This window comes from Arachis hypogaea, chromosome 15 (assembly GCF_003086295.3).
Source record: "Arachis hypogaea cultivar Tifrunner chromosome 15, arahy.Tifrunner.gnm2.J5K5, whole genome shotgun sequence".
NCBI lineage: Eukaryota > Viridiplantae > Streptophyta > Magnoliopsida > Fabales > Fabaceae > Arachis > Arachis hypogaea.
Genome location: NC_092050.1, coordinates 157,176,791 through 157,248,879, shown reverse-complemented (window position 1 = coordinate 157,248,879; position 72,089 = coordinate 157,176,791). Strand labels below are relative to the sequence as shown.

Below are 72,089 nucleotides of genomic sequence, written 5' to 3'. Positions count from 1 at the left end.
ACACAAAATGAGGTCGATTCATGAATCCTATATTGAATCCGACCCTATTGAGGATATCTTCCACAATTCTTGTGACCTGATAACGTTCACCGACTTAATTAGCACGTAATCGAGCCAGTACATCATCAACATTCTATTTACGAGGAATTAACCGAGGATTTTCCCTGCCCCTAAGAGCATCATTTTCATTTTAAACAAGTTTTCAAAACCCTCATAATTTCCCCCTGCATTTTGCCTTTCACCTTCATCATAATCGACAATTCGAGCGATTCGCTCTACTTGTCTTCAAGACGATCAAACTTTGTCTCATGGTCTACCATCATGGGATTCAAGATTGTGGTCATTTGTTAGGTCAACAAATTGACCAAATCATGATGACTCTCTTCCACATGCTGTCGAAATGCTGCCACTGAATTAGAAGCATTTGATGTGGAACAACCTGGGGCATTTGAATATTATTCACTCCACCCGTGTCTCTAAATCGAATCGGAGGGGCAAAACCACTTACTGGTGGCGTATAACCTGGGAGAAGGCCATAAGAAGGCCAACTAGCGGTTACTTGGGGTTGCGTTGGTATTGGATTACCACGTGGACGAGTATTACGCCCACTATTCCCCGTCTAAACACTAGTAACCACCACACTTTCACTTACTACCACACCTTCCAAACGTGAAGTAACGTCCAAAGATTGTGCAACTACTGGTGTACTAACATTTGTGGATGAACCACCATTAGCATTCGAAACCTCATCTGCCATGTGTATAATCCTTCCACTTTTTAATCGTATACACTATGACCGCACTAAAATCATTTGACACACTAAACTTTAACACTGTCCTACCGGGCGTGCCAATTTGTTTTATGGATTTTTAGCAAATCGAAGGTGGTTTGATATCTAATGGTCTGGGAGCGAAACCTACTCCTCTTTGCGAGTACCAGTTTTCTAAAAGTGCATCAAAGACCTTTCGATCAGACAAGATTTAAGGAAATCTGAAAACGGTAAATAAAGACTCTGAAAATAAACTGACTGAATTTGAAATGATTTGCATTGAATTTAAATAAAACAGTAAAATGCCTTCGATTAGATCAAAGGACTTCTGAAACAGAAAATAAAGGTACTAGAATGTAAAATTGGACAAGAAAATTAAATGTTGCTTGAAAGATAAACTTGCAAGAAAAGTAAAGTTTGCAGAAAATATAAATGAAAAGATAAAAATAGTGGAAGAAACCTTATAGAAAAGTAACTCGAACACAGACTTAAAAAGTCACTGGGATATGAGTGTACTTGAGTATTTTCTGATGCAAAGTTCCAATCTTTATACCTTCGAATCTTCTCCTATTTATAACCATTTTCAGCCAATCAATTTGAAATGTAACTCTCACGTCCATTAAATCACATGTAACTATTCTCGTTTCTTTTGCTTGATAATGTAATGTCCAAAGAACAACCTTCAAATCTCGAGACCTTCGATCTATTTTATCGATTAACTTGTCAACCAGTTATGACAGTTAGACTTTCACTCGATATTCCCTGTTAAAGGACCTTCTCGATGTAAACTTTATTTTAAGGACACATACTTACTCTCGACTAACTCCCTTCTTTGAAATGAATTTATTTTCGATCAACACTGTGTAATATATCTCTATTTAAGATGTTTAGAGTTTGCATATGATATTGATTTTAGTTGCTGCATTTTCTTGCAGAATGTAGGAACAACATGAAAAATTGAAAACCAAACCAAGTAGAAATTGACTTCGTATTTTAATTAAAATTGTAAAAGTAATATGATTTTTTTTTTTTTTTGTCATGAATATGAATTGCTTATATCTTCTTCTTCTTCTTTTGTTTGGTCTAAAGTTTTTTTTTTTTTTTTGGTTTTGGTCTTGGGCGGACTAAGACTTGAATGATTGTTCTGACTCACTAACACACTTTTTCTATTAGTTTTCTTCGGTCATATTTTAGGGCCATGATCCATACTCTTGTTTTGGGGAATAAGGTCCCTAAAATTTATCAACCCAAAATAAACTAGCCTTTTTTGGATAAGGACATTTACGTTCTAGCTTCAACGGAAATGACCACCAAAAAAATTTCAATACAGAATAAGATTGTAGTACCAAAAATTGTGATTGTTTCACCAAAAAAGAAAACTTTGAAAATTGTCTAATCCATCTAAAGAAAAAATATATGCTTTCAATTCTTTTTCTCAATTATTGAAGTTGTGATTGAATAAACTCATTTTGCCGCCCCGCCCCCCTCTGAAACTAGCATTTTGTTCGTTAATTAGATAACCACTATAGCTTTTTCTATTGTCTGTAAGGTTAGAGATTTAAATCATAGTTTTCTTTTTATTTTCAAGAATGAATAGTATTACTAGCTACTTTAGGTCCTACAAAGATTTAATAGATTTTATTTTATTTGGAAAAAAAATCTAAGTATTTACTATTCTAAAAATATACTATAATGTCAGGACACCAAATTAAAAAAGAAAAAACCTATAATGTCTTGATTCGATGTGTTAGAAACAAGAGCGAAATTTGAGAAAAGTATTTTGTGTATTATTCAGGTTGAGGAAAAGTACAATGTACAAGGGGTATATATAGCTGCTTGTAGAATCAAAGTAATAAAACCATAGAATCCTACAATTAATATACAGATACGCTATATAAATACAAATGATACTAATTGATCTAATTCGATTCTAATTATTCTCTTAACATCCCCCCTCAAACTCAAGTGGGAGCTAAGGATACCATCTTGAGTTTGGATAACAGAGTCCAGAAACGAGTCGGATGATGAGCCTTCATGAAGATATCAGCAGTCTGATCCAGTGTTCCAATAGCGATGAGACGAACAGCACCAATAAGGATACGTTGCCGAACAAAGTGACAATCATTTTCAATATGTTTGGTGCGTTCATGAAACACATCATTATGGGCAATCTGAATAGCACTGTGGTTGTCACAAAAAACATCAATTGGGGATGTCTGAGGAGCACCCAAGTCTTCGAGAAGCCATCAAATCGAGATAAATTCAGCAGTGGTGTCAGCGAGAGCGCGGTATTCAGCTTCTGTGCTTGATCGAGCAATTAATGTTTGCTTCTTAGCTCGCCAAGAAATGAGAGAGTCACCAAGAAACAAACAATAACCAGTAGTAGAACGACGATCAGTGGGATCACCAGCCCAATCAGCATTTGAGTATGCCTGAAGGGATAAAGATGAATGGGTAGAAAAATAAAGGCCATGGAATAGGGTGCCTTTGATGTAGCGAAGAATGCAGAGAACTTCAGCTGACAAGAACTGGCTAAGAACATGAACCGGATAGGCGATGTCGGTGAGAGTTAAGTAGACGAGTCCTCCAACTAGCTGTCGATAGAGAGTAGGATTATCCAAAACAGTGCCATCCATAGGAGTAAATCGAATATTAGGCTAAAGAGGAGTAGACTCAGTGCGACTATCTGTAATTCCGGCTCGAGTAAGAAGATCTGAAGCATATTTAGCTTGAGAGAGATAGATGCCATCATGGGTGGATATGACTTCTAGACCAAGAAAATAGCTGAGAGAACCAAGGTCTTTCATCTCAAAAGTGCGCTGAAGGCACGCCTTGAGATCAGAGATACCATCAACATCATCTTCAGTAATGATCGTGTCATCAACATACAGAAGTAGAAGAACAACTCCACGTTCACTTTTACGAATGAAGAGAGCATTCTCATGAGGACTGCAAGTGAAACCAAGACTGCGTATGGTAGTGCTGAACTTTTCAAACCATTCACGAGGAGCTTGTTTAAGCCCATAGAGTGCCTTGCGAAGGAGACAAGCTTTGCCAGAAGGACAAGGATAACCCGGAGGGGGTTTCATATAGACCTTCTTTTTCAAATCTCCATTAAGAAATGCGTTCTTCATATCCATCTAACTGAGAGACCATTTTTTGACCGCAACAATGGCAAGAAGAGCTCGAATAGATGTGAGATGAGCAACAGGAGCAAAAGTCTCTTCATAGTCAATACCATACTCTTGCGTATAACCTTGAGCAACTAATCGTGCCTTATAACGGTCAATAAAACCATCAGAGCGAGTCTTGATCTTGTATACCCATCTGCTTCCCACGACTTCCTAATTAGAAGGAGGATCAACCAAGTCCCAAGTGTGTGCTTTTTCAAGTGCCTGTATTTCTTCCTGCATAGCTTGTTGCCAATTTGGATTTGTTGAGACTTCTCTAAATGACTTAGGTTCATCTTGATGAAGAATAATAAAAAAACAATGATAATCAAGAAGATGAGGAGGTGGATTTCTCACCCTGGAAGAGTGAGTGGAAGGAGGAGGCATGACGGTAGGAGTAGGAGCGTCGTCCGGTCTGGAATCATCGGGAGATGGAGAAGGCGGAAGAACAGAAGGCTGTGGAGGGTGACTCGAGATAGAACCTGTAGAATTATCACTAGGAAAAAGATCAACATTGAGGTTAGTGAAAAAAGGCGACTGAGTAGGAGGAATGGACTCAAAGGAGGAGAACCAAGAAAACATATGATGCTCCCAGAAGACAACATTACGAGATATACGAATACGTTTAGAAAGAGGATCCCAAGAACAATAACCCTTGTGTTCAGTGCCATAACCAAGGAAACAACATATAAGAGCCTGAGGTTCAAGTTTACTATGTTCATGAGGTTGAAGAAGGACAAAACATACACAACCAAAAACTCGAAGAGAACTATAATCTAGGGAGGTACGATAAAGACGCTCAAAGGGAGTAACATTACCAAAAACAGAAGAAGGGAGTCTATTGATAACATGAACATCAGTAAGAACAGCTTCAACCCAAGTACGCTTAGGATACGAAGAAGCAAGAAGCATTGCACGAACAGAGTCAAGAATGTGACGGTGTTTGCGTTCAGCTTGGCCATTTTGTTGAGATGTACCCTGTTCTGCAAGAAAGGTTAAGAGCTTGGAATCACAGTATTCCATAGCATTATCGCGGCAAAAAACCTTAATGACCTTGGAAAATTGAGTTTTAATCATAGTGGCAGAGTTAATATAAATCTGAGGTAACTCATGGTGATTGGTCATCAAATAAACCCAAGTAAAGCGTAAATAATCATTAATGAAAACAACAAAGTATTGAGCTCCTCCCATAGAAGCGGCGGGAGTGGGACCCCAAACATCATAGTGAATGAGATCAAAAGGAGAGCAATCAAGAGAGAAATTATTGTGAAAACATAAAGCAGGTTATTTGGCGGTTTGACAAGAAATGCAATCATAAGTGAAGGGTAGATGGAGAAGAAGCAGCACAGAGATTTGGTACAGGAGGAATATGAAGATTCTCGAGTTCAAACAACCTTCCAACCTTACATCCAGTCCCGATGACTTGTCCCGTCCAACGATCCTGTACACGAGAACCAGAGATAGAAAAAGTGACATCAAAAGCCAGATAAACAAGTTGACCAACAGAAATAAGATTAAAGTTTCAGCTAGGAATAAAATAAGTATCAAGAAGATTAAGAGTCGACTGGGAGATATAACCCTTGTGTGTTGCGTGTAAGAGGAAATCATTAGTAGTATTGACAGAAGGTGCATTTGTAGTGGTAGACAGAGACGAGAAGAGATTACGCAATGGATACATGTGATTAAAGCATTCCGAGTCAAAATACCATTTAGAATTACCTGGAGGAGTTGAAAAAGCAGCAGGGGTATTACCAGAAAGGGAGAGAAGACGCTGAAGAAGAGACGCAATATCAGATAGAGAGACAGGAGACGGGTTGAGAGGAATAGAGGTGGTAGATTCAGTAGTAGCATCAACAGCAGAAGCAGGCTGAAGACGTGGTGGGCGAGTAGGACAGGTAGTAATCAAATGTCCCGAGAGCTTGCAATAATGGCAGAACAATTGTAAACAACGGTAGCTAATATGACCTTTCTGGTGGCATGTGTGACATTCAACAGAGGGACAGACGGAGAAGAGGTGCCCAAAACGGTTACAATTTCGACAGAATTTATCCTTTCTGTCTGTGGTAGTAAAAGCATCTGACTTTTCCATAATAGCAAATACAAAGATCAAGGAAAGGAGAGAAAAACTGCAACTTGGGAGCCAAAAACGAGAAAACAGAGAACAAAATCGAAAAGAGCTCACCAAAAAACCTTAGGGGGGTCTACTGTATGCCACGTCAGCGCCACATCAGCAAAAGGAAGACACGTGGCGGCTTCGGACTAGAGGGAGGAGACACGCTGGCGCTGAGCTGGTACGCAGGTCGGAGCTGCGAGTCGGATCGGGCGCACGTGGGTGGGTTGCTGGGAGAGTTGCAGCGCGACATGTGGAGGCCTGTGGAGAGTGCGATCTGCGCAAAGATACAACGGCTGCTGAAGCTTCTGGAAAGAGAGACAATGGGTGCGGCCAGCGATGTTTCGGTGGCGCGTGCGGAGGTTTCAAACGGCGTGGCGGAGTGCGTTGAAAAGCTTGCAACAAAGGAGAAGGTGAGGGTGACGGCGGTGACGAACCAAGGCGTCGGGAAGAAGTCGAAAACTGAGGATAAAGTATTGCTGGTAAAACGAGATAAAGGAATTAGAAACCAATTGTTTTTGAAAAAAAAAACAACCTAAGCTCTTTATACCATATTAGAAACAAGAGAGAAATCTGTGAAAAATGTTTTGTGTATTATTCAGGTTGAGGAAAAGTACAATGTACAAGGGGTATGTATATATAGCTACTAGTAGAATCAAAATAATAAAAGTATAAAATTCTACAATTAATATACTGATATGCTATACAAATACAAATACAAATGATACTAATTAATCTAATTCAATTCTAATTATTCTCTTAATGAATCTTACTTCTTATCCTGCAGCAATATGGATTGGGAATATATTATATACATATAGATCTGGATATTTACTATTTGCAAATAAATTAGATTAGACCGTTAAAAGTGTTACCCTTATTTGTTCATGTGTTATTTGTTAAGTTCTTTCTTTATCTGATCATTGCAAATATAATCAATTTATTTCCTTAATTTTAAACATTTTAAATGTGAGTAAAATATGCTTCTCTTTCTTTTTGAGATGGCTTAATTACACTCTATCTCTTCTTTCATATTTTTAACTGAAAAATTTTATGAATCCCATAAATCATCAAATTAGGGGTGAGCACGGGTCGGTTTGGTTTGGATTTATGGTAAAATTAAAATCGAACCGACCAAAATGTAATTGGTTCGGTTTAGTTCGGATTTACAATTTTTTGTATATGTACCCGAGGGCAAAAAACTAGAATAAGCCAAGAGAAGTTACAAATTACCTAAATAAGCCAAAGTGAAATTCGTTTCAGCAATGAGCCAAACCATATATTTATATAATTCGAACCAATGTGGTTCGAACTCGAATCATTAATAATTCGAACCAGCTTGGTTCGAATTACACACAAACACACGCACACACATAATTCGAACCAGCTTGGTTCGAATTACACATGGTTCGAATTACACACAAACACAAGCACACACATAATTCGAACCAACTTGGTTCGAATTACACACAAACACGCACACACTAATTCGAACCAGCTTGGTTCGAATTACACACACAATAATTTATGGTATAATTTGAATTATGCTGTTAAAAAATTAATAATTTATTAAAAAAATTAATAATTTAAAAATTAAAAAATATATATTTTTATTTCATACGTTAAAAAAAACTAACAAAATATTTAATTACGATACTTCTTTAAAATATTAATGAGCTATCAATTCGAATTCCATACAATACTTTTCTGTCCATTTTTAATAGTTCATGAATATTTTTTAATAAATTTTTTAAATTATACTACAAAAAATATTTTATCCTATGCAAAACAATTTTAAAAAAATGGCTTAAAAAATGTTAGGAGTACTATAAAAATTTGTAATGTTATAATAACTTAGGTAAATACATGCATGTACTCAAATTTTAAATAAAATACTCTACATAGTCAATAATAATTTAGAAATAAAAGAAAATATTTTATTTCATACAAAATAATTAAAAAATATATTTTATTCTATACAAAATAATTTTAAAAAATAGCTTAAAAGATGTTATGAGTACTATAAAAGTTTGTAATATTCTAGTGATTTAGGTAAATACATGATAAAAATATTTTTTCTTTAATTTCTAAATTATTAGTGACTATGTGGAGTATTTCTTTAATGTCCTAAGTCATTAGGACATTACAAATTTTTATAGTACTTCTAACATCTTTTAAGCCATTTTTTAAATTATTTTGCATAGAATAAAATATTTTTTTGTGGTATAATTTAAATAAATTTATTAAAAAATATTCATGAGCTATCAAGAATGGGCAGAAGAGTATTGTATAGAATTCGAATTGCTTACCATATAATTTGAATCAGAGTAATTCGAACTTCGCTATGCGTAATTCGAATCATGTAATATCTCACCATATAATTTAAATAATTTTATTAAAAAATTATCATGAATATTTTTTAATAAATTTATTTAAATTATACCATAAAAAAATATTTTATTCTATGCAAAATAATTTAAAAAATAGCTTAAAAGATGTTAGAAGTACTATAAAAATATTAAAGAAATACTCCACATAGTCACTAATAATTTAAAAATTAAAGAAAAAATATTTTTATCATGTATTTACCTAAATCACTAGAATATTACAAACTTTTATAGTACTCATAACATCTTTTAAGCCATTTTTTAAAATTATTTTGTATAGAATAAAATATATTTTTTAATTATTTTGTATGGAATAAAATATTTTCTTTCATTTCTAAATTATTATTGACTATGTAGAGTATTTTATTTAAAATTTGAGTACATGCATGTATTTACCTAAATTATTATAACATTACAAAATTTTATAGTACTCCTAATATTTTTTAAGCCATTTTTTAAAAATTGTTTTGCATAGGATAAAATATTTTTTTGTAGTATAATTTAAAAAAATTTATTAAAAAAATTTATTAATAAATATTCATGAACTATTAAAAATAGACAGAAAAGTATTGTATAGAATTCGAATTGATAGCTCATTAATATTTTAAAAAAGTATGTAATTAAATATTTTGTTAGTTTTTTTTAACGTATGAAATAAAAATATATATTTTTTAATTTTTAAATTATTAATTTTTTTAATAAATTATTAATTTTTTAACAGCATAATTCGAATTATACCATAAATTATTGTGTGTGTAATTCGAACCAAGCTGGTTCGAATTAGTGTGTGCGTGTGTTTGTGTGTAATTCGAACCAAGTTGGTTCGAATTATGTGTGTGCGTGTGTTTGTGTGTAATTCGAACCAAGCTGGTTTGAATTATTAATGATTCGAGTTCGAACCACATTGGTTCGAATTATATAAATATATGGTTTGGTTCATTGCTGAAACGAATTTCACTTTGGCTTATTTAGGTAATTTGCAACTTCTCTTAGCTTATTCTAGTTTTTTGCCCTGTACCCGAACCAAACCAAACCGATTAAGAACAGATTGGTTCGGTTCAGGTAATTGGGTACCCGATGACTTTGAAATTCATAAAAAAAACCAAATTTTTATCTTAAAAATTCAACAAGTACAATAAACATGTTAAACACCAAATACATTAAAAACTAAACTCATTAAAATTCAAACATATTAATAATGAATAATCATTGTCTAATGGAAAAGTCATATATATTTTTTTATTTTTTTTATTTAATTAATATATGATCGGGTTCGCGGGTTGGTTCGGGTTCCACACCCCCAAAACCGATACCCGAACCAATCACTAACAAAAATCATCGGTTTGGTTCAGGTTGGACCCGATTACCCGTTAGTTTCAGAACCAATTTAATTGATTCGGTTCGAATTCGGATGGATAATCGGGTACCCGTTACCCGTGCTCACCCCTACATCAAATATATATTTGTATATATTTTATACATATTTTACATATACTTTAGTAATCATATTTGATAGGCACAAAAAATCAGTCACTCATATAAAATACATATTAAAATATAAAATATATATTAAAAAATAAATTAAACGATATATATTCTTACACAAAAAGCATAATGACTAATTTTTAATATGTAAATAATATTTTTCTATTTTTAATAAAATAATTAATCATCAAAATTATCAAACATTTTATAATAAAATTTCATGAACATAAAAGATTAAGTGTGACTATATTTTTTTTTTTACTTTTATTCGTATTTTAATTACAAATATAAATATAATTTGTTTATATCAGTTATAAAATTTGGTTAGGATCATTCCGTGTTCTGTACAAGTAATTTATTGTTGATATTCATATAGCATGATATTCACTAAAAAAAATTAATATAAGTTTTTTTTTTTTTAGTTACCATGTTATTCAAACAGTTTCTTTTATCTCCTTTTCTTAAAAAAAGAATGATATGATGGAAATAATTCAGAAATGATAAGATAATATAATTTAAATAAATTTATAAAATTATAAGAAATACATTAAATTTATAGTTAAATATAATTAAAAATAATTTTTTAATATTATTTATATAAAAATGTATTATTATTATTATTATTATTATTATTATTATTATTATTATTATTATTATTATGTATAATTTTTTAATTTTTTAATTTAGTTTTAAATTTTTATTATTTATTTTTTTAATTTATATTTTCACTTTTTTTCTTTAAATAATTATTACATATAATTTAACTGATAAGAATTTTTTTCATATAATTTTTTTGTAAAAGTAGTTTGATTTTATAAATTTTTAATTTTTTATTATAATCTATAATGTCAAAACAAAGACTATATAATTTCAAAAAATTTATATTCCCATAATAATAATTTCTAGAAGGAGAAAAAAAAAGTTTTTTTGTAAAACATTGTTCCTTTCATTCCTATTCATGTATTGGATCTCAACAAAGAGCGTGGAGGTTCGAGTCCTCTTCAAGATATAATATTGAGATCTCTTATTGAATTGGAATAAGTTCGGCAGCGCATCACGAAATTTTGGTGATCTTCTCTATCTAATGAATGGGGAGTCCGTTTTAAAATCGTCTGCCCTACACTTCCGAGATATGAACAAAAACACTAATTAATATATATATATATATATATATATATATATATATATATATATATATATATATATATATATATTTGAGATCCTATGATATAGGGACTCACAATTTAAATTTGGGATGCTATGGTATCTGAACGAAAGTTATGGAGAAAATCAGAAAATCATTATTTTGAACCCCACAAAACAATTAGTTTATTGATAAAACAATATTTCAAAAAGTGCTTTTTATTTTGTGGCATTTAAAAAAATAATTCTTTTGACAAATTCACTAAAAGCTAAGATTAAACTGTATGTCACTAATTTAATATTTTAAAAATTGAAAATAATAGTATGTACATTTTAGTAAACTAAAATAATAGTATGTATATAGTATGTACATTTTTTTAAGTGAAAAGCAAGGTTTTAGACCACCCTTTTTGAGATATTTTTTTTTCTGGCAAAGTCACGATTCTGAAGAGTTTACATTTTACACAGCACTTTTGTATAATTCCTACTCTACACACTCGTACAGCAGAAGCGCAACGAAAAGAGGGAGTTGAACCGTAAAAATGTACGTTTTTACGAATTTGCATGCAATTTTGTCAACATTGATTATGAGTACTATATAATAAGTAGTTTAGTTTTTATTATTATTATTATTATTATTATTATTATTATTATTATAGTAACAGTTTTTTTTTTATATTTAGTGGATTACATGTCTTTTAAACTAACAGCTTCGATAGGTTTGGATAATATTAAACTTACAATTACAACATACTTGTATGATAATCTATTGGTGGATAAGTAAATAAACTTAATAAGTATATTATTTTTTAATGGTGTTGTGGATTTGTTTAGCTATTTTTATTTATGTTAATTTATCTTTGGCAGCGATAAGGAGAATATAGTATTTTCAGAAGTTGCAATTCACAAAGATGTATTCAAGAGTTTGATACCAAACAAGCCAATTAATTCTCTTGTGCTACTCTTAGTAGCAGATATGAAGATATGATAAGAACAGAGTTGAATAGAAAAAGTGGTTATTAGTTTTACCTCCAATTTTTGTGGTTAGTATATAGAAGTGTATATTACAATAATACTAGCATTTGTTATTTGTATTGCGCATATAAATAAGTGGCAAATTAACATAAGATGGTAGAGAAGACAAAAATGGATCCCAGCAGTTTGAAATCTTGTATTATAGATGTTTATTTAGTCAAAGTTGACTGTTTAAAAAGAATAAAAATTATTGCATATATCATATAACATAACATAATGCATTTATATTTAATATACATAAAATTTGTTTTTGTATAAAAAAAGTTTGTCGTATAAAAACATATGCTTGTTATTTAAGTAAGTTTATATCATTTTTAAATTCAAATTAGCAAATATTAGTATAAAATAAATTTAATAACTATAATGATTTTTTCTTGATTAGGTATTTATTTTGTATCTAAAATTATTTACGAAGGTCATCAATATTGGCACCTAGTAGTGATTGATCGTGTTAAAAGATAAATTATTTTGCTAGATTCATTTTTCATTAAAAAATAGTTCAAGCGAAAGAGGACATCCTTAAAATTAGTAAATGTATTTTCTGATTTTTTGTTAATTACTTAATTGTATGAACAAAAAAGCAAACACTGACTTACACATGAACTGACCTTTTTTAGATGAAGTATTAAAAAAATTGTTCATTTTATGATTTTGAGACCACTCTAAATATAATTTTTTCACAATTTGAACTTAAAGAATCAGAGGCCTTCCCACCCTCAAAACTATATCGTAAGATAATATAATTAGTAGTTATTGATATAAAATTTATACAATTATATAGTACTCTCTAATATATTTTGCTCGATATATATAGGAATGACGCGGGTGTGTGGATTGCGAGTTGAATGATAATTTTAATATAAAAGTAATATTATACACTATTTTTTTCCTCATTCTTTCTTTGATATTTTGGTAGGTAATCTTAATGTTTAAATGTTAATATTTTATTTAGGTTGATGATGGGAATCGAATAAAAATTGCAGTCTCATTCATATCGAAGGATCATAATATGATCGAGTATAGGATAAAAAAAATACCTTTAAAAATCTTACAAAATTGAATGATAATCACCATCGTAATAATTATAATTTCTCACAAGATTAGATTTATAACTTTTCCTTCTTTTATTATTCTTGTTCTTATTGTTTTTCTGTGGGCATATAAACCTTTAGTGACCTAAGCATTATATTTTGTTCACTTTTATTGTATTTTTTTTTTTTTGGATTACTTAATGTTTCGACTTGATTATTATTATTATTAAAAAAGGTGGATTTTTTTTTGCCATCATTATTACTTTTAGTTTTTATGATTTTTTATGATTTTTATGCTAGTGGTGCTCATTATTATGCCATTTAGATGTTACAATTGATTTGATCATAATCAGTGGATTTAGAACCAATACATATTAGTAAATAGTAGTATTTTTTATATATGATTTGCGTTTTAGGGAGCTAATTTACCTTATGCACTAGAATTTTGAAAAGCTTTATCAAGGCTGCTTGACATGGAGCGGTTGTTTGCCCGCATCTTATCCACTAGGTAAAAGATATCTATGCAATTGTATGATATTTAATTATTTATACATACCTCACTGATCATATTCTTAAATACTCACTTTTCTTTTTCATGAATGTAGCGAAGCTAATAGAAAGGATGCTAATAAAGTGATTCTGTATGATGATGCAAAGAAACAATTGCTGGAGTTTATTTATGCTCTTCGTGGTTGTGAACTAATGTCACATGCATGTTCTTCTCCTGGCGTTATTATGAATATTGTTTGGAGACACACCTTTTTCTGTACTCATTTTTGAAACACAATTGGTTGAGAATTTCTGAATGTAAGAGGGTGTTGAAGCCTTGGTAGAAGATGTTCCAGCAAAGTCTGTACCTTCCAGGAGTTCATCAAAGAGGAGCAAAGCAGAAGTTCATAATTTGTCAAAAAAAGGTTTTTCTAAATCCGTGGCTTTTTCTAGTACTTGGTTTTGATTTCATTCAAACTTATGGTAATTTTTTTTTGTTGAGCAGAGAAGAAGGAGTAGGATCAATGAAAAAATGAAAGCCTTCTAAAATCTAATTCCGAATTCTATCAAGGTAACTCTAGAGTTTCTTTCATGCTTTGATATTAAATGGTGCACTTCATTAGTTTCATTATGAAAAAAACAGGGCGGTATAGGCAATATATTTTAGCATAATTTTGCTTACAATTAATAACATTATAGCATGAATTCATGGGGGGATTCTTGTGATGAAGAACTCAAAGTTTATGCTTACTTAGATTATATATTATATCAAGTGGCCATAGAAAAGGCTTTCAAGGAAGATTTATTCTAAACTGTAGGGAAAGTTTATGAGATTTCCCGAAGCATTGCAGCCTTTACAATTCTCAAGAATGAGTATGGAGTTTAGTAAAGAAAACAGGGCCATCCCTGTAAACATGATAGAAAGTCTGCGTCTACACCAAGGCAACCCTTTGCACTACGCATCCCTACCTAACAAACCAACCATGCCAAATCAGCCATCAGTGAGTTAACCTTCATATCTCAGTAACTCAGATGCGCCTTTTGGGCTGGAACCGCCAATACCCTTCATATCTGAACAACTCAGAGGCGCCTTTTGGGCTGGAACCGCCAATCCTAACACATATAAAACACCTTCAACCAGGAAGATTTTCTGAGGTAAGCTCTCAATGTGGAATGGATGTCACATCTTGCTAAAACTATAGTACTAGTCATTGTTACATGTTCTCGTTTGAAATGTAAAAACAGGCGCATAGGGAATTCACATTGCAGCAGCAGCAATCAAATGCAAGCCATTCAGAGGGTTCTACTATACCAACAATGTCCTCAGTAGTTTTAATGTTGAGTAGTGAAGCTGTATTAACATAAAAGAAATAACACAACTTATGAGTGTTGAGGCAGAAATAACATAACATATGAAGTGTTGAGGCAGATTGTTGCATCCCAACACAACTTATCAGCTGCAAATTTAGAAACGCTCAAGAGATTTTGGGTTATTTGAGGCACAAGTAATAGATTAGTTAATTTGAAAGAAAGAGCAGTATTTGAATCATAAAGAGTAGAAGAACCAGAGTTAGAAATCTTGATACCTTGACCATTACCTATATACAACTGATCTGACCCAATCTGATTCTCAGCAGCTTGAAGAAGGTTATTAGGTTCAGCTGTCACATGGTGATGACGATGATGACGGTGGTGCTGCCAAAAATGTCCTAGGTTGATGAAAGGATGGTGGAGGGGCTGGATGGTGATATGATTGAGCTGAAAATGTTGCATTAGGTGACTGAAATTGCTGGTCAAACTTGAGTTGGTAAATCTACCACCTCTCATGAATCTTCCTCCTCTTCCTCTGCCTCTAGAAGGATTGTAGTTTCTTTGAAAATTCTGATCCGAAGGGATAGAAGATTGAGATAAATTGGCTAAAGGAATTGGTTGTGAAGGTTTCTTGAATCGATTTAGCATGTCTTCATATGCTATCAGGTATGATTCTGTTTCAACTACTGTAAACTTGCCCATTTTTGCCATGATAGTGCCAATGAAGCCTTGATATTCTTCCGTGACTCCATCAAGAATGGTTTGAATATATTCATCTTCAGAGAACGGTGCCTCTAAGGCAATTAATGAATCTACTAATTGCCTAATTTTTGTAAGATATTCAGTAGTGGTAGTAGTGAGTCTTACAGACTTTAATTGTGATCGAAGACTCTGAATTCTTGCCACGTCCTTCAATTTCCGTAACAAACTCAACCTTATAAGGCAAGTTAGCAGAGATTCGCTTCCCGTTCCATAACCCTACGTACTGCTTGATCTGACCTTCCATTCCGTCGAGATCGAGCTCCGGAACCTTGGGAACATGATAGACCTTGAGCGGCGATTTCACCCTAACGCGCGCACCGACCTTGCTGACCTTGGAAGATTCTTCTGCTTCTTCGTCTTGTTGAGAAGAGAGTTGAACTGCGACCTCGCACCTAACGAGGCCGGTTAGGGGACGGCGCGTGGGGGTTGGGAGTGAGAGGGCGCATGAGGGTTGAGGGAGTGAGAGAGGGTTCTTGGGGAGAATCATCCATGAAGAAGTGCAGTTAGGGGAGACGCTCACGGAGGATGAAGGCGAACACGCCCTTGTTGGGTAACTGCTACTGCTGCTCATGCTCATGCTCATGCTCATGCTCATGCTTCTTTGCTCAATTAAGTGCTTTTTGCTGTGTCTTTTATTTTTGATTTATTGTGTTGTGATTATTATGATTCTTATTTGTTAGTTGCTCCCTCCTAGGGGCTGGAAGTGAGTTAATCTAGCTCATGAGCCAACTTGAACTCGACTCGTTAACAGCTCGATAAGCTAAGTTCGTGAGCTGGTGAACCAAGCTTGAGCCTGAAATTGAGCTCATAAATTAAATGAGCCGAGCTTGAGTTTGGATAAGCTCAGCTCATTAGCTCGTGAGCTGACTCGATTATATATATATTATAACAATCTTAATTATTTAACATTTATATTTATTTTTTACATATAATTTTAATATAGGACATAAATAAAAAATTTATAATTTATTGATAGATAAACAACGGGCCTGCTACACATACAAGTTTACAAGCTTACAAGTTGGCCCAGCCCAAATAGAACTCACGCGCATAAAGAGAGATAACATGGCGTGATTGCTCCACACTACAACCGTTACGTATGGCAGACTCTTCCACTTCTTCCACTTCTTCCACTTCTCAAAGCGCTTCGAAAACAAGGAAACCCTCCCATTTTCGAGCGAAAATCAAAGTTCAAAATATACAAATCGTTGTTCGAAACCTCCATTAAAATACCATCAAACTCTCCGTGAAGAATCTGAAGAGAAAACAAAGCAACAATACTCAACGTAAGTTCATTAAGATTCATGTATATTTTACTTTTCTTCTACGTCGTTCTTCTAGGGTTTACTATTATTCTTGCTTCTTTGTTACACTGTTCTAAGTTCTACGTCGTTCTTCTAAGTTCTACATCGTTCTACGTTCTTGTTCTAAGTTCTCCTGCTATTGTTGTTGATTTTTGGGGGTTTATTCCATAGATTGGGGGTGTATACTGCTTAACCTTGTAATGTGGCTTGATATTGAAGCATGGTTGAGTGATATCTGACTGATATCTATATGGATGTATCTGAATAATATCTATGGGTGTATCTCACTGTTATCAATGGGTGTATCTGATTCTTACATATGGGTGTATCTTACTGTTATCAATGGGTGTATCTGACTCATATATGCGTGTATCTTACTGATATCTCAATTAATTTGATATTGAAGCATGTTTGAGTGATACCTGACTGATATATATGGATTTATCTGAATCATATCTATGGGTGTATCTCACTATTATCAATGAGTGTATCTGAATCATATCTATGGGTGTATCTTACTGTTATCTATGTGTGTATCTAACTCTTATATATGGGTGTATTTTTCGTTTCAGAGAAAATGGCAGCAAGAAACCAAACAAAAGACCTTAAGTGTGCCACACATTTCCTGAGTGATAAGTTTAGAAACATGACTGAGGAGAAGAAGGCAATTGTGAGGGATCTCGGATTCGGTGGGTTGATGCACATCCCACCACTAAGGGTGGATCACCAACTCTTAAGGGAACTGGCAAACAACTTCAAACTTGGGGAGAACAGACTGAAGACAGGATATGGTTCTTTCCAAATAACACCAAAGACAATAGGTGATGCGCTTGGCATCAATGCAACAGGTAACTAGCTCAAAATTATAGGTGTATATTAAGTTAATGCTTGGGTGTATTTAAGGTTGATGCTTGAGTGTATTTGAACCGACTTTGATACTTTGTTGTTTTCCTTTTTGTAGAAAATCTGTTTCCTGAGAAAGTTGAGTATAAGAAACTTTCTGATGATGACAAAATAATTTATAGAAGATTCCAGGGTAAGACCCTCAAAAGTCTTACCGATGAAATGATGGAAATCGGCGTTGGCAACGAAGAGGAACGCCTGATGTTCAAGAGGATATTCATCCTCTACATACAGATGGCGTTCCTTTTGCCAACGACGATAAACAAAATATCGGCCGTGCACCTGGCCCCAATTTTTAAGATGGACGACATATCGGAGAGAAACTGGGGGGGGGGGGGGCATGTTTTGACCTTCATGGTCAAGGGCATCACAGACTACCAGGAGAAGAAGAAGAAGGCAATTGATGGCTGCCTCTTCGCCCTGATGATAATATACTTTCATCTTTCAGAAAACAAAGGCAAGAAGAGGGCTGAAAGACCACCAAAGCCCTGGATTGCCAACTGGACTAAGGAGCAGTTGGTGGAAAGAATGACTGCAGAAAGAGAGGAAATTTTGGTAAGTAAATATAATATGTTGCTTGTATTTTATTTACCTGAATGCTGCTAGCTAAAATATCTAATGTTTCAGGGGATTGTGAAGATGGCGGAGACAAGAGCAAGAGAAAAAATGAAAAAAGAAGAAAAAAAAGAAATAAAAAAAAACAAAAAAAGGAAGGCGAGTTCAACATCGTCTTCAGAGAAAGAAACTACTGACAGTGACACTTCTACCTCTGAGTCTGAGACTCAAGAAAACTCAGAGGATTCAGGAACAAAACACCGCAGCAAAAAGGGGAAAAAGTAAGTACCATACTTGGGTGTAATTTTTTTTCGACTTGGGTGTATTTTGTTGATCACGTTGGGTGTATGTTGTTTATTAAGCTGGGTGTGTTTCGTTTGCTGCGTTGGGTGTATCTTGTACATTCATTTGCGTGTTTTTTTTAGTATGTTCTAAATAATGATTGTTTGCCTTCCAGAATGGACTCCAGAAAAAGAAAGAAGAGTCAAGAGAGGTCCGATTCTGATTCAGAATCTGAATCTGAATCAAGTGATGAGTAATGTCCTGAAATTATTACTCCTTTCTTTTGGCTTCATTATTAAGATTTCGTGTATTAACTGAAGTGTCTCTTATTAACTTATAGGAGCGAAGAATCATCACCGGTGGAGAAGGAAAAGAAAAAGAAAAAGACAAAAACATCACCAAAAAAGTAAGCACTTCTTTGGATAATATTCTGTAATAAAATTAATTTTTTATTTCTGATTGGTACTCTTTTTTTTCCACCCAGAACACAACCAAAAAAGAAAAAAGTTGTTGTGGAGGATTCACCTCCTAAAGAAGATCAATACTTTGACGGGTACAGTACCTCGTAAGCTATATTACCGTTTATCATTGTAATTATTTTTGTTAACATCTTCTTTTATGAATGTAGTGAGACATATGAAATATCAAGTGACGAACTAGATGAATGACTAGGGCAAAACGTTGATAAATCTGCTGCAGAGGGGTATGTCTTGTTGGGCTGTCTATTTCATATTTTGGTGTGTTTTGTATACTAATAATTGTTTCTTGTTTTGCAGGGAGAACCAAGCTGACCTGCGATCGACAGAAGGTCGCTATGTGTCCTCTGAAACGTAAGAAGCTTTATTATTTAATAAAATCTTGTTATCATGATTTGGGTGTATTTTGTGGAACCATTTCGGTGTATTGTGTTGATCAAGTTGGGTGTATGTTGTTTATTAAGTTGGGATATTAAGTTTGTTGTGTTGGGTGTATATTGTCCATTCGGTTGGTTGTATCTTGTGCATTCATTTGAGTGTATTTTATACTTGTATCCTATTTTGTCTGAATAACATCAAATCTGTTTTAGAATACCGGCTGTGACCTTGGGAAGTGATGATCCTTCCTCTCAAGGACGCACAGAACAGAGTAGTGTAAACCAGCCGTCACAGAGCATGTAATTTCTCTTTCAAATAACCGTTACTTTTGTTCTTCTATTACCCTTCTACTTCTAATTATGTATATATATTTTTTAGAAAAAAAAAGCCCTTTATTATTTTATTCAAGAAAAAAAAGGCAGAAAAAAAAAGCAAAAACTGCAAGTATGTAAGTTCTCAAAAAACAAAGCATGTCTTCTTTTTGAATTGTTCGGGTGTATTTCTTGAATTTCTTTGGGTGTATTTTAGGTTGAGTCCGGCTGATTCGAATATGATGGTTGTGAGGGAACAGACACCGTCGGATGCGCTTACAATGTGAGTTTTCCAAGAATATTTAAACCTTATAACCTTATTATTTTCAAAAGCGTTGTTAACCCTTCTTTTTTCTTCTTGTTTAGAGTCTCGATTCAGATTTTTGTGCCTGCATCCCAAACCCCTATGCTACAGATTGAAGGGATTACAGAAACGTAAGAAATAGTATTGGGTGTATATTTGCTAACAGTTTGGGTGTATATTGTTCCTGATTAGTTTTTTTTTACACCATGATTAATTTTGTATAACTGTGCAGCACTCCTGAAACCCCCAAACAACTTCAAGAGACCACACCCACGCTTCCCCCAGCTCCAACTAAAATGTAAGTTCATCAGACTAAAATCAATCTTTGCTTATCATCCGTATATTCTTATTCTTATTCTTATTCTTATACATGATGACGCAGTCATCCAGACGCAGAAGATGCTGCTGCCCTGTTGATGATGGCACGGACAGCATCCTATGTTCCTAAAACAGATCCAGGGGTGTCATCATTCAGCCTTGGATTGACTGATTCAAGCCAGGAGGGGGCGTCAACGCAGGAGACAGAAAGGGCAAAATCTCCAGAATCTGCAAATTTGATAGAACAATTGGATGATTTGGTCCAAAAAATAGCAAGCAGTGCGGCGAAGGGAAAAAACAAAAGTCCACAAATTCAGAGGGGGGTTGGGGGAGAAAGTTCTGCAAAGTTTCAAACTCCTGGGGGATTATATCAGATTACGGATGATATGAAACAAAAGTGCTACATCTGGGGGACGAGACTGAAGGAAGATGCAGATGGCAATACTAACGAGTATGAGGAGATGTGCACTCTGATTGGCCAAGGAGAATACATTTTGATGAGAATGCACCTTGTATCCCTCCAGGCAAAAAGTGATATAGAATCTCAGGTAATATTAGAATAACATTAATGTTTTTACACCAAAGTCAATTGCAATGCTTATTAATGTAAAATGGATTTCGGCATATATTTCTAGATTGTATCTGCCATCTGCCTCATCCTCAACCAGAAAAATGAAAAGAGGTTTCAAGAACAAATATACTGTCTCCCCCCCGATATTGTGGTAAGTGTTACTTCTACGAACTTTGGGTGTATTTTTTGTATTGATTTTGGTGTATTTTTTATGTTCAATTGGGTGTAAGTTTAGTATTACATTTCTTGTTTCGCAATTCTTGCAGAGCATGGCACTTTCGGATCACCCAAAGGGGGAATTCGTATCACCGAAAACGAAAAAGGAATTTAGGGTGGAAGCCTACCCGAGTTTCATTCCCTTCATAGATAGAAAAAAAATTAACTTCGCATCCATATGTAAGTTTTCGTTTGCTAAATTTGTTAGTACGCTTATTTACTTATATGCCAAATAAAATAACACACTGTTGAAATGTGGCAATCCTTCAGATTTTTGCTCCTGTTTGCCACTCGGGGCATTGGTGGTTATGGCTGATAAATACAACGAAGCGGAGATGTCATATACTTGACCCACTACACAAAAAAGCTCCAAGCGATGAGAGAAAGGCCATTAATAAATTCACTGTAAGTTGCCTCTGTCTTCTTTACTTTAATAGATAGGTCTATTTCGTTATTTGTGTTGGGTGTATATTGTCCATTCAGTTTGGTGTATCTTGTGCATTTATTCGGGTGTATTACTAATTTGTTTTGCTATTTAAGGGATATGTATTTTCAAGATTGATAACATATGCCGGCGGGGAACCTCTACAAAAAGGGAAGAACGAGAAGAAAATTAAAGCATCATATGTTAAAATATCAGGCCAAAAAACAAGGTATAAATTTGTGACTTTGAACATCAAACTTTCGTAAATGAGATTTGTAATTTATTTTCTTCGTTTTCAGCTATGACTGCGCTATCTACGTTATGAAGTGGATGGAGTTAATTGAGCCGAAAAACATCAAAAAGGGGAAGTATGAATGGGATATTTGGCCACAGGTAACTGTCTTTAGAACTATATAACTCTGTATTACTTTACTGAATTAATATTGCTGTTTACTAAAGAATATACTTTTTAATTGTAGGAGGAGGTGGACCACTATAGAGTGGAGTATGCTTCCCGGATACTATTCAGTGAGATGAATAAACAAAGAGATCGCGCAATTAGAGAGAGTAGTGCTATAAGGCTGTCGAAGCCATCCTCTGTATTATTGAGTCCGTTTTGTCAGATTAATTCTGCTGATATAGAAACTGCGTAATCCAACTGCTGGGTAGTTTGTAAATTGAACAAATAATGTAAATATTTGCCATTTATCAACAACTTCTATTCCATGTATATTTTTTCCCATAGTTAAACTATCTGTGCTGGTAAACTGTCTGTGATGTATTCAAAAGCTGTATTACAGGTGGTAAAATATGAAGGAAAAAATCAAGGCATATATAAACGCAAATTATAAACTGTTACACCCAACGCAAGTCTAATAATACACCCAAGATTGCATAAAATATACACCCAAACTGTCTGTGCTATATTCAAAATGTATGAATTACATGTACTAAAATATGAAGAAAAATATCAAATCAAATATACATCCATAACCTGCGAATTTTTACAGCTTTTGTTCTATATGTATCTAAATATGTGTCTATATGTAAATTGTGAATTAACAAAAATACACCCAAAAGAACAGTGCTTTTACACCCATATTCTATAAAACTATACACCCAAAGAGTTATCCCCCTGCTGCTGGTACCCTGAACTGATAATTCATAACGTGTCCTTGATATTGGCTGGAATTTGAATGCGCCGCTGATGCAGCATCAAACAGGTTTATCTGAATATAACACTCACACATTAGCTAACCTATTAACGAGAAAAATAAACTCAATCGCCACAAATTTAAAGAACATTACTTTTACCTCGCTTAAAACTTTCGTCTTCTTCTTCTTTGTGGCATTTGCAATCTGTTTCTCCAGCTTTGAACCTAGCCTGTTTTTTGGACGTCCTCTTGTTCGAATCCTTGGCGGGCTTTGAAGCTCGTTAACGGATTCCAAGTTGGCGTCTTCGTGGGATAAAGAAGATGTCCCCTTCCTTTTGGCTTTTAATGATTCCATCTCGGCCATGACATTATCGTACGCACGGTGCAAAATTGCAGTCAGCTCATCCGATTCGGAGGCAAATTCGCAAATATTTTGCGAACGAAAAACCAATTGGTCGAACCTCTTGCTTCTTGGCTCCATCAGTGGCTCGTCGTGGCTGCTCTTGATGTGTGTGTGTCGCCTCTTTACCTTCTTGCTCCATCGTTCCAGTATGTATCTAGGGAACACTTGGCTTACTTGTTCGAAGCTTAACACGCTTAGTGCGTGACGGCACAGTATCCCTCTCGACTCGAATAATAAGCATTGGCATTTTACCTCGGCTGCAACTGAGTCGTAAGTAACCAAGAACTTGTTGAATATTGAGCTGGAAACTTGTTCTCCGACTTCGTATACTGAATAGCCTAGAGCGGAATTCTTTAATATGGTGATGCAATTCGCCTTTCCTCTGAATTGCGCTTGGACTTTCCTAAACTTTGTGTGAGTGTACGCCTCTTGAAACTGAGCTTCAATGGAGGATTTGGTTGCACACGGTATGACCGTATGAAAATCTGCAGCATCTGATTCTCTCTCTGCTTGCTCCCTGCTTCCGAGGCAATTATCGTATTGTTTGACGAACTGAATAAGCGAGCTGTTCCGGGTGATATACTTGTTAAAAAATGAATGCATGCTCTCGCTCCTTTGTGTGCTTCTCATCCCTGCCCAGAAGTGGTGATCCAGATAGATAGGAACCCATATGTGACGGTCTTCGTACAGATCTGCATAATACACCGAAACACAGACTGTAAATACACCCGAGAGAACATGCAGTATACACCTCTGCTGCAGATTTTAAAAAGACATTACCTGAAAGCCACTTGTTGTCCGCAAGACCAAAATTCAGCAGAAAATCATTCCAATTCCTATCGAATGAGTCTTTGCTATGAGAGTTCCAAACAACATGGCTCATTTCTTGTTCGATATCGGCATGTCCCTTGTACCCGTTTAATTTGCTAGGAATCTTCTTCATGATGTGCCAAATACACCAACGGTGAATTGTCGTTGGCATACAGGCCTCTAAAGCCATTTTCATTGATGCGCACTGATCGGTGAGAAACCCTTTCGGAGCGTTTCCTCCCATGCAACGAAGCCAGCATTGAAATAACCATTTGAATAATTCAATTTCTTCGTTCTTCATCAAAGAGCATCCGAGAAGTGTTGACTGACCGTGGTGATTCACCCCGACAAAAGAACCACAGACCAAATTATACCTGAAACAAATTACCATGGTCCAGAATGCAAAATCATTAGGTACACCCCAACAAATGCTTCGTATACACCCAATGGAACAGCCAATATACACCTCTGCTGCGGATTCGTAAAAATACATTAATTTAGCATCATAAACAGGGGCAGTTTGTTACCTGTTTGTATTGTAGGTGGTGTCGAATGAAATGACATCTCCGAAATACTCAAAGGCAGCTCTGCTTCTTGCATCGGCCCAAAAAGCCAGTTTAATCGATTGATCCTCTTCGAGTTGGAGCTCAAAAAAGAAATTTTGATTCTTCTCTTTCATTCTTAACAAATATTTCCCGAATTCCTTTGCATCTTCTTGTTCGGAAACATTCCGCACTTCCCTGGTAATATAATTCCTCACATCCTTTTCGATAAAATTTAACTCCCGGTGACCCCCGGCAGCCGCAACAAATGATTGGTAGGTTTTGCTTGGTCTGATACCAGCCTCCTCGTTATTCTCTATTGTACGACGAATGGACATGCTTAGTTCCCTGTGCTGTTTGAGTATCTCTGCTTTGCTTGGACAGCAGGGGTGTGAATGATCGAGCACAACCTTTGAAATGATCCAAGCACCGACATCCTTCAATGTGTGTATATAAATTCTTGTAGGACAGTTTAAACCGGCTGTCGGATTGGTCTTCTCGGTCAGAGATATTTTAGATTTCCATTTTCCCTCTCTGCTACATGTAATCAGTTGATTCTTAATCTCGTTTCCCTTCCTATTTGTGCACCGAACTCTTGTAGAGAAACCTGCAGCCTTGGCGTAGTTCCTGTAAAATTTTTCAGCATCTTCAAGGGTGGTAAAGGTCATTCCGACCTTCGGAACAAGCTCGTCATCAACAACCGAGAGAGGCTGCACAATACACCGTGTCAGAAACTGTGAATACACCCATAGATATGATTCAAATACACCCAATCATGCCTAATATGATACACCCGAACCGCAACAACTCAACTACACAATGACCTTTAAAGCCATAAACTGTAAATACACAGGCTGCGGAATACACCATGTCAAAAACTAAAAACACATCCAATCATGTCTGATATAATACACCTGAACAACAACAACTCAATTAAAATAACAAAACCAGTACTGTAGATACACCCACACTTCAAGCAAGAATACACCCAAAAAAAGACCTGATCTACACCCGAGCGTCTGCTATAAATTCCAGGTAATTAATCACAACTAATACATTGAATCGACAGATTCATGTTAACGTGTTCATACTGAAAGAAAATTACTGAAAGAAAATTCATACTAATCCTATGTATATCAAACCTCAGGAACTTTGTTAGATTCAAATTCATAATCCACTTCGCCTGGATTCAGCTGACAATCTGAGGTTGAATGATCCATTATCTTCAAAACGAGTTCAAACTTTGATTTCAGAAAACAACAAATCAAAATAGAAAACGAAAGCTCGAGTTGCAGAGAGAGAGAGAGAAGAAAGTAACGTAAACGAAGAACATACCAGTGAGAAAAGGAGAGGAAAAGAACGATGGAGAAGACGCGCGAGAAGAAGAACAACCAAATCTCAAAATAACAAAAACGAATCTTTTGAATTTGGTAGTTAGATATACGCGGGATCTTATATAGCGCGTGTAATCAACGTATGTGGAGAGGCGCGTTTTTTGGTTTTATTGTTTAATGAACTTGTAAAGCATACAAGCCCTAATGGCTTGTATGCAGAGCTTTTCCGGATAAACAATATATAAAATTGATCTTTTCAAATATTTTTAAAAATATATAAGTTATAATTTATTGATATAAAATTATAGATTATGTATTTATGTTTCTCTTATTTGAGTCAGCTCGTGAGCTCGAGCCAGCTCGTGAGCTTTTGGTGAGCCGAGCTTGAGCTTAAGAAATAAGCTCGATTGTTAATGAGTCAAACCGTGAGCCAAACTCAATTTTCGTAAGCCGAGCTTGAGCTTGATCTAGCTCGGCTCAGCTCAGCTCACTTCCGACCCTACAGTCCCTCCATTCATTTTAACCTTTTCAACACATTTATAACTTAACAACTGCCAGTATACTTAAAAGTCAATATTATATAAAAGAGTAAAGTATTGTTTTTGTCCCCAACATTTAGGGTAAGTCTCAAAGTTGTCCCTAACGTTTCAATCGTCCTATTTAAGTCCCTAACGTTTTAAAATTGACTCAATGTTGTCCTGCCGTTAGGGATCCGTTAACAGAATTGACGGCGGGACAAAATTGAGACGATTTTGAAACGTTAGGGACTTAAATAAGACGAAAATGTTAGGGACAAAAACGATACATAAAAATAAATTTTAATTTAATTTTATCTTTTAATAATATTAATTTTTTACTGTACATAGTGTTCAATTATTTTTTATTTACATCTAAATAAATTACACCTAATCATGTTACTTTCATTTTAAATAAATTTATTTTCTTATAATTAGAAACTTTAGGGACTTAAATAGAACAATTGAAACGTTAGGGACAACTTTGGGACTTACCCCAAACGTTGGGGACAAAAACGATACTTTACGAATATAATCCAACGACTTTTTCTACTCTGGAAAAGAATATTTATATTTACTTTTGTCTAAATTGATACACATCTTTGTATTATAAGTGAAACTATTTTGTGTAGATTTTATATTTTATCTAATGATCAAAAGATATATCAATTTGTTGAAAATTCCTTTGTATTTTTTCTGTGTAAGAATAAAAGGATTGATGGGGATATTGGATAATTTTCTGATTCTGCTTTTAATTCAACCACTCACTCCCCAAAATACCAAAATTTAGTACAGTGCATAATTTACGTGATAATAATAAATTAATAATAACAGAAATCTCCTATTAGTTAAGTTTTCTGTATACTATAGTATGGTCTTTGGAAGGGGACACGTGAGTGATTTTGCAACACACCCACAATATCCATTATCCACCCGTTCGTCTATATCGAACTGATATTCTCCTAAACTCATGGTCTTTTGTCCTCATTCTTCCGAGATTTTCTTTGCTACGCATTGTTGTTCTTATCATACACGTTTGATTCTTTCTAATGATATTTCTAGTTTGGCAGAAATTGCTAGTGTCTATTATGACTGGGAATTTCTTTTATTAGTCAAATTCATCATTTTCTACTGTGTTTTGAAGCCAAATAAAATTCATAAATGGAGCCTCCTAGCTCAATATATAAATTGACCTAACTTGCTGTCGGATAGTACCAACAACAATTGCCATCAAGTCACACATGAACCTGCCATAATATATGTATACTTTCAAGTGGACTACCCTTCACATAATCTACCACTTTTTCAATTCCCACTTTCTAATTGAATGGTATTAGTGTATTACCATTTTGGTAGGTTTAGCTACCCCTGCATTGCTCCGCAACCATCTGCTGAAGCTGGATTTGGAGAACTGCAGTCTACAAGATTCAGTATAAACTTGAAATGTAGATACAATACAACTTTCCATCTCAGAGATTGTGACACAAGAGAATCAATGGACCAAACCAAGTGGAGGAAATGGGGAGAAATGCAATACATTCAGCGGCAATACATTCAGCGGCTTGTTGCAAGTAATGCACAAATGTGTTGTTTTTCTTTTTTCACTGAGGACAAATAAGGAAGACAGATATGCAAGCAACAACAGATACATATAACCGGAACAAAAATTTAGAAAAAGCCTCAGCTGTTACAGCGAAGATAGGGTATTTCACATGGACAAATTGGGTATCTGGACTTGTATATTTGACAAAAGTACATGAGCTTCTTTCCAGAACCCATCAAAAAATTGAAAATGAGTCACTGTTATCGTATACGAGAACGGCCAATTAGCCTGCACTGTTCCGGAAGCATAGTAGAAACTACTTGTCCATTGAGTGGAAAAAGCTCACCATCAATACCACATCCATTATGAGTGTGCTTCCCTGACTTTATCCTCACAGACTTTACCTGCATCCAAACAGACAGTCATACAATGAACAAATACAGAAATAATAAAAACCAGGACAATAAGACAATCCGGACACTAAAGAACCTAACCAGATAAAGCCAACCAATATTTTTTCATGACACAGCTCAGAACTAATAGCAATTGTTGACTGTAGTATTCTAAATTTCATTAGACAAAAGCAAGCAAAGATTGGAACATGGTAACATTATTTAAAGGCAACTCTACCAGTTAATCACCACAATAATATGCACTGTTTTAAGAACTAATGATGTGTATAATGCAGTCTAAACAATTTCATTTTAAAAAATATTAATGCAAATACCTTTACATATTCAACATATGGCAAGGAAAGGTGTCGACCCATCTGCATAAGTACAAAAAATCTCAATAGCCGCAACCTTCCAACCCCATGAACCAAGAGCATATCTAGTGTGTTGTCATCAAACTCAGCTTTAGGAGCAACCACCTGCGAGCTTTGAACAGTTCTACATGCATGGTTGCAAACCAGAATGCCAAGGAAATGTCCCTTCGAGACAACCCATTTGTCTCCAAATCGAGGCACAACCTCCTTTGTGGGTCCTACTTCTGTATCATCTGGAGGCCCTGGCAACTCAATTGGGTTTTCTACATCCCAATTAGCCTCGGGATCCCACTTTGGTTCAGCATCCCATATAGGACCTGGATCAGAAAGTGTTGATGATATATGCTCTCTATCATTTGTCCCACCGTTGCCCCATCTAGAGTTATCATGTGTAGTGGTCAATCCAGTCCATTTATCATTCCTTGACTTAGACCTGGTTCTTGGCCAGTTTGGTGTTGTTGATAGAGGCAGTTGAGATGGGCAAGAACCAAAAAGAAATTGGGCAAGAACCAAAAAGAAAAAGAAAAATAATTTACGAGTGACGCTTTGCATCACTGATTCTGCTGGAGAAAATGAACGCACTGCACGAAACGATTAAAGTAAATTAAAAATGAATTAACGAACACACAGAAAGAAAATAATAAAGAATTCAAAGAAGAACAAAACTTACCCCAATTTGGTGTTGTTCCAAGTTTGCGTTGGTCTCGAACCGATTATTGCAATGCTGGCAGATATGTATGTACTTTCGAAGCTTCTTAGTTCTCCAGTGGTCCTCTAATCTTCTTTTCTCGGGAAAAGACTTCCCGCATTTTGCACATTCGAACTGGGGGAGGGGAGGAGGAGGAGGCGGTGGCTGTGGCTGTGGCTGTGGCGGCGGCATTAGATTGTGAAACTGTCACAAGGTGGTGATAAGCGAAGAGCAGAAAGAGATTAAAGGGGGAACTGTGGGAACTGTGATTATCGCATTGTATCTGAACGTGATACCCAGTTGATAACAGAAAAGGGAGCTCTTAGCTTTTTTGCACACGTGTTTCATTGCGTGAGGCGTGATAGAAATGGAGTTCCCGCCAAATGTTTAATCCATTATAAAAATTTGTTGGTACTGAATTATTAATATTAATATTTGTTATTTTAAATTTGAACAAATTTTTGTGTATAAAAATTTATTTTACAGTGTATAAGACTGTTCTATTATTTATTTTTCTAAAACTGAATAATCTTATCATTTTTCTAGTCCATATTAGTGAATTTTACTTAAATATAGAAGTTATTATGTTTGTGTGTTTAAAACTTTAATAAAAATAATTTATATTATCACTATACAAATAACAAATACTAAGTGATATTTAGTTATATTACTAAATCCTATTATATGGCCTGCGTTATGTGCAAGTCATGTCTTTAATATACTAGTGATATATTTTTATTTGAAATATTAGCTAAAGCACTATTCAACTTTGATTACCTAGGTTGAATCTTTTTATTATGCTTGCTTCTATTTCTCCATCTGTTTGGATGGTCAAATCAAGATAAATCTTACTTTTACTTATATTAAAAACATAATCATTGATCCAGTAGTAGTACTCATCATTTCCATGTTAATTACTACAAAAAACGATTTAAATTATAATCTCTAAGTAAAATTTTACTTACACGTTATTTGTTTATGAACTAAAATTCAACAGGTATCATAATTTATAATGAAAACAACATATAAATAAGATATTTTTCTAATTTGAGAATTGAAAGAAAATCAAGATTCAAGAAGGTGGAAATGATGAAGTGCTTATCGTGCAAGGGCAAAATAAAAGAAAAAATAAAAGGTTCATTATGGGTTTGTTCTACTATGAGTTTGATAAATAAAAGAAAATATAAATAAAAATTATAAGATCAAACACTAATGTAAATTCACATAAGTTTTTTTCTTACATCTTATCATTTAACATAGTAGGTAAGAGTTGTGTAGAGCATGATAAACCTGAACCTTGACTTTTTTGCCAACCATCAAACCAAATAAATTTATATATAAGACAATAGAATGAATCATGCAAGTAAGAAAACAAAAGGAAAAATTAGCACTTAAAAGGCTTACCAAATAAAAGACAGTCAAATTTGCCTTTGAGAACTCTTGGAGCTGATGTCCATTTTCCATTTTGATGCATTGCAGTATTGATTACCTTCTTTACAGAGCTGAACATGAAAGCATGATTTCTTTTAACCTGATCAAGAATCAAAGTATGGGAATTCTCCAAGAGAATTGCACCATTTTAGAAATCTGCACTACAAATCTCCATTAAGAAATGAAGAATAAGTCTATGGTATGCCCAACCATTCATTGCTGATAGTTATAATTAGCTTGTAATATATTCAGAAGCTACATCATCCAAAGATTCAACTTTGTAAATTTATTGAAAGGAAATAAATTTTTACTTCTCTATAGCTGTTCTGCCCATATATCATCCAAAGTGTTACATGTTTCTCATTCTTATAGCATCCCCAAGAGAAGTAGCAAATTGTTAAGTTAGGAAATTTTTTTCACGTCAATCATAAATTTCACAGTTCATAGTTAGGCAAAATCAAGAGATTCCCAATTTGGTCAAATGGTGACATCAAAAGTGATTAAAAGCAAAAAATTTCTAAGACTAACCAAATGCTATATCTCAAAGCAAAAATCAATATTTAATGTGGAACAACTGCACATGTGACTTAATTCTTGAATTGAAGAAAGTTCCTTTTTCAATATCAAAAGTTTACCAATAGCATGCTTTAAGATAAGAGATCAATTTGATTCACAATAAATCATTTAACATATTGTTCCTAATGTTAGCAATATGTGTTCATAGTTTCTTTTACAGTTTACACTTCTATAGATGTGCCCATATACCATCCAAAATAACCAAGAATAAGCCAATAAGGCATAAGATTTGATAACTCACCATGCTAAGCTTCTACAGATTTGCTGTTCTCACATGCTAAGGTGTGAATTAATAAAATCACTAACCATCTAATTTAAAAAAAAAATAAGAACTATATAATATATACAGGTTCCAATAAGCTTAATAATAATGTTTAGTTACTTTGCCTGTTTGCCATCAGTATCAATTTATGAAACATCTATTGAAGAATGCATCCACAATGGCCAGAGAAGGAAGAACAAAATTACTTAAACAATATTACAATACATATAAACTTAGTTAAATATTAATGTTTGCCATCCAACAAAGGAACCCCTTCAAAGTCCACTTAAATTAGAATGACTTACCTTAAGAAGAAGAGGATTACACGCACACTCTAGTACTGCTCTCTCAATGTGTTTTGCATTAGACATCAAGAGATCATCTCCAAATACCTGCACAACATTGTAAAATCGTTCAAATAAGTACCCAGTAGATCAAGTAAATATCTCATTAGTAACATGTCAATATATTTCTAAAACAATCCTAAAAATATGAATATAGTTCCTTGTGACTTTACCCCTGTTTTCTGAATTTCTGTTACCAATACTTACCATGTGCAGGAAGTTGAAGATCACGCCCAAAAAATACCATTGATATGTTTCTAATAGATAAAGATTCTTGCAAAAAGTAAAAAGTGCACTAAAATGGCAAAGAGAACTCAAAAACCACCTCAATGAATAACGTACAAATCGTTACTGTATGCACTGATATGGTTCACAAATTTCAGAAGCATTCCAATAGTTTGGCCACTCTGCATTTGAATGAAACCCTTTTATGCGCACCTGTTGAAAATTTATAACAACAATAAGTACCCTGTTACTGTATGAGACATTTTATATGAGACAAGGTACAAATAGTTACTGTATGCACTGATATGGTTCACAAATTTCAGAAGCATTCCAATAGTTTGACCACTCTTCATTTGAATGAAACCCTTTTATGCGCACCTGTTGAAAATTTATAACTACAATAAATACCCTGTTTATGTAGGTATCTTAAAAAATACAAACATGGTTGCCGAAATATTTTTTAACAAAATATACTATTGAAGAATTTAGGAAATAAATATGGCTCATAGTCTCATAGGAGGATATGAAAAGAGATCATAATCAGATAAACCAATCCTTGAAGAGAATATGAAAGAAGCATGTCTTCGGATTGGTATAGTGTTCAGTTGCAGGCTGCACATGCAGCAGAATTTAATGATTAATTACTCAAAATTCTAGCTCCATTTAGTAGAAAAACAAAACCCTCCATGAATTCATTCTGTCAAATAAACAAAAGAGTACTACAAAGTCTAATTCATGGTATTCGAATCTAAATGCAGCAACATTGAGTCACCAAATCAAAGCAAATTAAAACCATTCAGCATTTACATATACTCTGCTCGATTCCAATTTTCCTTATTAGCCCTCCTTAGCTTTTATCATTAGAAAGAGCGCATCAATTAAAAAAAAATTAAAAGACACTACATAAAGCTAACGATGGTAAAAGCCAGATCTATGAATAAGGGTGAATCACATCGTGTTAAGAAAATATAAAATAAATTTCTACTTAAAAAAAATTACCAATGCAACACCGTCGATGGTAGGATCTCAGAGCTCTCGTTCTCTTCACCGTGTCATCAACATGCTTCTAGCTACTCCTTCTTCACTGTTGGCAGGAACACCACTCGCCGCTGCCGCTGTTCTTTCTCCTCGCTGCTGCATCAACAGCCATCATCACTTCTGGATTGTTATTCTTCATCTCTGCTGCTCGACGGTGATGAGCCCGATCCCTGATTGCTTCCCCGGTGACGGCCATAAGCCACGACAGCCATCTTTGCTAAGTAACTGCGTAGGGATCGAGCTTCGGTTTTCGGAAGCAGATGAAAAGTCTCTAACGGCGGTTCCGCTGTTTGCATTGCGAGCAAAGTTTTTGCGTTTACTCTGGTGACGGTGCTGAGCTTCGGTGCCGGCAGGCAAAGAGAACGATGGAGAGAGATCTGAGTTTTTGAATTTTGAAATGCAGTGGTTTATGAAAAAAGTTGCCGCTAAATGTCTCATTCTAGATATATATTTACTTTTTGAGTTTTGAGTAAAGAACTATCTACTGCTATCCTTTTATATATAACTAGTGTAAAACCCGACTAGGCGCGAGTTTCTTTTAATCAATTCGAATAAAATTTAAATTTAATAATTATGCCTCCAAAATTCAAAGAATTGTTCAAGGATAAAATAATATAATATTAATACAATTGAATCACAATAAAAAAAATTAATTATAAAACTATTAATTAGGATTGACTCAATAAAAGGCCCAACACATTAATTAAATTTTTTTTAATTACGTCTAATTTCAAATAGACAATACATATTAAATTGATAACTCCTTATGAAAAGAACAACACATTTTAACTCTTATTATTATTTGAATACTATTTTTACAAAATAATGATTCAATTTGAAATGATTCACAACTTTCATACAAAAATCGTCATTTTTTTTTATTTTTTGTAGATAATAATGACTATACTTAACAAAAATTTTAAGCTTGAACAACGATAATTAAATGTATAAGAATATATGCAAATTTAAACATTTTGTAAAAAAATAACTCAATTTAAAGTATTTTAAAATTGACAAAATATGATTTCATAATTATTTTATATTTCATATATATATAGTTGCCAGTTTTTCAAATAAAAGAGAACAATATTATGTAATGTTTTTATAATTCATTAAAAATGATTCTATAATTATCTAATTTTTTATAAGTTAACACCATATTAAGTTTTGATGCACTAAATATTCATATATTTAGTCATTTCTTTGATTTAACAGTAGATGTCTTGGTATGAAATCCACATTTCTTAACTTCTGTCATGAACTCTTCTAAAGTTTGGGAATATCATGTCTTTCCCTTAGTTCATCTTTGTCAAGGGATTCATCTAATGTTTGGTATAACTTCTTCCCCCTATTAAAAATAAACATAATTTTCCGTTTCAACAAATATTCAGGTCAAATTATTTTTTTATTGATTTAGATTGTAATATATATAACTGGAAGAGTTCAAGAGTTTACATTTAATTTAGTCTTTCTCCTAATTTTTTTTCCAAGCAACTTATAAATATGTTTTGGAGTAAATCAAAATGACATATATAGTCAAATAGCAAACAACTTTATTAAAATTATAATCTTCATGTGTAATGCAAAAAAAAAAAGATATTTTGGTTGTTTGAGAAGGTCAATGATTATAGAGGATCACGTTTTTCATAATAAACTTGAAAATGTCAGAATTTAAATAAAAATTAACCTGCAATTAATAGAAAACAAAAGATAAATTAAAAGAAGAAGCACTTATAATAAAAATTGTTGTTCTTCTATTTGAGTAAGGACAGCTCTTTTCAAAAGTTTGTCTTTAGATATGAATTTTATGCTCAGTATATTATTTGTTAATATCAAACACTTTTTTCATATTTGAATTCTGATAATATTAAAGAAAATTTTTAAATAGATAGAATCTAATGAATAAAAAAATAATTCTTTCTCGTGAAAAAAATTCTTGCCTCAAAGAGAAGAGTGGTAAAAAAAAAAAAAAAACCTTGAAGGATAAACAAAATGAAAAAGATTAAGATCTTCCAATACAAAAAATTGTAAATGTTAGAGAAAAAATAAATAAATAAAACAAAAAGACATAAGAATCATCACTACTTTGGGGTTAACAAAAATCATCAAAAAATTTTCTTTAATACAATATCATAAAACACTATCTGAAAATTATTTAAAACCATATAACTTACCTGAAAATAAATAATTACGTACAAAATCTAGAAAAAGAAACTCAACTAACAATTCAATCCAAAAAGACAACTATATGTTTTGAAACAGCAATTATTATAAGTATTACTCAAAAGCAAATATAATAAAAAGACAACATAATAAGAAAAGCCAGGATTTGGCTCATGTATTATGACTACCGTTTGGATCATTTCTTGAATTCGAGCGTTCCCTTCTACATATAATGGAAATTATTTAGTTGCTATCACATTCTGGAAAATTAAACTAAAGCAAATCACTACGTGCTTGACATATATGGTATCATTAATTATGCCTTTTAAATCGATATAAAAAATGTTTAAATATGAAATACTTAATCACCCCATGATAGAAAATCTAATGAAGGCCAATGATTGTACTGGTTAATTATGATCAATTTATCTCAATTTCTTACTAATTGAAGTAAATTAATTAAAGCAGTTTGTATAGTGAAAATTGGGAACTAATTGCCTGACAGAGTTTCATATCTTGAGTCTTGTATTGCTTATTCTTGCAAGATTGTGACAAATACTTACAGACTTTTCAAGAATAAGACTAATGAGCTAGTAAATGGAGACAATATCTAATGGTAGTTCTAGACATTTGCAGTTTTGAAAAAAGAAATTATTAGCCCTCCTAAGAAATCCTTTTAAGTATACTCCTATTTAACAAATGAACAAAAAATTGATTGCCTTTTAGAATTTAAAATACATTAAAATATCTCATGTTTAATTAACTTAGTACTTAGAATGATATTCAGTTAAAAAATAATAATAATAAACTAAATATACTGGTATCACAACCACTCTTATCAACTTCATCACATCTTTCTATTAATCCCACCCCCAACAAAAAAAATGAAAAAGCAGAACATGAGATATATTTGTGCTAAATTCTCTTATTCTACTATCAACAGATCCTACGAAAGAAGCATAACAAAAGCAACATATAATATTACATTGTTCTAATTTTCCTTCAAAATATGACAAAATTGAAAAGATCTCTCAGCAAAAAAATGACAATTACCAATTTTCCTCACAAACCATTTTAGCTTTCAAGATTTCACATATGAACCAAATCCCTTGCCCTTGTCTTGTATCCTCTATGAACACAACAAATACACATAGACTATTTGTCCAATACTATACACCCCCACTTAATGATGAATAATATCATCACCATTCAAAATCATACGTACATAGTAGAGATCCAATAGTATTCAAATTACCAAATTTTTACAATTACTTTCAAAACATAATTACACATTAAAAGCAAAAAGAAAAAAAAAATCTTAGCCAAAAAGACAGAAGAAAAAAAGAGATGATACAGGAATAGAAACTATAATAAATGACATAGCATAATCAGGAGCCTACACAAAATAATTGAGTGAAGTTAGAATTAAAAATTAACATATGCTAAGTAAAACATTTTTAGTATAGTTCAACTGAATTTGATCTTACCTTTTACTCTTCGTTTTTTAGACTTGAGCTCATATTCCAAGCTTCAATTCTATAAAAATGCAAAACTTAAACATGCTAATAATGTTAAAGAAGATTATTGTATTTTCCATGATTGCAAATTCTTTGCTTACTATATTAAATGACTATTCATAGTTTAATATTCTATGGGGTATTACTTTGCACCTGTTCTATAATAATGCATTAAATCAACTTCAGTAACTGGAAACACAGTAACATCATTCATATTTTCGAATTCCCCATCATTGCTTAGCTCTCTATACTTCACCGGAAAGTTGCTCAGCTACAATGTATCTGAAAATAATATCACAAAAATAGTATCTTGTAAACGCGGTTTCTTTTTCTTTCTTGTATAGTTCCCAGTTAACTTCTTGTAACTATTAAATAATCGTTTGAGTTAACTATCTAATATCACAAAAATCCACAGAAACCAAAAATACCCGATCAAATTCAAAATGTTATTATGCAGTTATTATACGACTTATGAATTGATGAAATTAAACCATAAATAACAAAGACTTCAACTAACCATTCTTAGTTCAGAGAATTGTCTCTCCAAATTGCATTTCTCATTCAACATCTGCAGCTCCTGCATCCAAATAAAATCATTTAACTTCATAGAGTTAAACAAATTTAAATACATATTTGATATCTGTATATTCCATACATTCATACAGGCAATATCAACTTGTTCCCAAAGGGAGAAGATCTCCTCCTCCTGAAGTCCCTGCAAAAACAGAGTTAAGTATAGTAAAGTATTGTGTAGTATGACTAGTATCTTGTAACAAACTTTTGAAACTAAGTATCAGGAAAAAAACATATATATCATATTTCATTACCATAATGTCAAGGTCTTGCACATGATTGAGTGCATCATTGCTTTGGAAATTTCTCTTAGCCTAAAATACCGTTTTAAAATTGTGCTTATAATGCATGCACCAACAAATTTATAACGTCTTAACTTAAATATATAGCACATTTCAACATAGAAGTAAAAATACTGGATGCATCCAAAGAAAGAAAAAGCATATGTAAGCTAGAATTTTCTCACAAAGACACATTACCATCACATGAATGAAGAGAGAACATTTTGTTTAGAAAAGAAGAAAAAACTTTTGACATGTATAGAAGTATTAAAACTAAATTGGGATAAAATATCCCTTCAAATATGGAAGAGTAAAGCCATGATATATAGGGCTAAACCCTGTAAGAATGCATCTTACATATCAGTTAGAAGAACACCATTTGTGCAGCATCAAAGATATGCCAAATAAGTTATGTTATTCCCCAAAAATGTCAAAAAGGAACTTTGCTTCCTTACATGAATGAAAACCTCTAAAATTAAAAATCTGGTACCAATAATGTTTCTTGCAATTTTAGCTGACAATCTGGAACTGTAAGCATAAAGGATGTCATCAATATCTGTAAATCATCAAACCAAAGCAAATCCAAAACAATAATTGCAAAGGATATGGGTTGCATCCACAACAAAAAATTTTAGAAAAACACACTACACAAATCAGATTAATAAAACAAAAGGAAAAGAACGAAAATTTAAATTCTTATACTGATAAACATGATGATAGTAATTTGAATTTTTTTTTAACATAATCCAAACACTCTACCATAAAAAAATTCACTTCTTAGGTGATTTTACCTATGATCATTTGAAAGGGAAAAAAAATTAAACCTACAATCAATTACTGAAAATAAAACTAATTTATGATAATCTTTCATTTTTGGACTTTATTATTAACCCACCCATTGATGCAATCTAAGATGTTTCTTTGCTTCTTCTGTAGATAACCCTAGGACAGTAGCGTCAACTTACTGCAGTTGTAAAGCAACATGTTAGAAGTTTGAGGCTTTTGATACCATGAACATACCAATTTCTTCAGATCAGATCCCTTTGGCTTTTCTACAAACTATAGAATCCGTCCTATTTTATCAATTTTCATCAGCTCGTAGTATGATGCACGACTGCAAGAAAGACAGCAACATTCAACTCCAAATGCAAAAAAAGTATAACAAAAAAAAGTGAAATTTATGGTTCTGCGGATCCAACAGTTTTATTCTAACATCATGTTGGGGCTTTTATATCAGGCAAGATACTTTTAGTTGTACAAATACTGTACATTGACCATGTTGGGGCTTTTATATATATAGTCCGCTTTCTATTTTATTGATGGTGCCTAATACTAAAATTCAATTTGAAGACCATTTTTTCCATTAACTAAATACCAAAATTTTGATATTTGTAATAAAGCAGTTTCAAATGGTGCAGTAACTTAACAAAGGATCCACTTGAAGCATATATTTCATCATAAGATAGCAAAACTACTTTGATTGCTTTAGACATATGATGAATGAATTTTACAACTTCAAACACATTTTTAAGAAGTCATTCATATGCACTCCCACTTACCTGCACTTTTTCCTTCCTTTGTACCTCCAATATTCTTAGTTGTGCAAAGTTAATTATGAACAACTGATTTAAAATTCTATCCTAAATCAACAATAACCTTCATTAGCTCTTATGGATGGAGTTTCATTCTTGGTACTGGTCACAGATTCAATAAGGCTATGTTTGGTTGGAAGGAAAGAAATAAAGAGGAAGGAAATAGAAAGGAAATAAAGGAAAAGAAAGAAATTGAGTGGATGTTAAACCCTAAGGTTAGTCTCTGTAATTTGGTGAATGTTGCTGCTTTAGATTCTTGTCAAGAGATGGTGTTGATATTCATCATTCCCTTAACCCCTTTTTTCTTGTCTCTTTAGAATTTATTTATCCTTCTCATGCATGCATATACAGACTAGAGCTAGTTTGTTCATCAATTTGTGAAACTAAAAAATTATAATTTAAAAACTAGAAAATTTCAGAGGGCAAGCATGTTGTAACTAAATTATGAGTACTCTAAGCTGACAGAATGATTTGTGTATTAAAATCTTAGGAGGTCATATACGGCTCAGACACAATCAGATACTAAATTTTCTCCTTGTTTAATGAGTTCTATTTGTTTAGCTCTTCTCAAAGAATTGTACACAATCAGATACTTCAAGACAAAACCCAACTCAGAAGCATAATCCTCATTATTTTGGGTTTGATTCAGTCACACCCAAGTCAGAAACAGCATTATCTTAACTCTCCTTTCTTTTTCTTTTTTTTTATGGTAATGTTTCTTCGTCTTTTAATGGGTCCCTGAGTTGTTTTCTTGTCATTTTTATACATTTATTTGTTAGGGAGTTTCACCAAATTTCAAATCACAAGTGAAAGCTATGTGCAATCAGATTTGTAATGTTCAACAGGCACCAAGTTTGCAACCTTTGCCTTTTGAACATGTTCATTCAAAAGACTAAATCCTCCTCTGTCACAACTAAATTGAATTCATTTCCACACAAGTATGATCTAACGGAATTTCATCCTCGATTTTCTGTCGAATTTTGCCTACCCTGAGAAAAAGTAACAAAATTTGTGATATGATCAAGAATTCTTGCAGCATATATATATATATATATATAGCATTTTTGAGAGACTCACTTTGCTTTCATATGATGCAGCAGAATGGTTCCTGGAGAAGACACTTTTTACCAATTCTCCAAACCCATATCTTAACTAGCTTTATGAATTTGAGAAGAGATCAGAAGAAATAAGAATTCTGAATGAGATTTATATTAATATGGACAATACAAAGATATAGCATATAGAGGATGATGCTACTAACTTTAGCATTTATACATTATTAGATAGTAAAGTGATAAAGGCGAAGCTAGAATTGAATATGATAGTGATAATAATGGTCAACAACAAACATTTATTATCGTTACTAACTTTATCTTATAATATGGTGAAATCACATGTTAGCTAGAATTGAATATGATCGTGATCTATATGTAGGAATTTGCAGAGATAGAATGCTGGCTCTAAATCAAGGAAAAAAATAATAGAAGCTGGAAAGTTAAAAAGAAAAAAAAAAAGAAGGGTATATGGATTTAAGTGCAATGTTTTTATTGCCTTTTTTTGCATATATACTTTTTGCACATGGCTTGTAGAGGATATAGGCTTCTAAAAAAGTTTTGCTTGATGCTGGGGTTATGTACTCTCTTTTATTCCTTTATGGTTACTAGTATTACTGTTACTGATATTGGAAAACAGGTGAGTGACAATGAAGATTGTAACATCAGCAGCACATTTGAAGAAGCTTGTGATTTTATAGCTTATGTTGAGCAGATTGGTCAGAGAGTTATAGTGAAGGAAGCTCTATGTTCTTAATAATGGGAGATGACTCTTCTACCGAATATTTGGAAGAAGAAGATTGGCGTGTTGTTAGGAACCATGAAGGTTTGAATCCAGAGACATATTGGAAAGCTTTTAAGAAAAGCTCGTGGTCTTTGTTGTTGGTGTTGCTGCATGACGAAGAAGATTCCACGAGAGAAAACAGAGCAAGGAGAATCAAGAATTTGTAAAAGAAGGGCTTCATGATGAGTTTGTTAATTAATGGAAGTTGTACCTATGGGTCGTTGACAGTTGAGCATCATGACTCATGAGCTTCAAAAATCAACAGTTTTTATGATCACCGCTTTCACCACATTTCCTCTTGCACCCGCTGATTGTGACCCCTTTTTTGTTTTCATTATCCCCTTTGGCCCTTTTATTTTTTAAAATTGTGGTTGTTTTCTTACAGTATTCTAACCAGTAACCTCATTAGTGTTGGTTTGAGTAAACAGTGATTTTATATTGGAAAAATATATAAAATCTTAAGATTTTTATATTGTAAAAATAATTTGTTTAATAGACAATTTTAAATTGATTTATTTATTCAAGATTGTAATATCATAAAAATTTTATTACTTTGTGTGGAAGAAAAAAGATCTAAGTTGTATTAATATAATAATAGGATTTATGGTAGTGTACCCAAATAAATTTGAAGGTGACATCACTGTGGGTTCAAAGGGATGGAGACCATTAGCTTACAATGTGTTGCAAATTGGAGTTACTCCATTAGCCAAAAAGGAACACTAATCCATATGCAGATAATCCCCATTCAAAGTCCATCAACGTATCAATGACCCAATGAAAAACAGACTTCATTTTTCAAAGATTCAGAGCAACTACATTGGCTTGCGGCCTACATACGACGACTCTATCTGATTTTCATACAACTTTTAAGAGACGCACAACTAGTAACTCTCAGATAAGAAAACTGATGGCTTCAATCAACCAATATTTCAAGCTATTTCTTTACAATGAATTGCAGACTTCATATTGCTTTTTTTGGAATTAGAATGGACATATCTTGGACAAGCAAAGAACTATCTTAAACTTTTTAAATGAAACTGTTATCACCTGCATTTTGAATGTAAAGAAATTTGAGATTCTGTAGTACAACTTACACTAAACAAAGAAAGCTTATAATTAATTCATGTTCTGAGATGTACTTTTGGTAAAAGATTATATTACATAGTACAATAATTATGTTTGTGCTCATAGCTTGGTATATGTAAATCTAAATAACCCAACTTTCTTCATTTTTGCTGGATTGAAGCCTATTATCATCTGAAGAAACTGATCTTGAGCGTCTTTTGCTCTTTTGTTTGATTTCATCAATCTTGGGAGATGACTTACTACCTCTGCAATGACTTGGGGATCCAGAATCAGCACGTGATTCTTTCCTTCGTCTATGAGGTGAACTTTCTCTGTGACGTTTTGGAGAAATAGATTCAGTTCAATGTGATTTCCTTGAATGAGGGCTCACGCTCCTACTCCTATTCCTTCTTGAAGCAGATGAATGCCGATCAAGGTATCTATCTGAATCCCGTCTTCTACTTCTATCACTGTGTTCCATGATGTTTCTATAGGACCTTCGATCCCTTTCATAGCTTGAATAATGATGGGACCTGACTGGTGATATGGACCGACGACCCCTATTGTAGCGAGCAGGAGAGTAGGAACGACACCTCCTCCTTCTTTGAAAACTAACGGGACATCTTGACTTTGATCGAGATCTTGCACGAGGAGGAGAAGGAGACCTGAAAATGGAAATTGAATTAATGAATTCAAGACCTTTGTTAGCATATGAAAATGAAGGACAAAAAGAAATAATATACAAATAAGATTTTGTCACCACAATCTAAACTTTCCTTGTTCCACAACCATTTAGCCATATATTTTAAAGACAGATCAATGATATACAATTTTAAAACACTATGTAGTGTAATTGCACACATTGTGGGAAGAACCCTTAAGATTGATGAAAATGCATATTCACAATAAATAGATATACTACTCAACCTCACAGCTATGGCACATAAAACTGCAAGCTTCTATAATACAAAAGCAATTGTGTAATATATATATGCACTCACACACTAAACCCAAATACATTCAAATACCTACTGATAACAAAATCCATCTAAATATGATATACATTCAAATACATTGATTTATCAATATACCAAACCAAACAACCTTTAAAAAAAAAAAACTTCACATAAGCTTCACCCCACCAAACCAAACAACCCCCCAAAACACAAGCTTTAAATGAGGATGATTTTCACTACCCCATTTTCACAAACACAAGTGGTGCATAGAAAACATAATAGGGGGTGTTTGAGTTGGGACCATATACTAGTATTAGTATTAATGATGTTGTTGTTAACATGAGAATGAGAATCTCATGGTCCTTATAAGTTGTCGGAGGAAACAAAGAAAAATCCAAAAGAGAACAAAGAACCTGCAAAAAGTGCAGATCTTTGTTTTTTCTCTTCTCATAAAGAGGAAAAGGGTGGCATGTAGTAGAAGTAACATAGGGGGCTGGGATCAAAGTAAGAATGAGTTAAAAGCCATCATCAATTTGCAACACAAGATTTAATCAAAAGTTAAGGCAATGAAACTAAACTAACTTTGATCACAAGTTCCTGAATATTCAAATTATCAGCTTAAAACTAACTTTAAAAAAAGGGCCAGGACAAAGGCATATAGTTTCTTCTTATTTTGGCTACACCAAAAATGGAAAACAGAGATTACCGCAGGCAGTACCTTCTTGTCAAGAGCATGAGCCAACTCTGAAATAGCCAATATGTTAGCTTCTTTTGAATGAACATGTTCAAAAGGCAAAGGTTGCAAACTTGGTGCCTGTTGAGCATTACAAATCTGATTGCACATAGATTTCACTTGTGATTTGAAATTTGGTGAAACTCCCTAACAAATAAATGTATAAAAATGACAAGAAAACAACTCAGAGACCCATTAAAAGACGAAGAAACATTACCATAAAAAAAAAAGAAAAAGAAAGGAGAGTTAAGATAATGCTGTTTCTGACTTGGGTGTGACTGAATCAAACCCAAAATAACGAGAATTATGCTTCTGAGTTGGGTTTTATCTTGAAGTATCTGATTGTGTACAATTCTTTGAGAAGAGCTAAACAAATAGAACTCATTAAATAAAGAGAAAATTTAGTAAAAATAATGATAAAATATGTATTTTTAAAAAAAAATTAAATGCTGATGTGGAAAATAAATTTTACATGACTTATTACTATTTGTTCATATTTTAAATATATCCATACATATGAATTTATCATCGTACCGTAGCAAATTCATTACAATTCCATGCTATATCATGGCATTATCGCCTCTCATGTTCTCAAACATAATGAAACATTTATATGCCAAAGAACTTGGAGCAGACGTGTGGATAACATTATATTTTGCTTTTCAAAGGAAACAATAATTAACTTGTGGATATAAAATTATCATGACAAGGGTTGAAAACTTGAAACGCTATTGCATCTTGTATGACCCATGTGGATACTACAAAATATAATGTCAAGATTTTTCTACAATTAGCTGAAGTTCATTTCAAATAATGTATTAATATTAATTAACCTCTCTACTCATACGACTTCTTTAAGCATATAACTCTTATTTTATATATACGCGTGTGTGTAATCATTTATATTAAGAATAGTCTAATTACGATTATGAATCACTACCACTCTTTCTATGGGCATTCCTAACCTTTTCTTCTTCTTCAATCTTCAATGAGATTTGTAATTGAAGCATGAAAGTAACAACGAAACAGAGACACACACAACACACTAGTGAGATAGCCTCTGTTGTGTACTGCGTGTAATTGCGTTGCTACTTGCTAGTGAGGTAGCTCACATCGGGGTGGAGTAGTGAACAAGAACCACAGGCTTTGATATAATAAAAGCATCGCTAGACTGAGCAACTCATACCTTTCTCGGCCTTTTGGCTAAGATCAAGTGTAGTATCTGTTCTTATCAGTTTAATATCTGATATATGGGCCATTGGTCCACACGGTATTAAATTTATTTTTTGAGGGGGAGTGGCCGCACAGTAGCTTGCTACTGGGCCTCTGGAGCGTCGCCCATGCGTTGCATTATTGCGAGGGCCTGGCGCACCCCACCAAGCCCAGTTTAAATACTTGGTTATCATGTTCATGTTATGGGCAAGTGAATGGTTTTATGGTAAAAGCTGTTTATTAATTTGCCGGAAAAAAAAAGAAACTGTTTATTCAGAAGATCCTTCATTTTTTCAGGGAATAGAGGTGGCATAGGCCATGTAGTGTAGTATATATTTATACTCAAAAATAAAAAATATATTGATGCAATCCCTTGACTCCAATGCTATTATCGAATTGCCAAGTGTTGGCTACTGATTGCACAAAGGAAAGACCCAAGTGAAGAAGATAAGAGATTCGCAGCCACAGACCAACCCAGCCTCTTGTTCTTTTATTGGCTTTTTGGATTTTTTTCGAAAAATAATTACTGTTAAAGACACACCATAGGAGCTGTAAAATGAACTCCTTAAGTGCATCAATTCCATGCAAATTTTACACTAAGGAACCAAATCTTAGAAGAGGAAGAAGAAGCAGCAGCATTATATTTTCTTCTACATCCCCCACTACAAGCACAACCACCATTAAACCCTCAAAAGATGAGTCTTACACTGTTAGTTTCAAGACACAAAGGGCTTGCAAGCTTGGCATTTCAATTTTCAAGGTACCCTGATTTTGAATATGATGCACAAGGTGGAATTGGAACTGGTTCTGTTGCAAAGGTGGCCACAGATAACATTAATGAGCTTCTTGTTTCATTTGACCTTGAGACACTCTATATTCCACCACTAACTAATTCTACAACCTAGTTTTTCGGGTTGCCACTGCCCCCATTCTTAAAGATTGATATAGTCCCAGAAGCATTCCAAGGAACCATTAACCAAGAGTCTGGCAAGGTAATCAATTTAATCTCATAGGAGATTAGTCTTTGAACTCTACAATTTTATATATATGGCAAAGTAATTCTTACATCAATAGTGGGAATTGAACTTAAATTCTTGTTAGATACGATATTTATTAACTGTGCCAATCATCTTTGTAACAAGTTAGGTTGATTTGGAATTCAAGGCCAAGTTCTTGTTTTCTGTTGGGAGTATCTACAAGGCTCCACCGCTAATGGTGAAGACAGTGTTGACATCTGAAGAATCGAAGGGTAACATGAAAAGTGGTAGAGGGAAGAGATTGGATGAAGAGGGGAATTGCAGGCTGGTTGGTGTGGCAAAAGTTGATCCAATTGATGATTTTCTCATGAATTCCTTCCTTGCCCTTCCAACTGAGTGCCTTGCTGACCTCAATGCTGTGACCTCAATGCTGTGATCTCAATTTCTGCCTCATCTTAAAGAAGAGATCATCATCACACTTTGGATATTGTTGAAATCTATTTTTAGTCTTTTTGTAATAAGTTGGAAATATTGAGTAAAGGTTTCAGTGAATACAGAAGTTAAAATTGGATTAGTTTATTCACTCTAGAGCTTACTGTTCTGTGTCTCATAATTTACATTAGTTTATTCTTGAGATTTTGATGTGAAATTTGAGAATGTCACAAGTCATAATAATATCCATGGCCAATTTACGTAAGCTACATAAACATTAATGTATATAATTATATTTTATAAGTATTTATTACTTTAAATCAAAATCATAACAATAAAATGGTTTGAAGAACAAGTATTTAAAATAAATAGTAAATAATCTAAACAAAGACTTGGAAAAAGAATATATTAAAATCCAGGGATAAAAGCTGAGAGCTTTGAATTAGGGTAGCAACCAAAGGGGAGGACAAAAAAACTTCATATCTAACAATAGTCTATAAAAACGTCTGTTTTCCAAACTAAAGACGCCAAGATCTTGAGCAACAGCATAGTCAATTGATTTCTCTATCATGTTATCGGAGAAGAATATCTGATTTCCTGTCTTTGGATAAGATGCCGGTATTTGAACAGAAGAAGTAAATCCGATCATTAGTATGTAATCATCCAAATTATAAACTCTTGACCATTTTTTTCCATCTTTTTTCAGTTCATAGATGTCGAATTTGTAAGTTTCATCATAGCGTCTTCTATTCAAAGGAGTGCGAAAATGTCTTACCAACATTAATAAACTTCCATTGGCACATCCAATCAGATATTTAATCGTTAAAGTGCTTGTGTCAACTCGAGATGGAGGTCTGACTTCATGGATTCCTCCCTCAAGCCGCCCTGATTTTGTGTTTGTATCAAATTCATATAACTGGCCAGCATGGTTTACTGCATATATCTTCTCTCCAAAAAATATAACATCTTCAAACTCGGTATTTCTAGTTGGAAACTCTACCCATCTCATATCATTAGGCTTGTAAAAGGCTAATCGACGTTGAAATCCATATATGGCAGCCGCCATAAAATTATGATTGTTGCAGTCAGGAGGTGAATTTATAACAACCTTCAAAAGTTGAATTTTATGAGCCGAATCGCAATCAAAAGTTTCACTTCTGTCTTGAAAATCCAACAGAGTGTATTCGTCTCCATGATTATCAGGCTCGTACTTAATTACATTAGGAAAAGTTGAGATGTGAGGAAGACTAAACTCAACATTTGTAAATGGATTTAACAGTAGCACGGTACCTTCAGATAAGGATACCATAATTAACCATCCATGAGAAGAACCACGGATGACATAGTTCTGCATCTGCATGTTTGGCAGCATGACATGGTAGATTCCCCGCTCTTTAAGGCCGTGAGTATCAAGAATTTCTTGACCTGCAACAGGTAATTGCACGATCTCCTCGTCTTCATAAGAATTCTTCTCTGTTTCTTCAGGTATTAGCAGCCACGGAACATTGTTGGCATTGGGAATCTTTGGAAGTTTCAACCTCCATTCTTTGCAAACCAATCCAAGTTGGATATAATCATCGTATGAAAAAAACCGTGTTGAAATTTCTAGCAACAAATCTTCATCAATGTGTGCCCATCCATCAGTATCACCCATGTCTGAGGTACAAGCAATGATAAAAGATAAGAAAAAGACCACACAAAAATATAACAGAAACATAAAAAGATAGATAAAGAATTTTTTTAAACTTTTAAAAAAATTGTTCTTAGTAACTTAAGTTACTTACAAGTTTTTCGACATTCAAAGAATCTATTCTTAACAATCTAGATTAGAGGGATAAAAAGTCACAAAAAAAAAAAAATTAGAGGAATGGAAATTAAAAGGATACTAATATAATTACCTTAGTGTTAGATCTTTCAATCTTTTTCATAAGCAAATCACTCACCTCACTTAATCACACAATAAAAATGCGTATAAAGCAACTGACGAATTTTATTCACTAAATGGTCTCAAAATATTTAAATAGACCTCTAATAGACTAGCCTAAAAGATAAAATAAGATAATTTAATTTAAATCTTTTAAAGATAAGATAACTTAATTTAAATAAGATTTGATCATATTAGATTAGATCAAATTTGATTTAAATTTAAAATTATAAATATATAATAACTAATTTAAATCGGATTTGATCTTATTAGATTATATCAGATTTAATTTAAATTTAAAATTCTTAAAAATACTACTAAATAAACAAGAACTAAATCAAATTTTCTAACAAATCCTAACAACAAAACAAACTATAATATAAGCCTAATAATTTCGAAAATTAATATTAAATTTGTGTCTTTTACTAAACTTAAAAAATATTGCTAAGTCTCTTGCTGATTTAACTTAGTCCAATGATTAAATACTCGAAAATTCTGGGCACCAAAAACGGGCGTTTGGCGCCTAGGACGCATTAAACATTTTTTTTTCACTTTGTGAATAATAAAATAAAAAATGGGGCATAAAAAATAATTAAGAAAAGAGTATAATTTAATAAAATCACAGAGATAAAATAGAGTTAATTAAAATATTGAGGAACTAAGATAATTAACTAAATGTTGGTAAGTTACAATATAATTAGTTAAAACTTATTGATTAAATTAAAATATTAAAATTAAACGTAATATTTAAGTGTAATATTTAAAAAAAAGATATAAGAAGAATTTAAATAAAGATTGAGATAAGTAACGTACCCTTTAAGAGTATAACTGTATAAGGGTAATAATTATAATAAAAGACGTAAAAAAACCATTTAATAGCCTAATTTATTTATAAAATACTTAGAAAAAGGTTCGAGAAGATGTTTATAAATGTTTGTAGCATAGTTATCAGAACCGAATCGGTAATCAATCCGGTCATATGACTGGGTCACTGGATTACTGGTTCAACCGGTGGGTCACTAATTCACCCGGTTAACCCGGTCATAATTAAAAAATATAAAATTATATAAATAAAATTAAAATGATGTCATAAAACTTAAAATGCAAGTCTTTACAAACATTAATAATCTAATATCAAGTCTTAAACATAACTAATAATCTAAAAAAAAGATAATAAACTAGTTTTTAGTACAAAATATGTTCTCAATTTAAATAAGAGCAAGTGGAAGATAACACAATCATTAAATTAAGTCCAAGGGTGAGCTCAAAGTCGACATCAACATCTTCATAGGACAAATTTGGAGCTTGATCAACATTTTACTCATTTTGATTTGCATCCATACCTTCCATAGCATTATTATAAACTCTTTTAGTGGTAAGATCATGGGAAAGAGTTGCTAATGATGCTTGTTCTTGAGATGGTGGTGTTTCTGATGGTGTTTGAGATAAAGACATTTTTAAAATTCTAGCAAAAAAAAACTAAAAATAATTTCAGCAACAATAGATTTACTTAAGTCAGTTTTTAAACAACACAGCAACCACCACCATTCCCCCAAAGTTCACTGACTTTGTAATTCAACAAAGTGAACAAACAGCAACTCTAAAAAAATCTAGCAACAAACAACAACAGCTCTAAAAGACACAGCAACTCTACAACACAGCAACTCTAAAACACGGCAACCAGCAACAAACAACAACACCAAAAATTTAAATGCAACATCAACAGCCACTAAATTCAAGTTCAACAATAATTCTAACTAAAGTAATAACCACCAGATTCAATAACAACTCTAAAAAATCAAATACAATAGTAATAATCATCAGATTCAATAATAATACTAACTAAAATATGCTCAGCTTCAACAACTCTAAAATTCAACTACAACAGTCAACAATAACCACCAGGTTCAGTATTCAACAATTCTAGATTTCTGGTGAAAGACCAGGGTCAAAAACTTGAAGGGAGCTCACCTGGATAACTGGTTCCCAGACCGCGACCAAGAAGACGACCACCACCACCCGATTGACCCGAGGGAGCAGATGCAGAGATGCTGCTTGATTTCTGTCTTCTGTGAGCTTTCTGCCGCCAACGAAGTGAACGCAGGGCAGGATTACGGGACCGCGACGACGACGACGAGGTGAGAGACTGAAAGAGCGACGAGGTGAGGCCGTGACCGTGAGAGACGGAGAGTGACGAGGTGAGCGGAGAGGCGACGAAGTAACGAGGTGAGGGGAGAGACGTTGGAGTGACGAGGTGAGGGCGACTAGGTGAGGGTGAGAGACTGCCGAGTGCCGACAACGAAGGAGCAGAGAGATCGGAGACGAGCGCTGGAGGGTTCCACACTTCCACTGGAATCAGATTGATTTGATTTCTCATATTAGGGGAAATGGGGAGGGGGAATAGCCATTAGGGTTCGTCGAAAGGGGAGGGGGGGGGATCTAAAGCCAAACGACGCTGTTTCTTTTTTTTTTTTTTTTAAAGGAAAAGCACGACCCGGACCGGGTTGAATTAACCGGTTGGGTTACCAGTTTTAACGTAAACCCGTCGGGTCAAACTGGGTTTCGTCGGATTCCATGCATAACCGGTTCGACGAGTGGCTCGACTCGACTAGATGACCGGATGATCGGGTTTTTGATCGAACCGACCGAATCGAATCAGGTTTGATAACTATGGTTTGTAGTGCTAACAAAGACTAGGAATATTAAGTGAAAATATTAATACAAGAGAAAAAATAAATGATATTTATAAAGGCGGAATTATTAATCCTAAAGGGTTAAGAAAATGGAATTTGTAAGTTGAAGATCGCTTACAAAAAACAGTAATTGTTGTTTAGACTTTCAGGCTGAGATAATAATCGCGAGAGTACTTTGACTTATTTTAGAGAGCCACTGAAGACAAATAAAATGTTGTAATGTGAACAATTCTAAAAAGTCATATCCAAAATTTGTGTCGCATAATATTAAAAACGAGTAGATAACTGACATATAAACTCATGATCTGCAATAGGACAAAACCTACAATAGATAATTTTTTTTTTGTATCTTGTGTTGTTTTTTCAAAAAATAATAGATTTAATTTGAAATGAGATACTATAACAACTGAATTAACTAAAATTGGAAATTTTGGTTTGATATTTTTTTTTTCCAAATTCAATTTATTTGATGGTTAAGTTTTCAAGGCTTCGTCTAATATATAAATATCAATTTAATCATGTATCTGTTAAGATCAACCTTTGTTGAGTTTTTTTTTTTTAAGATTTAATTAGAACAAATGTTAAAGTTATTGGTCAAAAAATTTATTATAGAAAATTGTACAAAGTTTAATCTCTAGTGTCATTGTATACGTTTATTAGAATCTACTCATCTACTTAATCTATTAAAATTGGATTTTTCCCCACCTAATAAAGGTGACATGTCGATCTCTCATGACTCTGTTTTCCCTCCAAATTGAATGCACTTTTCTCTATTCTAAATTATTTTATAAAAAATATCTTTATTATAATTATATTATAATTAATATTTAATGAATAATATATAATTATACTAATTTAAGAATATATCTTTATTATAATTATATCAAATCAATATTTAATGCATTATTAAACTACTTATCAATTATTAATTAAAAATATTTTTAATCATTTTAATAATAATACTAATAATAATAATAATAATAGTAATAATAATAATATATGATAATAATATGATAATAGCACCGATCGTGGTAATCATGATAAGAATATTTGATTCTAATCATAAAATGATCAAATCTTATAATATTAATATCGCACATTGATTTTAAATATTTTTAATCATTTTAATTATATTAATTTTAAAAATATTGATATAATTCTAGTTCTTATTCATTATCTAATAATAATAATAATAATAATAATAATAATAATAATAATAATAATAATAATGATAACCCATATATAAAATCTTATATTATTATTTCAATTGAAATAATACTACACGGGTAATTATAATTTAAAATTGAAGTTATAATTTTAAATTATCCGTATATAAACTATTTTAATTAGCCGAATACTAAAAGTCTAAAACTGAGTTTTCTCCCGACTAATGGAAGTGAGGTGTCGATTCCTCGTGAATCTATTTTTCCGCCAAAATGAATGCACTATTTTCTCTTTTAAGTTTATTTTATAAAAATATCTTTATTGTAATTATACTATAATTAGCATTTAAGTAATAATGCATAATTATACTAATTTAGGAAAATATCTTTATTATAGTTATATAAAATCAATATTTAATACATTATTAAACTACTTATCAATTATCAATCGAAAACATTTTTAATTATTTTAATAATAATAATAATAATAATAATAACAATAATAATAATATAATAATAATTATATGATAATGGCGGCGGTTATTAATAACCAATTTATATTTCTCTGAATAAATTTATTTTAGAAAAATATCTTTATTATAATTATATTACAATATTACAATTAATATTTAATAAATAATATATAATTATACTAGTTTAAGAAATTATTTTTATTATCTATCTATTCTATCTATCTATCTATTTTATTATATAAAAATTGAGTTTTTGCACTTAATGATGGAATTGATGTGGCATGCTCATGAGGTGTTTCCTGGTTTATTTTATTTAATTGGTTAAAGCAAATCAATTATAATTAATTAATTATATCAATTAATTAATTTGATTAAACATTTAAATCTTACCATTTATTATAATTTATATGAATTGATTAATTATAATTAATTATATCAATTAATTAATTTGGTTAATTATATTAATTAGTTTAATTTTCTCAATACCATCTATTTATACAAGATCAAATATTTTTTACTCATTCATTCTCCTCTCTCTCTCTCTCTCTCTCTCTCTCTCTCTCTCTCTCTCTCTCTCTCTCTCTCTCTCTCTCTCTCTCTCTCTCTCTCTCTCTCTCTCTCTCTCTCTCTCTCTCTCTCTCTCTCTCTCTCTCTCTCTCTCTCTCTCTCTCTCTCTCTCTCTCTCTCTCAAGGTATTGATTAAACATTTAAATCTTACCATTTATTATAATTTATATGAATTGATTAATTATAATTAATTATATCAATTAATTAATTTGGTTAATTATATTAATTAGTTTAATTTTCTCAATACCATCTATTTATACAAGATCAAATATTTTTTACTCATTCATTCTCCTCTCTCTCTCTCTCTCTCTCTCTCTCTCTCTCTCTCTCTCTCTCTCTCTCTCTCTCTCTCTCTCTCTCTCTCTCTCTCTCTCAAGGTAAAATTTTTATCATTTATTTAATTTTTGTTTCTTTTATCTTTATTCATATATTTCATTTTTTTAATTTTTGTTTATTTTAATTGCTTATTATTAGGCGCATAATTTTTTTAGCTTTGTTTATTTTAATTGCTTATTATTAGGCACATAATTTTTTTCTTTTAGCTTCTGATTAACAAAAAAGATGTGTCATCTTTACGTTATTTTTAAATAATTTTACTATAATTTTGTTTTGAAAAATTCTATTTTATTCAATTCATATATATATATATATATATATATATATATATATATATATAACGCTTTTATTTATTCTCTTTATTTTTTTTTTGTGTATCTCTTTATTGCTCTTTATTTTAGTTATATTCATTGATTTCTCTGTATTGATACTCTTTTTATTTTAAATATCGTGACACTTTAGAGTATATGTTGTGACTCATGTGATATTCATTAATTTGGTGTATCTTTTTAGATGGTTTATGTTATAATGTGTTTAAGGAGTTGACTTAAAATTATAATATGATATATAAATTTATAATATGATTTATAGTATGCTAAAATATTAGGACATTATCATATAAATATTTTTTTATTTGTCCATTAGATTTAACTATATATAAGACCTTGAAAATTATGCAATTATGTAATTAGTTATTTTTTTATATATATCTATAGTATTGATTATTTACATTAGTGAGACTATTTTTATTATTAATATTTATAAATATGCTATTATTTGTATAATTGATTGAATCATCTTATTATTTGTTTAAATTTAATTCTATTAAATTAATTATTTAAGGTGTCATCGCTATTTCTACTTTTAAAGAATTTTTTTAATATTATTTAACAATTCTAATAACGTAATAACAATTAAAAAAGACAGAACAAAAAAATATTTAATGTGAAAATAAGACAAAAAGAATAAATTTATTTACTAATTTTTCAGGATATATATGTTTTTTTATAGATAATTATTGTCAGGCATGAAAAATTATTAAATTCTAACAATAATTTTTTATATATGTTTTTTTTGACAAAATTTTACTCATGATGGTAATGCTTCTAATGGTATAAATGCGAAAAATTATATTTTTAATTTTTGATATAATCAATATATTACTAATAATGAATAGTAATTAATCCCTCATATTTTTAACCAAAGCACGATAGTTTCTATTTATAGATATTAATGGATGATTGTTTCTTTAAAAATAAAATACATTATGATTTTAGGTTATTTTATAATTAACAATAATACTTGATTATTTCTTTAAAAATAAACTGCATTATGATTTTAGGTTATTTCACAATAATAATTAATGTTCATAATATTGAATTACTCTAAAATTTTTATTTTCTATCGTTAGTAGTTAATCCAAATTAAAAAGATTATGTTGAATTGTTGAATAGTCAAAGTATAACCGGAGTTAATTTAGTTTATTTGTTTATTAATATAATTGATTGAAAGCATAAATGATAAATAAGACAAGCAAATAATTAGAAAAATAGAATGTTAGTAATAACTTAAAATAGATAACAAAATAAGTTATAGGGTATTACTTTATTTAAATTATTAATAATTAAAAGAATAAAAGATCAGTAATTATTTTTAAAAATAACATTAAATTTAGTTTTATAGTACTAATTTATTTGAGTTGTTGATAAAATTTTATAATTTTCAGATTTATATCTACTCAATTTATATATTTTATTTTATTCTATTTTAACAAAAAATTGAGACGTGCATTTTTAATTATTTATTTAGAAAGTATAGCGAAATGAGTTATATCAATTAAAATTAATTATCGATTAATTCCTTTTTTCTTTTATCCCACCCACACCCACGCAGAAAGAAAGGAAGAAATCAGAAGGAAGAAACGAGGAGGGATTGAGAGTGAGGAACCAGAGCCGCGGGAAGAGAGGGGAGGAGAGGAAGGGTGACGCCGGAGGAGAGAGCGAGTTCGCGGAGGAGAGCCAGAGGAAAGGCGCGCCGTTGCTGTGCGAAGACCATCGTCACTATCGAGCTCGCCATTCCATCGTGGAGCCGTGACGCTGTCGCATCGCCATCGTGCTTTCTCGCCGCCGCTGCCGTCGATGGAACCATTATCGTCGGAGGAGCCATTGCTGGGAGAAGCCCTAGCCATCACCGTCGCGGATGAACAGGGGAGAAAGAGAAGGAGTGACGTGACGGGAGAGAAGGGGGACCTCCGCCACTGCAACGGCTGCTGGCGAGTTGCACGCCACCATGGAGTCACCATTCTTGTCACCGTTTAGCTGCTGCCACTATTTCTCGATTTGACGAACATGCTCCTTGTTCTAATTCCACTTTTTTCGATTTCCGAAACCTTCATTGCTAATGCATCTCCGGGACAATCATAGTTGGTGCGGTTGTCGCTGTTGCTGCCTTGAAGGAGTTGAGGCTACTGCCGCTGCTCTGGCTGCATTAAGGGTTGCTGCCGCTGTTGAAAATTAAGGGATAAAGAAAGGGGATTATCGCGGTTAGTTCCTACGGGTTCGACAAATCAAGGTAGGGGGCTTGTTTTAAAAATAAAGGTTTTAAAGTATGAACGCCAATAACATTAAATGAGTAATTGCAAATAGTTTATGGCTTCTTTGTGTGAATAATTGTTGGAATTGAGTTGAATCATAGCTGTGATTGGTGATTGGTTCAATGATTTCATGTAGTAATTATTGATGATGTTGTGTGTTTTGAAGTGATACATGATGTTAGTACTTGTTGATGATGATTTTGAGTATGGAATATTGAGATGGCTGCTGGAAATTTATTTGATGAATCATAACTTGAGATATATTGTGATAGATGAGATGCTAAAGAATGGATGCTCTGATAATATGATCACGTTGCACCTATAATGTGAAGTGGTGATATATTGAATTAAGCATTCTTGGGCAAATTTTGTTAGTTTAAAGAAAGTTAGAATTATGGTTTTAGAGGAATTTTAGGCTTGAATATAAAATATGGTATGAAGGGTTGTTAAAATTACTTAATGCAGAATTTTCTGCATAATTGGCAGCAGCTTAAAATAAAAACTGGGAGCGATCTAGACATAATTCTTTATCCAAATTATTTTTCTGTCAAACTTCAAGAAGTCAAGATTTCTCCATAAAAATTTCAGGGAATTTGGCCAAGTGGTTTGGAAGATATGAATTTTTGAAGTTTAGTGGTTGCTGCAGAATTTTCTGGTTTTCTGGTTTTGCAGTACCAACTTTCAGACGCTATAACTTTTGATTATTTGGAATTTTGAGTTGCTTTCAAAAGGGTTTTAAAGATATATCAGTCTATTTTAAGTGAGTATAAATTTCACATTCATTTCTATTTTGTAAAGTTAGTTATGTCTCTTGGAAGTTGGGCTGTTTGCAGGAAATTCAGAACTAATTTAAAGAAATAGGGCAGCACTTCCAACTGACTTTTAATTAACCAAACGAGATGCTATGGATCTGAAATTTATTTGTCCTAAAACTTATGAGTGTTAAGTATATCCTCACCAAAATTTAGAAGTAATGGATTAGAATTGAATTTATTACAGATTTATTAAAAACAGAACTGCTTGCTGTATTTTTTTCTAAATTCCCTTTAGTGCAGCAACAGATTTTATTAAGTTAGCTATCTAATTCAATTCTAATTCAAACGTGGTGAAACTTGGCTTAGACCTAAAGGATATGTCCAAATTTAGCAGAATGTATGAACCTAGTTAAACAAAAGTGTGTAAGTTATCCCTAGGAAACGTTTAAAGTTAAATGGTGATGCGGAGGTACGCCTAGTTTTATGGTGATGTGGAGGTACTTTTAGCTACTTGGTGATGTGGAGGTGTGTTTAGTTGTAAGACGATGCGGAGGCATAATGGAAAGGAAAGAAAGTAAGAAATAAAGGATGGAAAAGATACTTAAAGGGAAAGAAAAAGAATGAGGAACAAGGAATGAAATAAAAGTTGAGAATTATATTGATTGGGCTTTTGTGCCAAACTGCTAATGCAAAAGGGCCCGCCTAACTGATAGCTTGAGATTGCTAATGCGGGAATATTCGCCTAATTGATAGCATTGTTCCTTACTGTGATACACATTGAACTGTTATTATAATGAGGCCTAATTGACACAGTAAAGAGACCATATTCGGGGTTCACTCTGAGTAACGTCGGGTTGCGGGTAGACAACCGACGCATGAGCTCATGGCCTGCGCTAGGAACAGGCATGCATCATCTTGTTTGCGCATTTACATTTGATTGCGTTTGCTTTATTGTTCATTTGTGATTGAACTGTTGTTTTGGTGATTTGCTTGTGTGCTTGATGAATATTTTACTTGTGTTGTAGTCTTAATAATGTATTTAGGAATGTTGTTTATGGATAAGGAACTGTTAATGTGACTGGATTTTTGTGTAAGTAACGTGATTTAAAGAAAGGAATTTAAAACTGTTTTAAGTGAAATTGTTTTTGTGATATGAACTAGCTATTTGTATTTACTCTGTTTATTGCGGCATTCACGTTCCCTACTGAGAACGTGTGGCTTTGTTCTCACCCCAAAGTTTTTAAAAAAATATTTTCAGAGGTACGGACAGGATGGCTAATTGAAAAGCTACGGACGAATAGAAGGCTTGTTTGGCTAGTTGCTTTTGGGTTTATTTCCCTCGCCCTTGATGTTGTAAAGTGTTGTATTTTTACAGAGGGGTAGGTTTGTATTTAAGTCTTGTATGAATAATTATTATGTATTAATATTAATTATGTGAGTATATGTTTATCTGACATAGTTGAGCTGAAGTATATACAATTTAAAAGGAATTTCGTTTTTCTTAAAATCTATCGATCAGTTAACGTGTAGAGGCTCAATATTAAATAGCTAATAAAAGGAAACTAGAGTCGTAACGCCTTACCCTTAGTACGATCATGACGTGCTAGAAGTTAAGGTGTTACATTAATCATAATTTTAAATATTTAATTTAATTAGAATTAATATCAAATTATTTTAAATTTTGTTTGTTTCATTAAACCAAATTCATTATAAGTTTATAACTAATTATTTGTAATTTTTTATTTTTGTTTTTTTATCTTAATTTTCCTAATATTTTTATATGATTTTGTTTTATATTATTTTTTATTTTTTTTGATTAAGAATTCTTAAGGGTATTATTATTTTATTTAAAGATAATTTAAATTTTTGTAATATTTTTATAAAAGTTGATTAATAGGTTCTTCTTTAAAATGTTTTTTTTTTAAATTTTTTTAAATAAGATCGTATTTTGATTTTTCTCTTTCATCCTTTGTATTAATTAATTATATTAATCTTCTATTACAATACATTTTTTATCTACTCCACACATTATTTTTTCTATCTTATTTTACTTTTTTTTTACTTTATTTTTAATTATTTATTTTACTTTTACTTTTCATATATAGATTTATTATAATTCATCACAGATTCTTTTTGAATTAAAGTGACTTTTTAGGTTATATTTTACCATTGATGCTTTTATTTTGTTTAGTGTATTTTTTTAATCTGTGTTTAATATAATAATCTGTAAATATTTATTTTATTATATAAAAATTAAATTTTTACATTTAATGATAAAATTGTCGTGGCATGTTTCTGATGGTATTTTTTGATTTATTTCTTTTAACTCATTAAATTTAATTTATTATAATAAATTAATTATATCAACTAATTGATTTAGTTAATTATTTAAATATCATACAATTTATTATAATTTCTATCAATCAATTAATTATAATTCAAATTGAATGATTATTTTGTTACGAAATTATTATTTTCTAGTCTATTTATGGATAATATATATATTAATTATAATCGCAAATTAAGCTATTTTACATTAAATGATTTATATAATGGTCATCTCATTTATTATCATAACTGCTGAATTAAATAAGTCATTATTACTTTAGATTTAGAATTAAATGAGATTAAAACCAGAGATACTATTTTATTTTACCTTTAGGGTTTAATGGGTGTCATACTCAGATATAAATAGTGATGACTTCTGAATTTTGACCTCCAACACATCAAAGCCACAACTGTAACTCTTTTTCCATAAAAGAAATTGCGATTCAACTATATCAGGGATACAGAAGGTTTTCAAAGAACAAGGGAATGGTTTGACTTTGTACGAATTCTAAATGTTCGAACTTACGATGTTGTTTCAGTTGGTTGTCGTTACGAGAATGACTCTAATCTATACGTGTCTAAGGACTAGAATAGATTAAATATTATTTAAGTAATTTGTTTCTAATATTGGTATTTGATTAAATTAGTTTTAGAAAATTTTAAATTGTTGACTCAATTTATACATTAGGACTATTCTTTTTGAATATATTATTTTTATATTTTTTAATATACATTTTTTCTAATTTTTAAGTTTATTTTCTTTCTTGGATATATGTATCACCTTTTTTTTATTTAGTAATGTAATTATTATGAAAAATATATTTAAAAAAAGAAATATTAAAACATCACTATTTAAAAAAGGGGAAAGATATGTGAAAAAAAGAAAAATTAAAAATTAAAACATCACTATTAGAAAAAAAATTGTTAATATGCGTATGAATGGGGCCGGAATTGAGGAATATATATGGATATAAAAAATAAAAAAATTATTGCACGATTGTAGAATAAAAAATAATCATATATATATAACGAAATAATTATAACAAAAAATAATTAATATATATGATTTAAATATTTTTAATAATTGGTAACAGAGTTTAATAAAATATAATTCATATATTTTTTATTTATGTATATGTATATACTTATTTATGTGTATATATATTAAGAAAAACTACCATAATATATATATAGAGAGAGAGAATTATTTAACAAAATTAATATATACGTATATATAAATAAAAAAATTATTATAATTTCTGAAAATTACACATGAACTCTTTTTTTTCTCAAATAAATTTATTCTAATTATATTACAATTAGCTCATGAATATTGCATGATTATATCAATTTAAAAAAATATTTTCATTATAATTATATCAAATCAATATTCAATGCGTTATTAAACTACTTATCAATAATCGATATTTTTAATCATTCTAATTATATCAATTAATATAATTCTAATTCTCATTCAAGTGCAATAATTTTATTAGGAGATAGTTGATACACACGTTAATAGTGACCCATTTAATTTGATATCAATCAGTGGATAATAATAATAATAATAATAATATTAATAATAATAATAATAATAAGGTCTACACGGTACATGCATTATATTTTAAAAAAATAGAATATATTTCTAAAAAATTAGGGTATCAATAATCAATTGTAATTAATATCAATATCAATATCAATAATTAATTCTTATAATTATTTTTATATTACTAAAAGCTACATATAGTATTTTTTGTAGAATAAAAAATATTGTGATTCATAATATTTTCGTAAATTTATATCGTATAGACACAAGATTAATCAGATAACAAAATTGAATTTTAATTAATATTTTTTTATTTTCTGCTCATATTTTTCATTAATTATTTTACTTTTTATATTTACAGTAAATATTGAATGAAAAAAAATTGAATGTTATCTATTTTATTTATTTAGAGTCATAATTGAATTTGATATAATTATAGCAAGTATCTAGAATTAATAATAATATGATACTATAATTTTAAGTTGTATAATATAATAAAAAAAAATTAACAATTTATGTATGCTTCCTATATAGTAATAATATTATATATATTTATATATCTCCTCTTTTAACTCTTTCCTAAAATTATTGGCATATAATTAATGTCGATAACATATATATTAAGTAAGTATTTCTATTGAATTAATCATAAAGATTAATAAAATATAATGGCATAAATTTTACCTAATTGTGGTAACTAGCAAGTATTTCCATTGAAAATATTTGCTAATTATTACCGTGTATAATTAGTGTGTATATATATATATATATATATATATATATATATATATATATATAAGGATTAATAGTGAATTGGTACAATTATTTATCATCTAGAAAATTCCTACTTCAGACATATATATTCTTCTATTTATTATTTTTCATACCTAAAGGCTATTAACTACGATTCTATCAACAATATTACCTATGATAGATTATGTAATGAAAAAGTTTGAAAAATAAAGGCAATAATTATAAGATTATGGAAAGTCCCATCCAAATTTGACAGGAACAAGATAACTTAGATAGAAATGATTCTTATGGATGATAAGGTAAGTTGATTATTTTCCATGATAAGTAAACCCTTGCATGAATCAAATACAGTGCGATTTTATAGATTTATAAGTGCTAATGGAGATTAAAAAAAATAATGCATAATATATTATTTTTTTATTAATCAAATTATTATAATTTAAATTAATTTTTAAAAAATAATTTAAAATTATAATTTTAATTTTATCACGTGCATGGCACGGGTAATTACACTTGTATAATACTTATAAAAGAGTGAAACTTTCTATTAATAATAATTTTAATTTATGTTCTAAAAACATTAAACTCGTTTTTTATATAAATTTAAATAATTAATTACAATAAACACTTCATAGATTTAATGTTCTATATATTCTCTCTCTAATATTTAAAATACAAATTCAAACATTTTAAAAATTAGTTAATTTAAATTAAATTCAAAAAATAAAATTATCTCTTTCCAACATTTAAAACACAAATTAAAAATATTCTAAAAACAGTTAATTTAAGTTAACTTAAAAAAAATTATAATTTAATCAAATCTAAAATCACAAAACAAATTAGAATAAATCTAAAAAAATTTGAAAATTAACACATGACAACTATAATTATATTGAACCCTAACTGCTAGATAATAATAATTTTGTGATAAATTGGGATGAATTTCATGTGTTTAAAAATATTTTGTGTTATTATATTATTTCGAATGTGTCGTCATGTAGTTTGGTGTGCTATTTTTAAATATTTTTCACAATTATCATTTATATGAATAAAAGCAAAAACTTTTTTATAGGTCTAAGTAATATACAATGTGCCAAATTTATAACATTATGTTAAGAAAAATATAACTAAGGAATTGAATAAATTTTAGAGGAATTTTTTTGAATAGCATAAAAGAATTATTTCCTAAATAAAAAATAACATTATTTATCATTATTTTTTTAGTAATGTCTAATTTTTCGAATGAGTAGCGGTGGCAAACGAGTTGCAGTCCACAGAGTCTATCTATTTAATACATCAAAGCCCACAGAGCCTATCTACTTAATTCATCAAAATAAATATATCATACTAGAACTTTTTTATCACCGAAATCCTAAACCCTAATTAGGGATGTCAATGGGGTGGGGCGGGGGATGCCTCCCTGTTTCCCGTCCCCGCCTTCAAATCTTGTCCTCGTCCCCGCTTCATTTTCTGTTGTGGGAGGATAATTGCCCCCATCTCCATTCCCCACGTTTTTCGTGTTTTTTGCGGGTTCCATTCCCCATCTGTTTATATTAAACATTTATATGAAAATTATCATAAAAAATTTAAAAAAAAAACATAAAAAAATCACAAAATGAAAATTACAACACAAAATCAAATTTAACATAGTCCACAAAATAAAAATTACAACACAAAATCCAAGATTACAACTTACAAGTAAAGAAATATAAAATCAAGTTATCATAGTCCATAAAATGAAATTTTAAAATACAACTTTCATTGTTTAAAAAAGCCATAAAATAAAGTCTTCAGCTTCCAACAAACAACTCCATGTTCTCTGTTAAAATACAACACAAACATAAATATGTTAACATACATTATAAACAAGAATACCATATATTTAATAAGAATTTGACATAATAAAAAATAATTACCTAAACTCTTAAATCTCTATATCCATCATATAGTCCCAAGGAATTGGAATTTTCGACCCTGATTTACCTATATTATATCAACCAACAATTTATGAGAGTTAAATTTAACATGAAATTGAACTTTAATAGGAAATAAAATTTGAGTTATTAGTACTTTTACCTGAAGAGTGTATACAATGCTGAGTGCAAATTAACGCCTCAACAAGTTCACAATCCAATTTATTGCGATGTGAATGTATAACTCGACCACCGGTGCTAAAAGCAGACTCTGAGGCAACAGTAGAAATGGGAATAGCTAAAAAATCTCTTACAATCTTTTGTAAAGTTGGATATTTCACTCCAATATTTTTTCAGTAGCCCAAAATGACAAATTTTTTCAAATTTGTTTTATCTACCATAACACTCTCTTCCAAATAGAAATCCAACTTAGTTTTCGCATCACAGTCTTCAGATGTATCTTTCACAAATTGCAAGTTCCAATCATCATCGATAAAGTGAGCTGTAATCGCCATATAGCCTTTGTTTTGACAATCAGCACTCCACATATCAGTAGTTATAGCAATGCGGCTTGAATTTTTTCCCAACAATTTTAGAAGCTTTGCCTTTTCAGCTTCATACATCTTCTCAACATCACTTCTCAGTGTATTTCTTGTATAAAATTTGAACAAAGGTTGAGTTTCAGCCATAAACTCATGAAAACCCTGCTGCTCAACAAACGACATAGGGTGTTCGTCCCAATAACCCATCTTGTTAGTGCTCGTCGTGCTCCCTCTTGACTAAATGTGAAATTTCCAACCAAAAGTGAATCCGTTGGCCTTTCCGTTCCTGTCGAACCTGATGATTGCTGCATTGTTTTCAATATTGATTGCTTTGGTCCCCTAACAGTATGAATCGGGCAGATTCTAATGTGATCATACAAGTGCTTAGTTCCTTGCTTCGTATCACCTCCAATCTTTCTTTCGCAATATTTACATATTGCCTTCCACTTTTCATCTATTTGCTCCCTCCTAAAATATTTCCAAGCCTTAGACGTTAATCCTTTTTTGTTAGGACTATTTTGCACACTTTGGGCTAACTTCTTGCCCTCCCTCTTGTGTCTCTTCTTGTCCTTCCTCTTGTGTAACTTGGACATGTGCTTCAATTGCTTAACCCTCAGCATCTTGAGTTGGTTCTATCTCATTATTATTTTCAATAGGAGTCGAGCTTAAACTATCCATCCTATACAATAAGATTTAATACAGAAACACTAAATTAAAATTCAATATATAAACACAAAATCACAGATTATTAAGTGCCATTTTCGTTAACTTCTTCTCACAAGGAAACAAATTATTAAGTGCCTTTTTCGTTATTGTACTTTCCTAATTCAATATAATTAATCCCATACAGCATACTACTAATTCAATATAATTAATCCCATACAGCATACTACTAATTTGTGGCTCAGAAAAAAAACTTCAGGAAAATAGTATGATCTTTAATGATTTCTATAACATAGAAAAATGTCAAACATGTGATGTTATGGATTACATACATATGCAGTAATAGTTTATAGAGCTTGTGTTTTAATCATTTTGTGAAGTCAAATTGTTTATTTTACATCCCTTAGGTAATCAATATTCTAAGGATCTTACTTAGTATTTTTTGTTTTTCTAGAATATCTAACTATTATAATCACACAATTAAGATTTTTTAGAATGATGAAATTTTCTAGAAGTGAATCTGATTCTGGCCAATAGCTCTAAATCACAAGATATTCCAGTTTATTAAAGTGGAGGACAGGGAGCACAATAAGAATGTGAATCATCTTTATGTTTAGTCGATTCATGCATCACCGTTTTGGGTTATAATTCAATATATAAATGGTGCAGCGAATTAGAATTTTTCATTCTACAAAAAATAAATTATTAATACAGAAGCATAAACTCATAAACAGCTAATAAACTCAGAATTCAGAATTCATGGAAAATAAAAATAAAATTAAAGTATGAAAAAAATAAAAAAATAGCGACCAATTATCAGAAATTCATAGAACAAAACATTCATTAACAAAAACAACAGCCACCAACTTCAACAAATCAAAATCACCATCAAGTTCATGAAAAAAAAACCAAAAACCTAAACTGAAATACCAAAATACAAGAAGAAAAGGAGAGAGTAGTGAATTTTACCAGGGATAAGAGAGAAATGGCCGAAGAGGTCAGAAACGCCGGTGAAGAGAATAGCGGCGAACGAAGCAGAAGAGAGCGAACGGAAGAGGGCGGCGCACGGGATAGTGCGGTGATGATGCAGTGAGTGGGCCGGCTGAAACGGACAGTGACGAGGCCGTGACGATGGTGATCGGAGGTGGCTGGTTGGGACGACGGAGAGAATGCAGAGGAAGGGTGCAGAGATTCCTTTTCTTATATTTATTTCAACAAATTTCACAATGAATATTTCTATTTTCCACAATATCACCTTAAATTGGTCACATCATAGAATACCGTACTACCTGACTTTCACCACCACCGGAAAATTTACTTAGGCCACAGAAGGGTAAAATTGACAACGAAATTTTATATTCATGTGTGTAAATGACTCATTAAAAAATTGAGGAGTACATCTGTACTCCGAGTGTACTTTTATCTATTTTTCCTTTCAAATAAATGAATTTTTTTTTAATTCATTTTGCCCATTTTATAGTTGTGGGTTCTTCTAGATCTACTTTGATATTATTTTGGAGTAATATGTAAGAAATAAATTCAGTGGTACAAAAAGAAAATATTCTCCTTGCTTCCTTTATTTTTCACAGCAATATAGTTGTGTGATCTAATATCTATTTTATTAAAGATTGCACAAATATCATATTATTTTGTAACAGCATAGCAAAATAAAACATTCAAAGGCCTCATAGTATGAGGAGGCAACCCAGTAAATATGAACCCAGTAGGTATCCAATGAGTTTACAATGTGGAAGAGGGATATAAAAGTTTGTTGAAGCACTCATGTTGCAGTGCTAATTAGGTGAGAGTTTGTTCCTCAAAATAAATGGAGGAATGTTAGGCTTATTGATCATGTCTAAGATATTCTCTTGATATTTATATTGGTTGATTCCTCTAAAAAGTTTAAATCTTCACTTAGTTATTCATTATCTTTTGTTTTTTCCCATTAGTATTGATCATAATTCATAACTCATGACTTTTCCATGCCAAGACAAATGTATATTGTCAGTTAAAATCCTTGCCAAATGGCATACACTCATAAATTACTATACAATCTAAAATCAACTTTATTGGTATTTACTAAATTACTAAATTAATTAATGGCGCTTATGTTATAGATATGCCTAAAAAAAGTTCAAGATGAATCATCAATTCCAATTTGAGAACATAACGGATTTCACTACCACATATATTAATATTATCTAATAATAATATTTATGTTTGTTAAAAGTTGAGACCGAATTACAAGTCAGAGTACAATACAGTATATCACAGAGTACGTAGTGAGTACTAAACCATATAAGTTAAGACTATTTTTTTTTCTCTTTATCCCTTCTAAAGTATACTTTTTTTTTTCCTTTAAAAATCGTTTCATTCTTAATTTTTGTATGCAACCCATATGAATGCAAAAAAATATATACTCTATTTACTTTCAATCTTTCTTTGACTGTGCCTTAATTCAGTATAAATAAACATCTTTCATACTATCATAAATTGTTAAAGAAGTTATAACCATTTTTTTTATAGTTATCATAAAAATAGAGGAATTTTTGGCATGGTTAATTATGAGTCATTTTTTCTTGCAATTTTATAGAGAGAAAAATAAAAGTAATACATAATTAATTTAATAAATGAAAAAAGATGCAAATAGATAAAAAAATTAATAAAAGTAGATAAATAGTTGAATAAAGAGAATGGAGTAAAAAAGAAGACGAAGTGATTGGAAATTATGCAAAATAGGAATAAGAAAGCGTAAACCATGGTACTTAGGAGGAGTTTATGTTCAGAGCTTTTGCTTTTTTTTCATAAACTGTGGTGACCAAGCACGATTTATGGCTAGCAATTTTCCTTCATAATCCGTGGTGAGTAGCCACGGTTTATGCTCAAACTTTTTCAAGTGAAAATCTCCAAAGCTCTCACGGTTTATGAACAAATCTAAAACCGTTGTTAGCTCCCACGATTTACATAGTAAACAAAACAGGACACTCACGTAAAAAAATTTCATTTATTGTAATTAGATAAAAGTTTCTCTCATTTAATTTATTTAAGTACATTGCCCAATAACTTATATATAAATATTTTCATACAAAATTAATAATTTAAATTATTAAATAATAATTTAATCAAACATAGTAAATCATATATCATCTAATAACTTCAACGAAGACAAATCCTACGTGAATTTTTAATTTTTAATAACTATTCTTTTTTTTGTTGTCTTTTTTTGTTTCTAGTTCTCCCACCCTCTGGCCCAGTCCCCCTCTCATTCTCTCTGCCTCGGCGCCAATCGGCTCCTCCCCCTCCGTTGGCGCCGCCTCTCTGCGCCTCTGCATGTTGCCAACTCCGTCCATCTGCACCGTGCAGGTAGGCCCTTTCCATTACCTGTGTTTGTCTGCTTAGGGTTTAGTACTTTAGTGTTTGTGTGTGATAATGGTGATGCTAGGGTTGACTGTGTTAAAGCAGTGACTAAATGACTCAATCCATTGTGCAAGTTGATGAATCAAGTAGTGCCATAACAAAATCAGAACCTTTACTTCTGCCAATGAATTCAAACACCAGCACTTTGCCTTTCCCACAGTTTCCTGTACGCCACAATCATTTCTCTGTTGTAATCAACGTATGCATGCCTGTGGAAAAGCTTGATATTTGTTTGATACAAAAAATAATTTTGTATTAAAAGGGGGGTGGATGCAATTATCTCTACTTGCTTTCTATATAACTGAGCCTGTTTATTTGTGCTTGTCAGGGAAACAAAACACAGATTATTGTTATGAGTTATGAAGATCATTTTCAGGTAGATGGACTTTGCTCATTTGCCTCTTCTGCGTATATGTTTTAATGGCTGCAGTCTTAACCTTTTGACCCACTTATCAGGTTATAGCCACTCAAATAGGAACCATGGGGACAATACTGCATGCCAGGTACCTATACCATTGGTTTTGTTTACATTTTGCTTGAGAATTGAAGTATATTTTAGTAAATTTGTAAGTAATTAAGCCATGCCATTGTGTTCTTGGGATAAATTCATGGTACATGTTTGGTTGTAAACTGTGAAGTTCTCATTACTTTTTCCCCTATTTCTTTCACTACTGTCTCCTTCTGTGGGTTCATGGAAATTCACTACACCACCCTTGAAGTTAAGGTTTGGTTGTTTGTGCATAATGTGTTGTTATGGAATTCTACTGCAGATACTGGTATTCTATAATTAGATACAAGGAAGGTGATCTATCTTTTGGCGGAAAGTAATGATTGTGTAGGATATGATAGGTCATTCTTTCAATGAAGTTTGTCTGTAATTAGAAACTGAGATTTTTATACTAACAGAGTTTGCCGAAGATGGTGTCTTTTAAGGTCAATTTGGTTGGGATGACCTATATAATACTCTCGGCATAATGAATGGTTAATTCCATTAAATTGTTTTTAAGTTTCAATATACTTCATTAAAAGTTAAAGATGTGTATGCAATTTTACTTTTTTATTGGGGGAAATTGGAACTTTCAAATTAAACAGCTACACACGAAAAATTGTTGTGTGAACAACGACTTTAGAAAATTCCATTTTCTATTTTGCCAACTTGAATTAGGATTGTCTTGCACTTCTGAAATAAAAGTGATGCTTCGCATTATCACATGTTTTTCCAATGCCAGAAAGGAAGGTGTGTCGATTAATCCAACGTTCAATGTTTCTGTTATATTTGGCAAATGGGATGAGGTAGGCTTTCCTGTGATCGTCGCAATTATTTGTGCACCTTGATATTCTAAATGATAGTTGTCCTTATATTTTGCTAACTTCATTTACTGCAGCCAATGTTGGCTGCGCGTGTGCCCGTCAACTGATTGAGAAGATAAGGTAACTACTCTTCCTTGTTAGGAGAAACTTGGTCGAAATTGCACATCGTCTGTAGTGTTTCTCGGTGTTGTAATTTCAGCCAAAAAAACGTTCAACGTTCAGAATACAAAGATGCATTATAAGAGATGCTTTCAAGACATACTTGTGCTTGTGCAACTTAGCTAAATTATATTGACATATACCCTATTCCTGGTATATGCTTTTCCTTACTGAAGGTCCAAAATTGAAAAAGAAAAAAAAGAAATAATGAGCAATGCTAATTTCAATGTCATGCAGGAAACACTGAAAGGCATAATTTCAGCTGTGATCGACAATGGCCTTTGGTGACAAATTGCTCATGAAATGCCAAAATTATGAATCTGTTTTTGTTTTTGTCTTTTGCTGCTATTTTCTTTGTTGTAATTTAGCTACAAATGTGTTGAATATGGGTAAGCTGAATTGAAGTATATGATCATTTGATATGTTTTGCAAATTTGGACTAATTATACCTGAAATGAGTGAAAGTAAGCGAAGAAAATTGAGATTTTATACACATTTATATGAGTGAGTGATCCTAGGGCCAATTAAGTGTGGATATTATACTTACATTTGGTATCAGAGCTGGTTAATCCAGTGCCTAGTGTTTGAGAGTTTGTGAGGTGTGAGAGAGTCCTCGTATAGTTATTCGTTCGTAGAGTCAGTATGACAAACAGTTTCAATATTGTGTGGTCCGGTCCCAAGTTAGATGGAAAACTTGGTTATAGTTATTGGGAGACTTTGATGTCTACCCATTTGAAGGCCAGAACCTATGGAATTTCATTAAACCAGGATTGCAAGAAGGAGCAGATGCTGCCCAACAGAGGAGAGATCAATTGGTGCTACCTCAAATTCATCAAGGAGTAGATTATATGGTATTTGGCAAAATAGCAAATGCCAAAAGTTCAAAAGAAGCATGGAACACGTTGAAGATGTCATACAAAGGCGTAGATAAATCTCAGAAAGCAAAGCTACAGTGTTTAAGAAGAGAATATGAAAGGTACGAGATGTCTAGCTCAAAAACTGTTGAGCAATATTTTACTCGTGTTACAGATCTTATCAATAAGATGAGAGTCTATGGAGAAGATATGCCTGATAGCAAAGTAGTGGAGAAAATTCTTCGCACCATGCCGATGAAGTATGGCCATGTGTTTTGTGACTACGATACTAGAGTCACACGATATGGATAACATGACGATTGCAAAGTTGCAAGGAACCATGGAAAGCCACATCAGTAGAATACTGGAGAAATCAGAAAAATCAATCAAGGAATCCCTGAAAAGCCGAGTGAATTTAAACAATGTTGCAGAATTAAGCTGTACACAAGAAGGACGAGGTCGTAGTTTTAATTTTCAAAGTAGAGGCTGAGAAAGTTTCAGAGTAAGAGGTCGTGGCAATTACAACCAAGGAAGTTACAATAATTTTACACCACTTAATCAAGGAATAGGTGGAACAAGTTTCAGGCCTGTCAATCGAGGAAGAGGTCGAGGTAATTTTTATCAAGAAAGAACCATCAACTATTTTCATTGTGAAAAGTATAGACACAAAGCAGCAGATTACAGATTCAAACTTAAGACCTCTTTTCAAAAAATTAGTTTGATCAAACAATTTCTCATGTTCACATCTCCACTCTCATATAATTTCTCCTAAGATTTGTGACCAAAACTTTCTTTTCTTTCTTCTTTATAGTTTTGGCCATATAAAGTTTTTTAAGAAAGAATCATGATCTTCATTTTCTTGTATAAGAAATTATCGTAAGAGCTTCTAAGAAGTGAGAAGTAGCATCAATTTCAAACTCAAAGATGAGAACTGTTACGGCCCGGCCCAGGATTTCCGTGGGTCAACCCGACCTGAGCTCCACCCGGCCCGGCTACGCGCCTTTCAACCGACCCGGACACGCGTCCCGTACGGCTCACCCGTAGCTGTGGGACAGCGTCCTTGAGAATATGAGCCTGCCCTCCAGAGGGGCCCACTACTGACATGTATAGGGAAGACTGGCTCTTCCCCCGAGGTACGTCACATTTTCCTACACCACCCTCTCTCCGCCTGCACATATTCTGACAAAAGCGTCGGAGTGTCTTTGCAGGTGGCACCCCCCTTTTCTCCCATACGAAGTACTCGGGACCTTGCACCTCTCGGACTGGAAGACCGTGACCAGACGAGCCCCTTCCATCACTCCGAATCCCGACCCGAACCACCCGGTAACCGACCCACGAACATTGGCGCCGTCTGTGGGGACTCGTCCATGGACTTCGTGCTAGTCCAAACTGGGACA

General features: G+C 32.2%; 5 protein-coding genes, 2 long non-coding RNA genes, 2 other non-coding genes and 1 pseudogene across 15 annotated transcripts; 5 read left to right on the top strand and 5 right to left on the bottom strand.

Annotated features, from left to right (window-relative positions):
* The first annotated feature begins 14,864 nt into the window (after positions 1-14,864).
* On the top strand, positions 14,865-19,622 carry LOC140179037 (uncharacterized). Its single transcript, XM_072217352.1, has 9 exons — positions 14,865-16,978; positions 17,569-17,844; positions 17,958-18,454; positions 18,527-18,735; positions 18,912-18,989; positions 19,077-19,142; positions 19,221-19,289; positions 19,365-19,439; positions 19,513-19,622. Exons 2-8 carry the CDS (start codon positions 17,574-17,576, stop codon positions 19,402-19,404), a joined length of 1,230 nt encoding a protein of 409 aa, XP_072073453.1. The 5' UTR covers positions 14,865-16,978; positions 17,569-17,573; the 3' UTR covers positions 19,405-19,439; positions 19,513-19,622.
* On the bottom strand, positions 15,772-16,281 carry LOC112749412 (uncharacterized). Its single transcript, XM_025797664.2, has one exon. The coding sequence runs from the start codon at positions 16,279-16,281 to the stop codon at positions 15,772-15,774; it is 510 nt and encodes a 169-aa protein (XP_025653449.2).
* Positions 19,623-28,122: 8,500 nt separating the features above from the next.
* LOC112751724 (sphingoid long-chain bases kinase 1) lies at positions 28,123-33,836 on the bottom strand. Of its 3 annotated transcripts, XM_072217351.1 has the most exons (8): positions 33,327-33,786; positions 32,620-32,705; positions 32,445-32,540; positions 32,064-32,150; positions 30,894-30,991; positions 29,472-29,693; positions 28,763-29,382; positions 28,123-28,439 (listed from the first exon to the last, which is right to left on the bottom strand). In XM_072217351.1, exons 7-8 carry the CDS (start codon positions 29,351-29,353, stop codon positions 28,296-28,298), a joined length of 735 nt encoding a protein of 244 aa, XP_072073452.1. In that variant the 5' UTR covers positions 29,354-29,382; positions 29,472-29,693; positions 30,894-30,991; positions 32,064-32,150; positions 32,445-32,540; positions 32,620-32,705; positions 33,327-33,786; the 3' UTR covers positions 28,123-28,295. The 3 variants fall into 3 exon arrangements, with proteins under 3 accessions (XP_072073452.1, XP_025656735.1, XP_072073451.1); XM_025800950.2 differs by lacking the exon at positions 32,620-32,705 and having other exon boundaries at positions 30,894-32,150; positions 32,428-32,540; positions 33,327-33,836; XM_072217350.1 differs by lacking the exon at positions 32,620-32,705 and having other exon boundaries at positions 30,894-32,150; positions 33,327-33,836.
* Positions 33,837-36,487: 2,651 nt separating this feature from the next.
* LOC140179566 (uncharacterized) lies at positions 36,488-39,106 on the bottom strand. The gene is made up of 5 exons (XR_011873087.1): positions 38,795-39,106; positions 37,701-37,760; positions 37,563-37,622; positions 37,016-37,327; positions 36,488-36,924 (listed from the first exon to the last, which is right to left on the bottom strand). It is a non-coding gene; the product is annotated as an uncharacterized lncRNA (long non-coding RNA).
* A 3,317-nt stretch (positions 39,107-42,423) lies between these two features.
* Positions 42,424-45,604, bottom strand: LOC112751723 (uncharacterized). 2 transcript variants are annotated; one of them, XR_011872618.1, is made up of 3 exons: positions 45,047-45,604; positions 44,067-44,228; positions 42,424-43,057 (listed from the first exon to the last, which is right to left on the bottom strand). It is a non-coding gene; the product is annotated as an uncharacterized protein (transcript). The 2 variants fall into 2 exon arrangements; XR_011872619.1 differs by lacking the exon at positions 45,047-45,604 and adding an exon at positions 44,616-44,706.
* On the top strand, positions 45,264-45,458 carry LOC112752986 (U2 spliceosomal RNA). The gene has a single exon (XR_003177391.1). It is a non-coding gene; the product is annotated as a U2 spliceosomal RNA (small nuclear RNA).
* A 162-nt stretch (positions 45,605-45,766) lies between the features above and the next one.
* On the top strand, positions 45,767-46,858 carry LOC112751721 (uncharacterized; annotated as a pseudogene).
* Positions 46,859-46,985: 127 nt separating this feature from the next.
* LOC112751720 (F-box protein SKIP23) lies at positions 46,986-51,506 on the bottom strand. Its single transcript, XM_025800944.3, has 2 exons — positions 50,598-51,506; positions 46,986-48,358 (listed from the first exon to the last, which is right to left on the bottom strand). Exons 1-2 carry the CDS (start codon positions 51,001-51,003, stop codon positions 47,145-47,147), a joined length of 1,620 nt encoding a protein of 539 aa, XP_025656729.1. The 5' UTR covers positions 51,004-51,506; the 3' UTR covers positions 46,986-47,144.
* Positions 51,507-55,714: 4,208 nt separating this feature from the next.
* Positions 55,715-58,660, top strand: LOC112751719 (uncharacterized). The gene is made up of 2 exons (XR_003176474.3): positions 55,715-56,429; positions 58,465-58,660. It is a non-coding gene; the product is annotated as an uncharacterized lncRNA (long non-coding RNA).
* Positions 58,661-68,123: 9,463 nt separating this feature from the next.
* On the top strand, positions 68,124-70,271 carry LOC112751718 (uncharacterized). Of its 4 annotated transcripts, none has more exons than XM_029292708.2 (7): positions 68,124-68,314; positions 68,414-68,534; positions 68,697-68,744; positions 68,825-68,871; positions 69,598-69,661; positions 69,754-69,799; positions 70,076-70,271. In XM_029292708.2, exons 2-6 carry the CDS (start codon positions 68,421-68,423, stop codon positions 69,784-69,786), a joined length of 306 nt encoding a protein of 101 aa, XP_029148541.1. In that variant the 5' UTR covers positions 68,124-68,314; positions 68,414-68,420; the 3' UTR covers positions 69,787-69,799; positions 70,076-70,271. The 4 variants fall into 4 exon arrangements, with proteins under 4 accessions (XP_029148541.1, XP_029148544.1, XP_029148539.1 ...); XM_029292706.2 differs by having other exon boundaries at positions 68,184-68,314; positions 68,414-68,567; XM_029292707.2 differs by having other exon boundaries at positions 68,184-68,314; positions 68,394-68,567.
* Positions 70,272-72,089: the final 1,818 nt, after the last annotated feature.

Coding starts and splice junctions, on each gene's coding strand:
- LOC112749412 (XM_025797664.2), bottom strand. CDS start 16,281: ATGAGCATGAGCATGAGCATGAGCAGCAGTAGCAGTTACCCAACAAGG.
- LOC140179037 (XM_072217352.1), top strand. CDS start 17,574: ATGGCAGCAAGAAACCAAACAAAAGACCTTAAGTGTGCCACACATTTC. Junction 18,455..18,526: donor CAGAAAGAGAGGAAATTTTG/GTAAGTAAATAT, acceptor CTAATGTTTCAG/GGGATTGTGAAGATGGCGGA. Junction 19,290..19,364: donor GAAGATCAATACTTTGACGG/GTACAGTACCTC, acceptor TTATGAATGTAG/TGAGACATATGAAATATCAA.
- LOC112751724 (XM_025800950.2), bottom strand. CDS start 29,353: ATGCAAAGCGTCACTCGTAAATTATTTTTCTTTTTCTTTTTGGTTCTT. Junction 28,440..28,762: donor CATATGTTGAATATGTAAAG/GTATTTGCATTA, acceptor GTTTGGATGCAG/GTAAAGTCTGTGAGGATAAA.
- LOC112751720 (XM_025800944.3), bottom strand. CDS start 51,003: ATGAGAAATCAAATCAATCTGATTCCAGTGGAAGTGTGGAACCCTCCA. Junction 48,359..50,597: donor TCTGGGAACCAGTTATCCAG/GTGAGCTCCCTT, acceptor CTTGTACCTCAG/ACATGGGTGATACTGATGGA.
- LOC112751718 (XM_029292706.2), top strand. CDS start 68,421: ATGACTCAATCCATTGTGCAAGTTGATGAATCAAGTAGTGCCATAACA. Junction 68,568..68,696: donor ATTTCTCTGTTGTAATCAAC/GTATGCATGCCT, acceptor TGTGCTTGTCAG/GGAAACAAAACACAGATTAT. Junction 68,745..68,824: donor GTTATGAAGATCATTTTCAG/GTAGATGGACTT, acceptor CCCACTTATCAG/GTTATAGCCACTCAAATAGG.